General features: G+C 50.1%; 3 protein-coding genes across 3 annotated transcripts in view; 1 reads left to right on the forward strand and 2 right to left on the reverse strand.

The window, feature by feature from the left end:
- Nucleotides 1–16,545, reverse strand: part of LOC311326439 (zinc finger protein ZFPM2-like) — a gene marked incomplete at both ends in the record, with an annotated part of 72,552 nt that extends 56,007 nt beyond the window's left edge. Inside the window, 2 exons of the mRNA XM_084459332.1 lie at nucleotides 15,217–15,298; nucleotides 16,240–16,545. Coding sequence (XP_084315458.1) covers nucleotides 15,217–15,298; nucleotides 16,240–16,545 — 388 coding nt within the window. The remainder of the gene's footprint in view (nucleotides 1–15,216; nucleotides 15,299–16,239) is intronic.
- A 14,074-nt stretch (nucleotides 16,546–30,619) lies between these two features.
- lrp12 (low density lipoprotein receptor-related protein 12) lies at nucleotides 30,620–58,714 on the forward strand. Its single transcript, XM_084459274.1, is given in 11 exon segments — nucleotides 30,620–31,860; nucleotides 38,729–38,785; nucleotides 39,225–39,360; nucleotides 50,165–50,367; nucleotides 51,773–52,209; nucleotides 52,921–53,115; nucleotides 54,349–54,818; nucleotides 55,393–55,525; nucleotides 56,218–56,375; nucleotides 56,377–56,533; nucleotides 56,535–58,714. Coding segments are annotated over 11 exon segments (2,835 nt in total). The 5' UTR covers nucleotides 30,620–31,691; the 3' UTR covers nucleotides 57,255–58,714.
- A 6,631-nt stretch (nucleotides 58,715–65,345) lies between these two features.
- rims2b (regulating synaptic membrane exocytosis 2b) overlaps nucleotides 65,346–70,286 on the reverse strand; it is a gene marked incomplete at both ends in the record, with an annotated part of 121,129 nt that continues 116,188 nt past the window's right edge. The window contains 3 exons of the mRNA XM_084459333.1: nucleotides 65,346–65,543; nucleotides 69,767–70,008; nucleotides 70,106–70,218. Coding sequence (XP_084315459.1) covers nucleotides 65,346–65,543; nucleotides 69,767–70,008; nucleotides 70,106–70,218 — 553 coding nt within the window. The remainder of the gene's footprint in view (nucleotides 65,544–69,766; nucleotides 70,009–70,105; nucleotides 70,219–70,286) is intronic.

Below are 70,286 nucleotides of genomic sequence, written 5' to 3' on the forward strand. Positions count from 1 at the left end.
AACATATTCTAACCCAGACCCAGAATACTGTCCTATCATATTCTAACCCAGACCCAGAATACTGTCCTAACATATACTAACCCAGACCCAGAATACTGTCCTATCATATTCTAACCCAGACCCAGAATACTGTCCTATCATATTCTAACCCAGACCCAGAATACTGTCCTATCATATTCTAACCCAGACCCAGAACCAGAATAATGTCCTATCATATTCTAACCCAGACCCAGAACCAGAATAATGTCCTATCATATACTAGCCCAGACCCAGACCCAGAACCAGAACCAGACCCAGACCCAGACCCAGTATCCTGTCCCCGTGCAGGACTGCCTGTATGAGCAGAGCAGATCAGGGGCAGTCAGAGCTTGCTCCCTCCCCAGTACCCTGCCATACCAGTGGGACCCAACTCTGCAGTAGCTGGGCAAAGCCCACTGATGAGCTGGGAGTCAGGCCGCAGAAACAGAGAGAGAGAGAGAGAGAGAGAGAGAGAGAGAGAGAGAGAGAGAGAGAGAGAGAGAGAATGTGAAGGAGTGACTGATGCGACTGTCTTAAGACAGTTGTCCACTGACAGGCTCTGCTGAGTTGAGCAGAGCAGAGAGCGTGATAGAGGAACCATATGTAGGCACTGAGCTTGCATATAACTGTTTATAAACAACATTCTCTCTGTACACTTTAGATGATTATAAACTCTCATCTCTAAATAATACAACCGCTGTGGGGCTGTGTTGTCATGCTCGGTGGAGTCTGTGAGTGTCTGAATCAACTATCAAACTGACACAATAACCTGTCAAACTGTCAACTCTCAACCCGTCAGGAGGAAGTGTTCTCTAGGCGCGGGTTTCTCACGGGCTGAGCTGGAAGAGCGCACGTTATAAGCTACTGTACCACCGTGCAAGCTGCCTGGGATATGAAGGACTCGGCTGAAGTCCACTGATGGTACAGTTACAACATAGTAGCCCATACGACACAGTTACAACATAGTAGCCCATACGACACAGTTACAACATAGTAGCCCATACGACACAGTTACAACATAGTAGCCCATACGACACAGTTACAACATAGTAGCCCATACGACTCCGTCCACGATGATTTAATTAGCCTAATTAATGTGCTTCTCACAGCTGTTGAGCAAATCGCGAAGACAGCCTACTCTTATTCGGTTATATTAGCCTAGATATCACTCTAACCCATAAACTAACTGATACAACACAGAAGGTTATGACTAGCAGGCTAAATAATCAATACGGACGAATCATATTTAACTAAAATATTGACTTTTACGTGCTAAAAAAAAAGTCTAAGATGGTAAAACTTACGTTTGAATTGCCTCGGGTTGCTCTGTTTCCTCCGCGACATGTTCATGGGCGGCTGGTCACTCCGTTACTGTCCCGGGATGCCCCGTCTCACTGCGGGAGGTTGGGAGGAGACGTGAAAGTGACATAAACGTGGTGAACTGAAGCCTTTTCTCTCTCTGGGTTTGCGTCCCGCCTCTGTCTCTGTCTCTCCTCCGTCCTCTGGGGCTCTGCTCTGCTCCTGAGTGCCTCTGTCTCTGTCTCTCCTCGTCCTCTGGGGCTCTGCTCTGCTCCTGAGTGCCTCTGTCTCTGTCTCTCCTCGTCCTCTGGGGCTCTGCTCTGCTCCTGAGTGCCTCTGTCTCTCCTCGTCCTCTGGGGCTCTGCTCTGCTCTTGAGAGCCTCTGTCTCTGTCTGTCCTCCGTCCTCTGGGGCTCTGCTCTGCTCTTGAGAGCCTCTGGCTGTTTCGGAGTGTGAAGCGAGACGCTGACAGCGGGTTACGTTTCGTGTCTGAGGAAGTATGAGCCTCCCGCTGCTCCGTAGCTGTAGGCGCGCATCAGTCATGATGATGATAGTGATAGCAGTCTTTCCACTTATTTACTGATTGCTCGAAAGTAAATAACGACTGAAATAGGCCTATTTAATATTTACAATAGCTATTAGGTCTATATAATAATATACATTATAATATGCTAAAGTAGGCCACCTTGTGATACGTTGGTTAGCAGCCTATAGGCTACTACAATTAATAATCAGGTATATGCCTATCTTGCCTATGAAGTTAGGCCTATTTTCGATTTGAACAAAAATCGAAAACATTTTAGCAGTAGCCTAAAAAAACAAATTTTTATTTCGCTTCCAGGCATAGTCTGGATTTTGGGGAATTTAAATTAAATCGTCACAGCTAGGACAGACAGACAGGTCTCAGATTTTCATATTTCCAGGCATTTTAAATTCTAAATGCAACCAATTCATCCCGTTTTTCCATCTTAATGATTGCATATAGGGCTTGGGAAAATGTAGTCCCAGACACGACCATCTTGTTTCTGCACAGGTGTATCTATTTGTCTGATTGGCTCTACTGCATAGAATCCAATGCAATCAGAGAATAGATACACCTGTGTAGAAACAAGATGGTCGTGTCTGGGACTACATTTTCCCAAGCCCTATTGTGATGGGTGGAGTGTACCGGCCCCGCCCCTGTGTGTTGGACAGTCGCTACCTGCCACGCCCCCTTGGCTGTGAGGCTGACCCGATGTGGCCTACAGATAAGTGATCTCCATGTACCCCCTGAGACTGTAACCTATGTAATGTTTTAGTGTGATGTGCAATAACTTTGTAAGGATTTTAGATACAGGCCTAGGTGTTTTAGTCAGGGTTCAGTTTTACCCTCGGCCAGGGTCACAGGCCAGTCCCCACCTCCATCTTAAATTGATAGGCCCATAGAGAGGGTTGAGTCAGGCACCGGATTTGTTTTGTGTGCATCAGCTTTTGTGGTTGTTCTGTAGCTTAATAAAACTTGGCATTTCATGTTACTGTTTCTGACTGTGTTTACACTCCCTAGTCCCTACCCTGGTAACGTTTCGTTACGATACCTTGTGAAGTTGGTTAGCAGCCTATAGCCTAGGCTAGGGGAGAGCGGGGCACGTTAGACCGTGGGGCGCATCAGACCATGGGGCTTTTGAGGTGATCTGTTGTAGCTACACAAACATATTTTGGTGAACACATCTCTCTACGTCACGTCAACCTATCCTGAAGTCAGGGGGAGTATTTGAAAATCTTTAAACATTTTCTTGGCGATCATCTGTTTTTACCCCATGTATTTTAATTTTTTTTACGCTAGTGTTTTTTGATTTATACCTTGTGTATACATGTCACAGAATCCAAACATATATCATTTTAATCACTGTTTTAGTGGCTATAAAATAGAATAATTTTCGTGTTTCATGCTACATAGCACTGAGTGACAGCTAGCCAGATAGCTAGCCTCCAGTAGTTGGGGCGCTTTGGACCACTGTGGTCCAACACGGCCCACATTCAATCATCATGCATTACTAGCCATTTTTCTTTACTTTTATTCACCGTATGAGAAATAGGCAACGTAAGACCGACAGAGAAGTGGCCAGTGAGGTGCTTGAGCTGGCAGCCAGAGAAGTGGAGAGAGGAATGTCTGTAGTGGTGCAGCTAAAAGCTACTCCATCAGTCATGTCTCCCTGTTACGCTACTTAAAAAAAAGGAGGGACATGCAAGAGGCAGGCAGCACACGGCTCCCTGATGTTGGCTACTCTCGCCATGGTCAAGTGTTCAGTAAGGGTCAGGAGAGGCAGCTGAGGGACTACCTACTGACAGCATCTGCCATGTTTCATGGGTTAAGCCCAAGTCAGGTAGCCTAATTCAGGAGATAATAGTTCATTTATGAGTTAGATATTCATAGAAATCATCACCCAACAATCTATACATTAGCCTATAATACAATAAATAAATAAATACAAGCTATATACATAGGCTTATGATAAAATAAATACTAAATATAGGAGCAAATATCGTATAGAACATTACATTATTAGACCTATACATAATAAATACCTAACAGTATAAATAATGCATTCAGGTAGTGAACAAAACATGTATGTAGCACATAACATATAGTTGTAAGAAGATAATGTTATTTGCATGGGTTTTTAAGGCAATGTACACTATTGGTCCAATGCGTCCCACTACGTGGTCCAACGCGCCTCACCCATGAGGCGCGTTGGACCGTTTTCACATCCGCCACTTTTGGCAAAACTGTAAGAAACTGGTAAGTGCTGGAAACCTCGTTTTGATGTCCTTTTGTAGCCAACAGATATAGGTATACATGTATAGCAAAATTCATAATAAAACCGAAATCATTTTTAAATAAATAAGCTTAAGGCAAAAAATGGTCTGACGCGCCCGCTCTCCCCTACACAGCTGGCACACGACCGACCTTCAACTTTGAAATATAGTTGGATTAATGTCAGTCGTCGTTATAACCTTGACACAATATTGAATGCTCAATGGTTGAAAAAGGTTGATAAAAAACCTATAAATCAACATTGAAATTCTGTTGATCTCCTATGTAGCCTACAACAACGTCAACATGATGTCTTCAACCTGCCTTATAGCCCTTAAATGCACAATAGGGGTTAAAAAGTGGCCCAACGAAGGTTTTGCTTTATATATCTTGCAATAAATTAATTTTATTGGTCACAAATAATTATTTTGCGCTTGCACAAAGACGTAAATGAGATTAGAATTTCCTTTCGTGGACATCCCAGGATGTCCTATTATGGACACCGTAGTTTCTTTGGTGCGGTGCATAGTGTCCCTAATACATCCATGTGTCCTAATGTTTGTCTCGCACTAGCTGGACCTAGCTAGTATATACAAGCTGAGCAATGTGCCAGTCATTCCCTTGTTGTCCAACTTTTGCCGCTACTTGTAGATTGTAAGGTTAATATATTGTTTAGCTTGCTAGCTGAGTTAGGCTACATAGGCTACATCCTGGGTCGTATTGTGCTGCAGAGGTTGTCTGTTTAGAAAACTAAAAGCTGTTACCAGCCGGCAGATTGACTGAGTGCCTTTTTCTGTAGCATTGCTGTATAGAAGTATGTCACAAAATGTGTTTGTGTGTGTGCATGCCAGTGCCACAAACACTTATTTTTCACATTATTGTTGGATTGATGTTGCTATTTGCACAGTTGTCAGTGTTGCAACCCCATTCACTGCTGTTGTAGGCCTACATGTGCATCTTGATTCTAATGTAAAATAAAATTGTAAAAAGTTCACGCCTTTTTTCTCTGTGGCTACATGATTGAAAAGTAAGAAGTTGAAACAAAGTTGCAGTTTCAACAGTGATGCAGTCAATGACCTTAATTTACCCATGTTGAAAAGTAAGACGTTGAAAAAGTTGGGATTTCAAAGTTGATTCACCTTTCAAATTCAACACATAGCCTATTCAGCAGTGATTGTAAGACCTTAATGCACAGATGTTGAAGAGTAAGATGTTGGAACAACGTCGCGATATCAACGTTAATTCACCTTTCAAAATCAAAACCTAATCCAACGTTGATTCACACATATATATATATATATATATATATATATATATATATATATATATATGTCACATGACGTTGAATCACCCGTGAATCAACGTTGAAATGCCAGGTACAGTTAATAATCAGGGAATGGATGGATAGGCCTACCTTGCCTGTGAAGTATATCTTTATATTCTATTTGAACAGAAAATGCGAAACATTTTAGCAGAGGCCTAAAACAAATCTTTATTTCGCTACCAGGCATTTCTGTATTTTGGGGGATTTAAATTAAATCGTCACAGGACGGACGAGCACACAGACATCAGAAATGCATCACTCAATCTCATATTTTCATATTTACAGGCATTTAAAATTCTAAATGCAACCAATTCATCCAGTTTTTCCAACTTAATAATTGCATATGTATCTGCGTTATTGGGTTAAAATTGGCCCTGCTGTCAAAGCGCCTCGGCCAACAATAGCAGCTCCTGCACCGCCAGCCTCTATCTCCCCGCGATCACAGAGTTAAATGGACGGATTTCCTCCTGTCCTTTTATGGGCCGTATCAATACGTTCCAACTGACGGAGGATTCCACCGCCATCCAGGCACGCGGGCGCGATAACGGCCGAGCTGGCGCGGGGAGCGCGCGGAGGATGGATTAATTATGCGGTGAACACGGATACTCGTCTTATCATCACTGGGCAAAGGAGCCCCGGTGCACGCGATCAGAGGGGCGGGATAACGGAATAACAATACGGTGGCACCTTGCCGACCCTCATCCTACACGCGCGTTTTCCCCTCCCTGTAATTAAAAAATAACATGCAATTATGTTCCGTGCGTGGCCGCGCGAGAGAGATGGGGTCTGGGGGAGTAATGTGGCTCGCGGGTGAGAACGGGATAAGAGAGACAGACGGAGACGTAAGAAGCTGATTGTTGACACCTAATGTAGGTCACCTGTGGTGGAGAGTCTAACATGAAACACAGGGAGAGGGGAAATCAGTAGGCTACAGTAGACTAGGCCCGGTTCTTCACGGTTAGCCGTGAGTCCCGAAGGCCTGATCAAGCCTGGCACAGTGAAACAGCGAAGGAGGTATTGGCACACAGAAAACAGTCTACTCTTTCACAGACACGTCTTCCTGACAGCAATCACTCACAGCCTAGATAGCTAGGCTACACAACATCCCCCCACGGATGTAGGAAACATGGACTGGTGATGGGAGTAATACTATCTATAAACTGCGCTCTAGTGTACGTAGTCATGTCAATGTGTTTGAACGCTGCTGTGTGGCCTACAGACACAGTGCAGCTGAAACATGGTTTACATGGAGGCACTAAGACCATGTTATCCTGCCTCCCGCCGAACGCTGCCAGCTGCACCAACGCACACCTGGGGCCTGACTGATGAGGACAGGAGTGCTGCCTCAATTCCTCTCTCCACTCCTCTCTCTTTCTCCCATCCTCCCTCCATCCCTCCTTCCTCCCTCTCTCTCAAGTAGTCATTTGGCGGGGTCAGTGTGCGTGTGTGTGCGTCTCAGCCAGAGAGGGACATAATAAGAGAGAGAGAGCCTGAGCAGGACCAGAGAACATTAGGGACTAACGTAACAACAACATCCATTTGGGAGCTGAAGTGCAAAATCAAACACACCTGCAAGTAATTAAGAACAGCAGCCTTCCTAGCTCCCTTGTGGCCTGGTGGGCAGCAGCGTCTCCCTGCCCTCTCTGACAACCCGGTGGGCAGCAGGCCTTTAAGTCGCTTTGGATCATATAAAAGTGTCTGCTAAATGACTGGAATGAGATGAGATGGGAGAGTAGAGATGAGGAGAGAGTAGAGATGAGGAGAGAGTAGAGGTGAGGAGAGAGTAGAGATGAGGAGAGAGTAGAGGTGAGGAGAGAGTAGAGATGAGGAGAGAGTAGAGGTGAGGAGAGAGTAGAGATGAGGAGAGAGTAGAGGTGAGGAGAGAGTAGCGATGAGAGATGAGAGAGAGTAGAGGTGAGGAGAGAGTAGAGGTGAGGAGAGAGTAGAGGTGAGGAGAGAGTAGCGATGAGAGATGAGAGAGAGTAGAGGTGAGGAGAGAGTAGAGATGAGAGAGAGATGAGGTGAGGAGAGAGTAGAGATGAGAGAGTAGAGGTGAGGAGAGAGTAGAGATGAGGAGAGAGTAGAGGTGAGGAGAGAAGAGGTGAGAGAGTAGAGATGGGAGAGTAGAGGTGAGGAGAGAGTAGAGATGAGAGAGTAGAGATGAGAGAGAGTAGAGGTGAGGAGAGAGTAGAGATGAGAGAGAAGAGGTGAGGAGAGAGTAGAGATGAGAGAGTAGAGGTGAAGAGAGAGTAGAGATGAGGAGAGAGTAGAGGTGAGGAGAGAGTAGAGGTGAGGAGAGAGGAGAGATGAGGAGAGAGTAGAGGTGAGAGAGGAGAGATGAGAGAGGAGAGATGAGAGAGTAGAGGTGAGGAGAGAGAGATGAAGAGAGTAGGTGAGGAGAGAGTAGAGATGAAGAGAGAGTAGAGGTGAGAGAGGAGAGATGAGAGAGTAGAGGTGAGGAGAGATGAGAGAGAGATGAAGAGAGAGTAGGTGAGGAGAGAGTAAAGGTGAGAGAGGAGAGATGAGAGTAGAGGTGAGGAGAGATGAGGAGAGAGAGATGGAGAGAGTAGGTGAGGAGAGAGTAAAGGTGAGAGAGGAGAGATGAGAGAGTAGAGTTGAGGAGAGAGTAGAGGTGAGGAGAGATGAGAGAGAGATGAGGAGAGAGTAGAGATGAGAGAGAGTAAAGGTGAGAGAGGAGAGATGAGAGTAGAGGTGAGGAGAGATGAGGAGAGAGTAGAGGTGAGGAGAGATGAGAGAGTAGAGGTGAGGAGAGATGAGAGAGAGAGAGTAGAGGTGAATGCCTCAGATGAGCTTTAAAACAGAGAGAACACACACACACACACACACACACTGAGGGAAAGGGACAGGACGTTAATCTTAATCAACGACCCCCCGACTCCCACCCCTCGGTGTGTGAGGTGTGTACAGTAAGAGGTGTGTGTGTGTTAGGGGTGTCGGGGCTGGGGTAGATAGGGCATGTTAGTGGTGTGTGTGTGTTAGGGGTGTCGGGGCTGGGGTAGATGGGGCATGTTAGTGGTGTGTGTGTGTGTGTGTTAGGGGTGTCGGGGCTGGGGTAGATGGGGCATGTTAGTGGTGTGTGTGTGTGTGTGTTAGGGGTGTCGGGGCTGGGGTAGATGGGGCATGTTAGTGGTGTGTGTGTGTTAGGGGTGTCGGGGCTGGGGTAGATAGGGCATGTTAGTGGTGTGTGTGTGTTAGGGGTGTCGGGGCTGGGGTAGATGGGGCATGTTAGTGGTGTGTGTGTGTTAGGGGTGTCGGGGCTGGGGTAGATGGGGCATGTTAGTGGTGTGTGTGTGTTAGGGGTGTCGGGGCTGGGGTAGATAGGGCATGTTAGTGGTGTGTGTGTGTTAGGGGTGTCGGGGCTGGGGTAGATGGGGCATGTTAGTGGTGTGTGTGTGTGTTAGGGGTGTCGGGGCTGGGGTAGATAGGGCATGTTAGTGGTGTGTGTGAGGGGTGTCGGGGCTGGGGTAGATAGGGCATGTTAGTGGTGTGTGTGTGTGTTAGGGGTGTCGGGGCTGGGGTAGATAGGGCATGTTAGTGGTGTGTGTGTGTGTGTTAGGGGAGTCGGGGCTGGGGTAGATAGGGCATGTTAGTGGTGTGTGTGTGTTAGGGGTGTCGGGGCTGGGGTAGATAGGGCATGTTAGTGGTGTGTGTGTGTGTGTTAGGGGTGTTGGGGCTGGGGTAGATAGGGCATGTTAGTGGTGTGTGTGTGTGTTAGGGGTGTCGGGGCTGGGGTAGATAGGGCATGTTAGTGGTGTGTGTGTGTTAGGGGTGTCGGGGCTGGGGTAGATAGGGCATGTTAGTGGTGTGTGTGTGTGTTAGGGGTGTCGGGGCTGGGGTAGATAGGGCATGTTAGTGGTGTGTGTGTGTTAGGGGTGTCGGGGCTGGGGTAGATAGGGCATGTTAGTGGTGTGTGTGTGTGTGTGTTAAGGGTGTTGGGGCTGGGGTAGATGGGGCATGTTAGTGGTGTGTGTGTGTGTGTTAGGGGTGTCGGGGCTGGGGTAGATAGGGCATGTTAGTGGTGTGTGTGTGTTAGGGGTGTCGGGGCTGGGGTAGATAGGGCATGTTAGTGGTGTGTGTGTGTGTGTGTTAAGGGTGTTGGGGCTGGGGTAGATGGGGCATGTTAGTGGTGTGTGTGTGTGTGTTAGGGGTGTCGGGGCTGGGGTAGATGGGGCATGTTAGTGGTGTGTGTGTGTGTGTTAGGGGTGTCGGGGCTGGGGTAGATGGGGCATGTTAGTGGTGTGTGTGTGTTAGGGGTGTCGGGGCTGGGGTAGATAGGGCATGTTAGTGGTGTGTGTGTGTGTTAGGGGTGTCGGGGCTGGGGTAGATAGGGCATGTTAGTGGTGTGTGTGTGTTAGGGGTGTCGGGGCTGGGGTAGATGGGGCATGTTAGTGGTGTGTGTGTGTTAGGGGTGTCGGGGCTGGGGTAGATGGGGCATGTTAGTGGTGTGTGTGTGTGTTAGGGGTGTCGGGGCTGGGGTAGATAGGGCATGTTAGTGGTGTGTGTGTGTTAGGGGTGTCGGGGCTGGGGTAGATGGGGCATGTTAGTGGTGTGTGTGTGTTAGGGGTGTCGGGGCTGGGGTAGATGGGGCATGTTAGTGGTGTGTGTGTGTTAGGGGTGTCGGGGCTGGGGTAGATAGGGCATGTTAGTGGTGTGTGTGTGTTAGGGGTGTCGGGGCTGGGGTAGATGGGGCATGTTAGTGGTGTGTGTGTGTTAGGGGTGTCGGGGCTGGGGTAGATGGGGCATGTTAGTGGTGTGTGTGTGGTAGGGGTGTTGGGGCTGGGGTAGATAGGGCATGTTAGTGGTGTGTGTGTGTGTTAGGGGTGTCGGGGCTGGGGTAGATAGGGCATGTTAGTGGTGTGTGTGTGTTAGGGGTGTCGGGGCTGGGGTAGATGGGGCATGTTAGTGGTGTGTGTGTGTGTTAGGGGTGTCGGGGCTGGGGTAGATGGGGCATGTTAGTGGTGTGTGTGTGTTAGGGGTGTCGGGGCTGGGGTAGATAGGGCATGTTAGTGGTGTGTGTGTGTGTTAGGGGTGTCGGGGCTGGGGTAGATGGGGCATGTTAGTGGTGTGTGTGTGTGTAAGGGGTGTCGGGGCTGGGGTAGATAGGGCATGTTAGTGGTGTGTGTGTGTGTGTGTTAGGGGTGTCGGGGCTGGGGTAGATGGGGCATGTTAGTGGTGTGTGTGTGTGTGTGTTAGGGGTGTCGGGGCTGGGGTAGATGGGGCATGTTAGTGGTGTGTGTGTGTTAGGGGTGTCGGGGCTGGGGTAGATGGGGCATGTTAGTGGTGTGTGTGTGTTAGGGGTGTCGGGGCTGGGGTAGATAGGGCATGTTAGTGGTGTGTGTGTGTGTGTGTTAGGGGTGTCGGGGCTGGGGTAGATAGGGCATGTTAGTGGTGTGTGTGTGTTAGGGGTGTCGGGGCTGGGGTAGATAGGGCATGTTAGTGGTGTGTGTGTGTTAGGGGTGTCGGGGCTGGGGTAGATAGGGCATGTTAGTGGTGTGTGTGTGTTAGGGGTGTCGGGGCTGGGGTAGATAGGGCATGTTAGTGGTGTGTGTGTGTGTTAGGGGTGTCGGGGCTGGGGTAGATAGGGCATGTTAGTGGTGTGTGTGTGTGTGTGTTAGGGGTGTCGGGGCTGGGGTAGATGGGGCATGTTAGTGGTGTGTGTGTGTTAGGGGTGTCGGGGCTGGGGTAGATGGGGCATGTTAGTGGTGTGTGTGTGTTAGGGGTGTCGGGGCTGGGGTAGATGGGGCATGTTAGTGGTGTGTGTGTGTTAGGGGTGTCGGGGCTGGGGTAGATAGGGCATGTTAGTGGTGTGTGTGTGTTAGGGGTGTCGGGGCTGGGGTAGATGGGGCATGTTAGTGGTGTGTGTGTGTTAGGGGTGTCGGGGCTGGGGTAGATGGGGCATGTTAGTGGTGTGTGTGTGTGTGTTAGGGGTGTCGGGGCTGGGGTAGATAGGGCATGTTAGTGGTGTGTGTGTGTGTTAGGGGTGTTGGGGCTGGGGTAGATAGGGCATGTTAGTGGTGTGTGTGTGTTAGGGGTGTCGGGGCTGGGGTAGATGGGGCATGTTAGTGGTGTGTGTGTGTTAGGGGTGTTGGGGCTGGGGTAGATAGGGCATGTTAGTGGTGTGTGTGTGTAAGGGGTGTCGGGGCTGGGGTAGATGGGGCATGTTAGTGGTGTGTGTGTGTGTGTTAGGGGTGTCGGGGCTGGGGTAGATGGGGCATGTTAGTGGTGTGTGTGTGTTAGGGGTGTCGGGGCTGGGGTAGATAGGGCATGTTAGTGGTGTGTGTGTGTGTGTTAGGGGTGTCGGGGCTGGGGTAGATGGGGCATGTTAGTGGTGTGTGTGTGTGTGTTAGGGGTGTCGGGGCTGGGGTAGATGGGGCATGTTAGTGGTGTGTGTGTGTTAGGGGTGTCGGGGCTGGGGTAGATGGGGCATGTTAGTGGTGTGTGTGTGTGTGTGTTAGGGGTGTCGGGGCTGGGGTAGATAGGGCATGTTAGTGGTGTGTGTGTGTGTTAGGGGTGTCGGGGCTGGGGTAGATAGGGCATGTTAGTGGTGTGTGTGTGTAAGGGGTGTCGGGGCTGGGGTAGATGGGGCATGTTAGTGGTGTGTGTGTGTGTTAGGGGTGTCGGGGCTGGGGTAGATGGGGCATGTTAGTGGTGTGTGTGTGTTAGGGGTGTCAGGGCTGGGGTAGATGGGGCATGTTAGTGGTGTGTGTGTGTTAGGGGTGTCGGGGCTGGGGTAGATAGGGCATGTTAGTGGTGTGTGTGTGTTAGGGGTGTCGGGGCTGGGGTAGATGGGGCATGTTAGTGGTGTGTGTGTGTGTTAGGGGTGTCGGGGCTGGGGTAGATAGGGCATGTTAGTGGTGTGTGTGTGTTAGGGGTGTCGGGGCTGGGGTAGATAGGGCATGTTAGTGGTGTGTGTGTGTTAGGGGTGTCGGGGCTGGGGTAGATGGGGCATGTTAGTGGTGTGTGTGTGTTAGGGGTGTCGGGGCTGGGGTAGATAGGGCATGTTAGTGGTGTGTGTGTGTTAGGGGTGTCGGGGCTGGGGTAGATAGGGCATGTTAGTGGTGTGTGTGTGTTAGGGGTGTCGGGGCTGGGGTAGATGGGGCATGTTAGTGGTGTGTGTGTGTGTTAGGGGTGTCGGGGCTGGGGTAGATGGGGCATGTTAGTGGTGTGTGTGTGTGTTAGGGGTGTCGGGGCTGGGGTAGATAGGGCATGTTAGTGGTGTGTGTGTTAGGGGTGTCGGGGCTGGGGTAGATAGGGCATGTTAGTGGTGTGTGTGGTAGTCCTATAGATTCAAGATTCCTTTATTTGTCCCATGTACGGTGTAGTCATAGTGAAATGTTGCTGCCGGCTTCAAGATTATGCTCAATACAGATACTGTAAGCTCCAATATTCAATTTACACATTACAAATGTGCAAATTACACATGAAGTACCATTTCTATACATTATTAAGATAAGGGTAAGATAACATAAGATACTGGTCTGGATGGATTATGTGCATGCTATATACAGTATGGATATGAATAAATAAATAGATAACCTTGGGGGGGAGGCATGGGTGTGTTATGTACATGCTATACCTATAATAAATAATTACATTTGGTTATGTTATGTACACTAGATATTCTGTGTGCACTAGATGTTCTAGATTGAGTCATTCAGGTGCCAGATGGCTTGCGGGAAGTAACTCTTCTCTGTGCTGTGTCTCTCTGTGCTCGCCATGTGAGCGCAGTATCTGTTCCCTGACCGTAGCAGAGAGAACAGTCCATCTCCTGGGTGGCTGAGGTCTCTCAGGATCCTGTTGGTCTTGGTCTTGCATCTTCTGGTGTAGATGTCCTCGAGGTGGGGGCGTGGCCAGGGTACGTTCAGATGACCGTATCACTCTCTGAAGGGCCTTGCGACCCTGAGAGCTGTACCACGTGGTGATATTGGTGGCGTTGTAGTGGAAGGTGGCTGCACAGTCATGCGTGTACCGGGAGAACAGTAGTGGGGACGACACTCAGCCCTGAGGCCAGCCAGCCAGCCGGGTCTCGGGCCAGAGCAGACATTATGAGGCGCTAGCTAAGCTAACCCACTTGCTACTATTTTCTATGGCTGCTTTGATCTGAATTGTGAGGGTATCTGCTGTGAGCAGTGAGTGGCAGGCAGGTGTGATGACGATAGCGCTGATGTTGGTCAGGAGCGTTGAACGCTGTTTGTTGCTGCTCGCGCAGAGGGAAGGTGAATTAAAGGAGTTTTTAAACGGGAGATCTCGGAACCAAAATTGGACACATTTTAATTAAATGTCCGTTGAAAATAACAACAGTGCCTTATAAATCATCTGTTATCACAACCACTATTTTGTGTTTGGATGTGTGTATGCATGTTTGTACCTGTGTTTGTGTGTGTGTGTGTGTGTGTGTGTGTGTGTGTGTGTGTGTGTGTGTGTGTGTGTGTGTGTGTTGACAATCTGCCGTGCCAAGGCCTTCTCAGGTCCTGATAAGTGTTAATAAATGACCTGCGTTTCCGTGGTAATGGTTGCCGGGCTGCCAGGAGGAGATACCATTGTGTGTGTGTGAATATTCCGATAGCGCTGATTAGATCAGAACCCGGTGCATTCCGGAACACAGGCCACGCCTTAACGCGCCCATCACAAATGGGCTTTTCCTTTTTCATGTTTTTGCATATTGAGGCGATATGAAGTAATGAGGTCCACTGTCTGTCCAGGTGGAGAGACACAACAGCCCCGGTGGATCAGAGGCTGGGAGGCTGGGAGGATGAAAGGCTGGGAGGCTGGGAGGATGAGAGGCTGGGAGGATGAGAGGCTGGGAGGATGAGAGGCTGGGAGGATGAGAGGATGAGAGGCTGGAAGGATGAGAGGATGGGAGGATGAGAGGCTGGGAGGATGAGAGGATGAGAGGCTGGGAGGATGAGAGGATGGGAGGATGAGAGGCTGGGAGGATGAGAGGATGAGAGGCTGGGAGGATGAGAGGCTGAGAGGATGAGAGGCTGGGAGACTGAGAGGCTGGGAGACTGAGAGGCTGAGAGAATGAGAGGCTGGGAGGATGAGAGGCTGGGAGGATGAGAGGCTGAGAGGATGAGAGGCTGGGAGGATGAGAGGCTGGGAGGATGAGAGGCTGAGAGGATGAGAGGATGAGAGGATGAGAGAATGAGAGGCTGGGAGGATGAGAGGCTGAGAGACAGAGGATGAGAGGCTGGGAGGATGAGAGGCTGGGAGGATGAGAGAATGAGAGGCTGGGAGGATGAGAGGCTGGGAGGATGAGAGGCTGGGAGGATGAGAGGCTGAGAGGATGAGAGGCTGGGAGGATGAGAGGCTGGGAGGATGAGAGGATGAGAGGCTGAGAGGATGAGAGAATGAGAGGCTGGGAGGATGAGAGGCTGAGAGACAGAGGATGAGAGGCTGGGAGGATGAGAGGCTGAGAGGATGAGAGGCTGGGAGGATGGGAGGATGAGAGGATGAGAGGCTGGGAGGATGAGAGGATGAGGCTGAGATGATGGGAGGCTGAGAGGATGAGACTGAGAGGATGGGAGGCTGAGAGGATGAGGGGCTGAGATTTATCCTGGTCTGATAATGAGTTGTATTGTGAAGGTAGAATCGGTTTGCATTTTGTTGAAAGAAAAAAAGAGAGAGAGAGAGAGAGAGAGAGAGAGAGAGAGAGGGGGGGGGGGTAAATGACAGCTGGGGTTCCTCAGGGACGGTGACTGAGAACGTCGTTCTCACGTCGCCGCTCGACTCCCATCCTGTTTAAATAACGTTAATCCCACCGTCGTACACGCGGCCCCGACACGCTTCCGGAACCAGCTGCCGGTTTAGCTGCTGCCAGTTTGGACCGGAGGGAGGAGGAGTCTGACAGATGAGGGGAAGAGAGAGAGAGAGAGATCCTAACTGATACTTAGTCAACCGTTCCTATGTCCCTGTTTCTCTCTGAACTCCTCTCTCTCTCTCTTCATGTCTCTCTGTCTCTCATCACCTCATCATCTCCCTCACGCGTTCCCCCCGCGCCTCTTTGAAATCCCAGCAGCCATATGCGACATGGCGGCGCGCGGGAACGATCCGCATTCTGCACAAACATGCATAAACGCGCTAGACAGGCGGGGGTGGATGTTTTTTTTTTTGGTCTCCCCAGAGAGAGACGTACCGTCAGCAGTCTGCCAGGGACGGCGGAGAAACACTTTTAATTGCTCATTTGTAGAGAGAGAGAGAGAGAGAGAGAGAGAGAGAGAGAGAGAGAAAGCGAGCACACCGGCACAGATGGCTGTCAAACACCTGCAGTTGTCACTAAACATTTGCATCTTCATGTTCATTTGCATGGTACCCTACGTCCTCTCTCTCCCTCTCTTTATCCATCTCCCTACCTCTCCTCTCCCTCTTTCTCCCTCTCTCCCTCTCTCTGTCCGTTCTCTCGTGTTCTTCTTGGAGGTGAAGGTGCTAGCTGCTCGACACACTTACCACTCGACACCCAGCCTGTAGTGTCTAGCCTACATAATAAGGGACTACTTTATGTTATATAGTAACTTGCTGTTGCATGCGCAATGAGGCGCGGATTGATCTCTCTCTCTGCCTGTTCACCCTGACTCTCGACCATTAAACATCGTTAAACTGAGTGCTCTTCTCAAGTGTTTGATTAATGTATAGTTGTGTAGTTAGGCCACATACACAACACAGCCCGATATCACGAGGAAAACCTAGAATAGACAAGTAGAGGCACTTGTTGAAACTGCTCAGTTTCACGTTTTAGCCACACGATATAGTGCTGCCCTATGGACCTGGTACAACCCCACCCTGACCTCCTGGTACAACACCACCCTGACCTCCTGGTACAACACCACCCTGACCTCCTGGTACAACACCACCCTGACCTCCTGGTACAACACCACCCTGACCTCCTGGTACAACACCACCCTGACCTCCTGGTACAACACCACCCTGACCTCCTGGTACAACACCACCCTGACCTCCTGGTACAACACCACCCTGACCTCCTGGTACAACACCACCCTGACCTCCTGGTACAACACCACCCTGACCTCCTGCGGGGAGGCGTGTCTGTTCCATGGATGGAGGTCTGGTCCATGGATGTAGGTCTGTTCCATGGATGGAGGTCTGTTCGATGGATGTAGGTCTGTTCCATGGATGGAGGTCTGGTCCATGGATGGAGGTCTGGTCCATGGATGGAGGTCTGGTCCATGGATGGAGGTCTGTTCCATGGATGGAGGTCTGTTCCATGGATGGAGGTCTGGTCCATGGATGGAGGTCTGTTCGCACACAGGCCTCTGACCCAAACTGCGCTCTCATCATGGCAGCAGGTGTGTTGATGACTGGACACACGGAGACTGGGATGATGTTGCCGTTATGTCCGCATCGCTCTCCTCCTCACCAATACACCGAGACGCCTGTTGAATGTTTGGGGATCTGGTTGTGATTGTCACAGTTGTCTAGAGAGAGAGAGGCTCTCAACGTTGCCTGGGAACTGAGATGATCAGGGACAGTCCTTCTCCTTCCTTCCGTTCCCTGTCCCTCCGTCAGGTAACTATTGTGTGATCCTGAAGATCTGTCACTGATTGGTCGATGTCTGATCATGACTGATTGATATGTGATTTTTAAATACAGTATATAGGTGATTATGTCCTTAAATGTCCCTCGCTCAGCTCCCAGGCAGATGTGTGGTTTGCCAGGTCGGTCTCATACAACATCCTGTCGGTTTCTGCCCAACCACGGAGCGAAGGCACGGAAACAGATCTGTTACTAGTCTGCCCTCTAGTGGCATAACTGTGTACATGCTTCCATGGACACAAACAACAACAGCCACTAGGTGGCGCGCTTCAACTTACTTTTTTATAGCTCCATGGCTTGAACCACTCAAAGATTTTTGCTTCATTGAAACAAAACTAAAATGATCAATGGTGGTGGTGTGTGTGTGTGTGTGTGTGTGTGTGTGTGTGTGTGTGTTTTGTTGGTGTGTCTTCTTCTGGCCACAATGTGCAACAGTAGGTCCATCTGTTTCACCACCTTGGCCTCCACCTGTCTCCTTGACAACCAATCTATTTCTGCCCTTGGCTTGTCGCCGTGGTGATGCATAGCATCCCAAAGTACCACAGACGCACGAGGACGCAGCATCACGTCAGCCAGGACTCAGATACCCCAGGACTCAGATACCCCAGGACTCAGACACCCCAGGACTCAGATACCCCAGGACTCAGATACCCCAGGACTCAGATACCCCAGGACTCAGATACCCCAGGACTCAGACACCCCAGGACTCAGATACCCCAGGACTCAGACACCCCAGGACTCAGATACCCCAGGACTCAGATACCCCAGGACTCAGATACCCCAGGACTCAGATACCCCAGGACTCAGATACCCCAGGACTCAGATACCCCAGGACTCAGACACCCCAGGACCCAGATACCCCCGGACTCAGATACCCCAGATACCCCAGGACTCAGATACCCCCGGACTCAGATACCCCCGGACTCAGATACCCCAGATACCCCAAAACTCAGATACCCCAGGACTCAGATACCCCAGATACCCCAGGACCCAGATACCCCAGGACTCAGATACCCCAGATACCCCAGGACTCAGATACCCCAGATACCCCAGGATCAGATACCCCAGATACCCCAGGACTCAGATACCCCAGGATACCCCAGGACTCAAATACCCAAGGACTCAAATACCCCAGGACTCAAATACCCCAGGACTCAGATACCCCAGGACTCAGATACCCCAGGACTCAGATACCCCAGGACTCAGACACCCCAGGACTCAGATATACGTGGTATACGCTGGTGCACAGACGGTAGATCATCTTCATCATGTCAGCCCTGCCTACGGACAGGCACGCTGGTACACACAGACCCTATCTCATCTTTTAATCCTCATGCCACTATTTCAGCCATTTTTTTTTCGTGAAAATGTTTTGTCGCACAGCCAGTGCTAAAAACAGAAAGTAGATGCGCTGTGAATGAATGTCTACATGATGACATCTATGATTCTGCTGTCCAGGAGCGCAAACCCAGTTGTGCAGTTGACAGCGCCGTGGGAGGACAGGCTAACCATCTCTCACGGACTCCCAAGATTTGATAGACGGGCGCATGTCGAAGGATGGCATGCAGCCTTATTTTTAATTTTATATATATATATTTTTATTTATTTTATTTTTATTTATTTTTATTTATTAATATATTTTTATTTTATATATATATTTTATATATATATATTTTATATATATATTTATTATGCAGCCGTCGAAGTGGGCTGCCGTGACTTCCCAGCGATATCAGTGCGCTATTTCTCACAGAACATTGGTTGTGGAACCAAAGCAGCTGAAGGAAGCCATTAGGGAGATCAGCCACGACAGCAGAGCCTAGTTCCAGGAGGCTGAAGCTGAGAAGAGCTGGCAGCTGGACCCCTTCTGCAGGTGACGGCTGATGAAGTCTTTGCTGCCCCACTCAGGTGAGACTAAGGGGTGACCCTGGTGACCCTGCTGATGATGCAGAAGGGTTCCCCGACCATCCAGCCACCAAAACATCCTTTCAGGAGGAGGGACTTGCAACATGGTGGCCCAAGATGCTGCGGTTTCTGCTTGTAGCAAAGCATCTTTTATGATTATTTCGCCCTCTCTGTGAATCTGTTTCCCCCAGGTCTACGTCGTTTAGACCGCACTGTGTATCCTGACATGATGTGTGTCAAACACCTCCTCCTCCACCACCTCAAACACCTCCTCCACCACCACCTCAAACACCTCCTCCACCACCACCTCAAACACCTCCTCCACCACCACCTCACCCACCTCCTCCACCTCCTCACACACCTCCTCCTCCACCACCTCACCCACCTCCTCCACCTCCTCACACACCTCCTCCTCCACCACCTCAAACACCTCCTCCACCTCCTCACACACAACCTACTGTGTTGTGCTGTGCTATACTATGTATCTTGATAAAACAGTGCTCCTAACCTACTGTACTGTATAACCCACTGTAGGAGGAGTGAAGTCAGATAACCTGCTGCTCTCTCTCTCTCTCTCTCTCTCTCTCTCTCTCTCTCTCTCTCTCTCTGCATCTGGACAGCGTGTGTATTGATCTGGAGTCTGGACAGCGTGTGTATTGACCTGGACAGCGTGTGTATTGACCTGGACAGTGTGTGTATTGAGTGTGCATCTGGACAGCGTGTGTATTGAGTGTGCACCTGGACAGTGTGTGTATTGAGTGTGCATCTGGACAGTGTGTGTATTGAGTGTGCATCTGGACAGCGTGTGTATTGAGTGTGCATCTGGACAGCGTGTGTATTGATCTGGACAGCGTGTGTATTGAGTGTGCATCTGGACAGCGTGTGTATTGAGTGTGCATCTGGACAGTGTGTGTATTGAGTGTGCATCTGGAGTGTGTGTATTGAGTGTGCATCTGGACAGTGTGTGTATTGAGTGTGCATCTGGACAGCGTGTGTATTGAGTGTGCATCTGGACAGTGTGTGTATTGAGTGTGCATCTGGACAGCGTGTGTATTGAGTGTGCATCTGGACAGTGTGTGTATTGAGTGTGCATCTGGAGTGTGTGTATTGAGTGTGCATCTGGACAGTGTGTGTATTGAGTGTGCATCTGGAGTGTGTGTATTGAGTGTGCATCTGGACAGCGTGTGTATTGAGTGTGCATCTGGACAGCGTATTGATTGACAGGTGATGTACATTAGAAGAGACCTTGACCTTCTCTGTGGTGTCTCCTCCGTCACAGTGGGATCAATACCCCCCCCCCCCGACCACACACACACACACACACACACACACACACACACACACACACACTGATCAATACCCCCCCACCACACACACACACACACACACACACTGATCAATACCCTTGACCAGCACCCCCCCACCACCCCACACACACACACACACTGACACACACACACTGATCAATACCCTGGACCAGCAGACTGCCTCTCACACTGATCAATACCCTGGACCAGCAGACTGCCTCTCTCACTGATCAATACCCTGGACCAGCAGACTGCCTCTCTCACTGATCAATACCCTGGACCAGCAGACTGCCTCTCTCACTGATCAATACCCTGGACCAGCAGACTGCCTCTCACTGATCAATACCCTGGACCAGCAGGCCTATGAGGGAGATAGGGGCTACAAATGTATTTCTAACAGTTTTTTGCTGTATAGAATTGATAGGAGCTGAAGTATCAGGTGATCTTGTTCACGAGTGAAGGGACTATGGAGCCTGGGTTTGGCTGGAGAATCGGAGCAGCTGGAGCGGTTCTTCGCTTTACCGCACTGTTGTGACGAAAAGAGAGCTGAACCAAAAGGCAAAGCTCTCAATCTACCAGTCTATCTTCGTCCCCACCCTCACCTATGGTCATGAAGGATGGGTTATGACCGAAAGAACGAGATCACGGATACAAGCGGCTGAGATTAGTTTTCTCCGGAGGGTGGCTGGGGTCTCCCTGAGAGATCGGGTGAGAAGTTCAGTCATCCGGGAGAGACTCGGTGTAGAGCCGCTGCTCCTTTGCGTTGAAAGGAGCCAGGTGAGATGGTTCGGGCATCTAGTGAGGATGCCTCCTGGGCGCCTCCCTAGGGAGGTGTTCCAGGCGTGTCCGGCTGGGAGGAGGCCGCGGGGCAGACCCAAGACCAGGTGGCGGGATTATATCTTTGCATTGGCCTGGGAGTGGCTAAAGATCCCCCAGGCAGAGCTGGTTGATGCTGCTACTGAAATGGATGCCTGGGGCCCCCTGCTGGAGCTGCTGCCTCCGCGACCCGACCCCGGATAAGCGGAGGGAGGGAGGGAGGGAGGGAGGGAGGGAGGAAGGAAGGAAGGAAGGAAGGAAGGAAGGAAGGAAGGAAGGAAGGAAGGAAGGAAGGAAGGAAGGAAGGAAGGAAGGAAGGAAGGAAGGAAGGAAGGAAGGAAGGAAGGAAGGAAGGAAGGAAGGAAGGAAGGAATGGATGGATGGATGGATAGAGGCCCAAAGACCTGAGAAGCAGTTACAATAATTGTTAAGAGGTGTGTGTGTGTGTGTGTGTGTGTGTGTGTGTGTGTGTGTGTGTGTGTGTGTGTGTGTGTGTGTGTGTGTGTGTGTGTGTGTGTGTGTGTGTGTGTGTGTGTGTGTGTGTGAGAAGCAGTGAAAGGTCACAGAAAGTACAGAGTGGATATAACCAAGCGTAGAATAGCGTTAGAGAAGAAGTACTGTAGCAGACAGCAGGTCTGAGGTGGGAGCAGAGCACAGCAGATAAGCTTAATGAGCAGAAGGGCACAGCTGCTAGTACTCCCAGAATGATATGAAAGGGACGTTTATTCACCAAGATAAACCAATGCATGAAGTCACACTAGTTTATCACTACCATAACATAAACGGTCTCTGAACGTATCTTTGTATTTTTATCCTCAACTCTCTGAGGGTGAAACTACCTGCAACCTTGAATAAATCTGATCAACAGTGCACTGGTCTCCGGGGACGTTTGAGTCACAGACTAGATGCTCACCCATCAAACCTAAAGGGACATTTTGAGGTCCAGAATTGATCTTGATGGTTTGGTGAGTGCCAGGACAGGAGAGCGGTCTACCCTTGGACAGAACAGACCCGCGGGACCGGTCACACTGTGGTTCCAGCTCAGGTCAGGAGGTCAGGGCTTCAGTACCGCACTGCGGATACCTGTTAAATCACACATGGGTATTGGGACTGTGTGGTTGAGCCCCTGTGGACTCATTCTGTGGGCCCGAGCCGACACCTCCCACACACTGATCAATACTCTGGACCAGCACCCCCCCCCCACACACACACACACACACACACACTGATCAATACTCTGGACCAGCACCCCCCCCCCACACACACACACTGATCAATACCCTGGACCAGCACCCCCCCCCCCCCCCACACACACACACACACACACACACACTGATCAATACCCTGGACCAGCACCCCCCCCCCACACACACACACACACACACACACTGATCAATACTCTGGACCAGCACCCCCCCCCCACACACACACACTGATCAATACCCTGGACCAGCACCCCCCCCCCCCCCACACACACACACACACACACACACACTGATCAATACCCTGGACCAGCCCCCCCCCCCCCCACACACACACACACACACTGATCAATACCCTGGACGAGCCCCCCCCCCACACACACACACACACACACACTGATCAATACCCTGGACCAGCAACCCCCCCCCCCCCCACACACACACACACACACACTGATCAATACCCTGGACCAGCAACCCCCCCCCCCACACACACACACACACACTGATCAATACCCTGGACGAGCCCCCCCCCCCCACACACACACACACACACACACTGATCAATACCCTGGACGAGCCCCCCCCCCACACACACACACACACACACTGATCAATACCCTGGACCAGCCCCCCCCACTCTCCCCCCCCCACACACACACACACCAGACTGGGGGGGGAAGGAGGATAGGAGGGAGTGGGTGGTGGGAGGGGGCATGTCTTGGGGAGGGAAGGAGGATAGGAGGGAGTGGGTGGTGGGAGGGGTATGTCTTGGGGAGGGAAGGAGGATAGGAGGGGTCAGAGTGGGTGGTGGGAGGGGGCATGTCTTGTTGATCTGGGGGTGTGCTGGGGGATCAAGGGTCAAGGGTCATGTGTTTTGACAACGACCAGACTGATCCTCCCCAACCCTCCTTCACAGGGAGACTGATCCTCCCCAACCCTCCTTCACAGGGAGACTGATCCTCCCCAACCCTCCTTCACAGGGAGACGGATCCTCCCCAACCCTCCTTCACAGGGAGACAGATCCTCCCCGACCCTCCTTCACAGGGAGACAGATCCTCCCCAACCCTCCTTCACAGGGAGACAGATCCTCCCCAACCCTCCTTCACTGATCCTCCCCAACCCTCCTCCACAGGGAGACAGGAAACGACCAGACTGATCCTCCCCAACCCTCCTTCACAGGGAGACAGGAAACGACCAGACTGATCCTCCCCAACCCTCCTTCACAGGGAGACAGGAAACGACCAGACTGATCCTCCCCAACCCTCCTTCACAGGGAGACAGATCCTCCCCAACCCTCCTTCACAGGGAGACTGATCCTCCCCAACCCTCCTTCACAGGGAGACTGATCCTCCCCAACCCTCCTTCACAGGGAGACTGATCCTCCCCAACCCTCCTTCACAGGGAGACTGATCCTCCCAAACCCTCCTTCACAGGGAGACTGATCCTCCCCAACCCTCCTTCACAGGGAGACTGATCCTCCCCAACCCTCCTTCACAGGGAGACAGATCCTCCCCAACCCTCCTTCACAGGGAGACTGATCCTCCCCAACCCTCCTTCACAGGGAGACAGGAAACCAAAACAACTGCTTTTAGACAGTACAGCACTCAAACACTAACGTAATATGACAAACAAAAACTCATTACATTACATCATACGTCATTTAGCAGACGCTTTTATCCAAAGCCACTTGCTGCATAATAATTGCATTTAACGTAGGAAGAGCCAATGTACTACTACTTGCCAGAACTCACAAGTGCATCTTCTTTCTAAAACAAATGTGACTGAGCCTTATCTAGTGCTGAAGGCAGTACTCTCAGAAAGCCTCTAAAATGCTCTCTTTGTCTGTTCAGAAAAACCCCTCTGGAGGCTGGTGAGCTCTGAATGCTATGATCTGTTGTGTAGTGTTTATAAACAGGGCTGTTTGATATGAGCCCCAGGGCAACAATAACAGACGCCTGCTCTCGACCAATCAGACGCCTCTAAACCAAATCCCAAGCAAGGAGGAGATAAAATAAACACCATCCCAATCCCAAGCCTCCCTTGTGATGTCATCTCTTCGCTTGCCTCCAACACTTCTCTGGATTTAGACTGAGCATCCTACAATATGACTGATCGGGCCCTGTACTACGAAGCTTGTTCAACATATCCTGGATAACTTTTCGCTAGCTCGAGTAACCCAAACAACCGCAATCACGGATAAACGGTACCACGACGGTGGCTATAAACTCGTTAAATCTACCCAGCTGGTCAAATGTAGCTATGAGCAGGTTCACAGAAAAAGGGGAGGTATTTGCACGAAATCACCAATCGCAACCTAGTATGGGTATTTGGACACGTTCATGCTCCAAGCTCCGTCCACCGCATTTTATACAAGAGGGGCAATATTATAGAAATATGAACTATATTATTCAGGATAATATTATATCAGAAAAAGAGGGGTTTGTTGGTCTGTAAAAGAACCTCTCACTATTTGCGCACCAATGCCATTTGGATGCCAATGCAATATTGCGATGAAAAGAGGCTATATATGCACAACTCCAAACTTCCTGTAATTAGACATCTATTTCCTGTGTAACTGCCCTTGGTTGGACAGATGAATGAAGAACGCAGTCTCTACTGATGCTCCACCATTTATTAGTCTTCCTCGTCTTGTTCTGTCCGGTCTCTCTGAAGCTTCAAAGCACCGCCACCACCACAGAAGAAGACTACCTCGGAAAAATAATTTCATGTTTCATAGTTTCATGTTTATCTGACACTTGTTAATATGAGCGCCTCTCCTAACTAGGCCGACACCGATTTATTTTGACGGCAAAGTGAATGGAGCGGCAAAGGACTGTTGTCTGGCATGAGCGAGTGGAATGCGACAACAGGACTGAGAAGGTCTACTGTACATGAAAACTAGACATACAATACAAAAGGTGTCAAATGTACAATACAAAGTATGTCAAATGTCCAGCTTCACATATCATCGATAAATGAACAAATATAACTTATTATTCAAAAGGAGGGGAAGCAAATAAATGAACAGAAAAACATTCACGAATCATGATTAGCCAGCAATATGGTATCGTTAGCTAGCTACAACGAAACATGGCTAAAGCCTAGCTAGGATATCACACAACGAAACATGGCTAAAGCCTAGCTAGGATATCACACAACGAAACATGGCTAAAGCCTAGCTAGGATATCACACAACGAAACATGGCTAAAGCCTAGCTAGGATATCACACTGACGCTACCTCGTTCCGCTGTCAAAGGCTGTTAGCTATGGAGCTAGATATGTGTCTTTATTATACGAGCAGAAAAAATAGATTTGAGAGCAAAACTATTGACAAGGCGATCAAAAAAGTTTAATAAACGTAAAAAAAATATAACAAAAATAAAGTGTGATTAAAAATATATTAATGCCATTGAAAAAATGTTTGCTCGCAAATCCAAAGGTTTTGCTTGCGAACTGTTTGTCTTTGCTCTCAAATAGTTTTCCTTTGCTCTCCGATGCTCTTTTTTCACTTTCAAAACCTGTCTTTGCTCACAATTTTTTTTCTGTGCTCGCGAATCAATTTTCTTTGCTCTCGGATCAGGAAAATGTTCTCGCTGTTGCGCAGAATCCCGTGGGCGGGAACACGTCCCTATTGGCCAGTCTCGATCTGAGTCACAGCTGGGTGGGTTGAATCATGGAGTTGAATCCATAGACAAAAAAACATTACTATCATGAATCATTATTACCACGATTTTACATGATTTGACAGTAACCTTAGCTAGCTAGTAATGTTTTTTTTTTAACCAACTGGCCCAACTACCACTATCAAGTTGTGTCAACTAACCTGGAGATTGAAGTCACCGCTCCAGTCCTGGCGCTGCTGTGCTCTCTCACTCCTCAGCCATAGATGTTTATAATGTCTATAGATTCAACTCCATGATTGAAAAAAAGAGCAAAGAGCAAAAAAAAGCAAAGACTTAGGTTTTGAGAGAGAAACCAGGCCAGGTCCAGCCTGGCTTATGTGCGTTGGCTGGCTTGTTTCTGTGCGGGACTGGTAGGACGGTAATGTCTGATAAATAAAGATGGGTCTTGTCACCTGGACACATCAATTCCAATGCTTCCAATGCTAATCCAGCACAATAAGAGCGGGATAGCCAGTTAGCTCATGGGCTCACAACAACTAGCAGCAACTTCCATAACATTAATGGTAGCGGTCAGTGGCTAACGCAGTTACACTGATGATAACATAAAGTCACCCCCACCAGGAACCCCGGTCTCCTGGGTGGGAGTCCAATGCTCTCACCACTACTCTACTTGTGCAGTGGAGATCGGCGGGTGGGTTTTGGTGTCCTTCTTCCAGTCCCTAGTGTGGGTTGGGGTTAGAATATGGGTTGGGGTTGGGACAGGATCTGATCTATAAGGCAAGGGGTAAAGGTTGGAGTGAAAGGATGAACATGTGGAGGTTTGGGGTATAGTCCCATAAAGTCATCCCCACCGGGTCTTCAACCCCAGTCTCCAGGGTGGGAGTCCAATGCTCTCACCACTACTCTACTTGTGCAGTGGAGATCGGCGGGTTGATTTTGGTGTCCTTGATTTTGGTGTGCTGGGACTACTGCCTCTTGTGGTGCCAACAGAGAAATGCAGGCCAACATTGTCCGCAGTAACGGAGGGGAGGGAGGGAGGGTGGGAGTGATGACCGGACGAACGCCATACTAGGTGCGCTGGCACTGTAAGTCACGCACAAAAAAGCATCAATACATTAAGCTCATTTCTCCATCACCACCTAAAGCTGTGCCAGTCAACAGTCAGTGTAATCACTGAAAATAAACCACATAGGCGTAGAGCGACTGGTGCATCACATCCTATACAAAAATGAATTACTATAGGATTTGAAGTGTCCTACTCCTATTGTAATGAGGACTGTCTGTCTATAATGCAGTAGCGTACCGTGGGGTCTTGCACAGGGTCTTCTCCGACATTGTTATTACTCCCAAAGCCCCCAAACCCCCCCCCCCCCGCCCGCACACCCCGTACACACACGCAGATAGGGAGAGAAACTATGCATGTAGGGGTCAGGTGTGCCTGACTGCAGCACAATGATCAGGCACACCTGAATAATAATTTCATCCAATAGTGTAAGACAGGAAATAGAGAAGCATGTCTAATTTCAGGAAGTGCATATAGCCCAGTGATCCACCTTCGTAATACGGATAAACCAGGCTTGAACCTGAAGTTACCGCGCTCACCCTGTAATCCTGTTTCGTAGTACAGGGCCCTGGTGATCGGCTGCAACCTGCACAACTCCAGGACCCTGAAGCGGGCCAGGAAGATTGCATCCGATCCCTCACTCCCCGGCCATAATCTCTTCATGCCGCTCCACTCAGGCAGGGGGCTGCTCCATCAGGACCACGTCTGCCCCCCACAGAGGCAGCTTCTTCCTCACGACCATCAACCTCTTCAACAAGGCTGGTGTTCCCCTCTGACCCCCCCCCCTCTGACCATCAACCTCTTCAACAAGGCTGGTGTCCCCCTCTGACCCCCCCCCCCCCCTCTGACCATCAACCTCTTCAACAAGGCTGGTGTCCCCCTCTGACACTAACTACACTCACCTACACACTACAGTCTGCATACTCACTTTATATAGGCCTACACTCACCTACACACTACAGTCTGCATACTCACTTTATATAGGCCTTCACTCACCTGCACACTACAGTCTGCATACTCACTTTATATAGGCCTACACTCACCTGCACACTACAGTCTGCATACTCACTTTATATAGGCCTACACTCACCTACACACTACAGTCTGCATACTCACTTTATATAGGCCTACACTCACCTGCACACTACAGTCTGCATACTCACTTTATATAGGCCTACACTCACCTGCACACTACAATCTGCATACTCACTTTATATAGGCCTACACACTACAGTCTGCATACTCACTTTATATAGGCCTACACACTACAGTCTGCATACTCACTTTATATAGGCCTACACACTACAGTCTGCATACTCACTTTATATAGGCCTACACTGACTGCACTACTTTTTGCTCTTTGCCTTTTCTTTAATTTATCCTTTTTCTGCACTAGCTTTTTGTACTTGCCCCTTGCACTGTCCTGTCTTTGCACTGTCCTGTCTTTGCACTGTCCTGTCTTTGCACTGTCCTGTCTTTGCGCTGTCCTGTCTTTGCGCTGTCCTGTCTTTGCGCTGTCCTGTCTTTGCACTGTCCTGTCTTTGCACTGTCCTGTCTTTGCACTGTCCTGTCTTTGCACTGTCCTGTCTTTGCGCTGTCCTGTATTTGCACTGTCCTGTCTTTGCACTGTCCTGTCTTTGCACTGTCCTGTCTCTGCACTGTCCTGTCTCATCCCTGCACCTTGTCCAATGTTGTCTATGTTATGCACGTCACCGGAAAGCAAATTCCTAGCATGTTATAAAACTACATGCCAATAAACGGTTTCTGATTCTGGTTCTGATCAGGAATGGGACGTGTGTGTGTATATGTGTCTTCGTGTACACGTGTGTGGCCTGTGCGTGCATGCAGTGGTGTGTGCGTGCATGTGGGTGTGTGACGCCTCTGTGTGTGCATGTGTGTGTGTGTGTGTGATGACATCTGCCACACAGAATCTGGAATTGTAGTCCCGCATGCACTGTAGCTGTGACCGGTCCTGACCTCACACATTCACACAGAGGAAGTGAGAGTTGTACCAGCCCCCCTGCTGTGCGCACCAGATGGGGCAGCTGGCCATTCAGCCTCCCTCTCCACCAATCGGATCAAAGACTGGGAGTGCATTGAGGGAGGCTGCCGTTAGTGGATGGAACAATGACAACAATGGAACAGGCCAACAATTTAGCTCTGAGTCAACAGGCGTCCGTGCAGATAGCCTCCATCAGAGAGACCACATCAACCATCTCATGAATGTTGAATGACTAACAAACAACATTAACAACATATTTTAGCATCTCTAGACAGGCAGGGAAAAAATATATTGTTGCAGTTCGATCTACTGAATAATCTCAGTATTCCCACTAGGTGTAGCCTGTGGGTGTTGGGTCACTAGGTGTAGCCTGTGGGTGTTGGGTCACTAGGTGTAGCCTGTGGGTGTTGGGTCACTAGGTGTAGCCTGTGGGTGTTGGGTCACTAGGTGCAGCCTGTGGGTGTTGGGTCACTAGGTGTAGCCTGTGGGTGTTGGGTCACTAGGTGCAGCCTGTGGGTGTTGGGTCACTAGGTGCAGCCTGTGGGTGTTGGGTCACTAGGTGTAGCCTGTGGGTGTTGGGTCACTAGGTGTAGCCTGTGGGTGTTGGGTGGAGCTAATTTAGGTTACAGACCATACTTTGCGTTTTATGTTGTAGCTTATAGCACCCAGAGGTCAAATTGTATAAAACAATAAAGATTTTAAACGCTTTTAATCTCAGCCATTCAATTTCACTTTATAATCCGATTATTTTATTTTTGCCCGGAGAGACATTGTTATATAATACACCATATGTTACATAATATCACATCAAGTCAAACGCACACGCATGCAGTCCATAATGTTGACCACTGTGAGTAACTGCGAAACTCTGCTAGAATTATTGTGCTACATCAATATGTTCCACAAAGGTTCAGCGGAGTGTGTTTTGTACATCAATGCACCGTGTTTCATCTTATTATAGGCCTAGTCCAGGATATAAATAGCAGTCGCCCGTGTGCAGGCTGACGTTGTGCGACCTGTCACCCCTCGTGCTGGAGAGAGAGAGAGAGAGAGAGAGAGAGAGAGAGAGGGAGGGGGGGAGAGAGAAAGAGAGGGGGGGAAGAAAGAGAGTGGGAGAGATAGAGAGAGAGAGGGGGGGGGAAGAGAGTGGGAGAGATAGAGAGAGAGAGGGGGGGGAAGAGTGGGAGAGATAGAGAGTGAGAGGGGGGGAGGAAGAAAGAGAGTGGGAGAGATAGAGAGAGAGAGAGAGGGGGGGGGGGGAAAGAGTGGGAGAGATAGAGAGTGAGGGGGGGGGGAGGAAGAAAGAGAGTGGGAGAGATAGAGAGAGAGAGGGGGGGGGAAAGAGAGTGGGAGAGATAGAGAGAGAGGGGGGGGGAAGAGAGTGGGAGAGATAGAGAGAGAGAGGGGGGGGGGAAGAGAGTGGGAGAGATAGAGAGAGAGAGAGAGGGGGGGGGGGGAGAGTGGGAGAGATAGAGAGAGAGAGAGAGGGGGGGGGGGAGAGAGTGGGAGAGATAGAGAGTGGGAGGAGGCGTGAGAGGGAGGAGTGGGAGGAGGAGTGAGAGGAGGAGAGTCTCACAGCGGGGGGAGGGTGACCATACCCCGGCTGCAGCTCACAACATCCCCCCTCCCTCCCTCGGACTGACTGTGGCAGACTGAGTGTAACACAGCTGCTGGGTCAGGACTCGGGCTCAGTGGGTCTGATATCCCACCGGTACTTCTGGACATTGACCAGGAAGGAGGGAAGGACACGATGCGTTAAACGACGGTTTTGCGAGGAGCAGTGTCGTATTATCCGCTCTGACATTCCCAAGGATAAGTGATATCCGTCGTCAGGGATGATTTTAACCGTTTTGGGGACAACGGCTGCTAGCTAACGGGCTAACGGCTAACGGGCTAACGGGCTAGCGAGGCTAACGGGCTAGCGAGGCTAACGGGCTAGCGAGGCTAACGGGCTAACGGGCTAGCGGGACTGTGTAGGCGTCGCAAACGACAGTTGGTTTTTAGTGTAGCTAAACTAACGCTTTATGATTGTGACTTGCGTTATATCGCTAGCTGCCCTGTGTGTTATACAATAGCAATTAGCTCTAACTAGATATATGACCTCGCTAGCTTTGATTTTATCAGATATTCCACATTTCTGCGTGGTTCCGGGCTGGCTAGCCACACAAAGAGCTGAGGCGGTACTAGGGGGGCTGGGAGCTAGCTGCTAGTGTAGTAGCCTAGCTAGTGTAGTAGCCTAGCTAGTGTAGTAGCCTAGCTAGTGTAGTAGCCTAGCTAGTGTATCAGCCAGGGTATCGTTAGCATTAGCATAGCGATGTCTTTTGTCTTTATCCCTGTTCTGGCACCATGACTGATAGGAAGGCTCAGCCCACACACACAGATGGGGATCCTATAGAACTGGATTTACTAATGTCATGTAAAGATATCTTGATTATTGGTTAGGATTAGGCTGTAGGGGGCTAGCCGGTTAGTTAGAGTTTGAGTGTTGTTTTTGTTATTCATAGCTAGCTATGCCACTTCCAGCTAGCTAGCCGACCAGGGGAACAGTACAGTTTGATCGGTGTGTTTCTGGTGAGACAGTCCCGTGTATCTGTTGTCATTCTTTAGTAGGACACGGTGGACATAGCTGAGTTGGGGCGTTAATTGGGGTTTTCAATCACTGTCCACGTCAGCTGGTCAGGTGAATATATTCACTGTCACCGCAGAGACACGTAGCTAGCTTGTTACAAAGAGGCACATATCTCCAGGACACAGATCTGCTATCATGGCCTACACCCTGGGACCTGGACGGGCCTGGACACGGACCTCCTCCACCCTGGGCACTGGACGGGCCTGGACACGGACCTCCCTGGGCACTGGACGGACCTGGACACGGACCTGGACCTGGACCTGGACCTGGACCTCTCTACACATGCTGCTCTGCCTGCTCACTGGTGAGTCCAGATCAACTGGGCTCTGGTCAAACGTCCCTCGCATATCATCAACCAGGTTTCCACATTAAGACATCGTTAACAGAAATTGGTTTTAATAAGACATAACGGCAGCAGTATTAGATTATATCTGGGTAATAGCATCTGTATTACACGATAACTGTAGACGACTCTGTATTATATGATAACTGTAGATAATAGCAGCTGTATTAGAATAACTACATAATAGCAGCTGTATTAGATGATAATTGTAGATAATAGCAGCTGTATTAGATAACTGAAATATATCAGCTGTATTAGATAACTGAAATATATCAGCTGTATTAGATAAGTGTAGATGATAGCAGCTGTAGTAGATGATACCAGTGAAATATAGCAGCTGTATTAGATGATAATTGTAGATAATAGCAGCTGTATTAGATAACTGTATATAATAGCAGCTGTATTAGATAACTGAAATATATCAGCTGTATTAGATGATAATTGTATATAATAGCAGCTGTATTAGATGATAACTGTAAATAATAGCAGCTGTATTAGATAACTGAAATATATCAGCTGTATTAGATAACTGAAATATAGCAGCTGTATTAGATGATAATTGTATATAATAGCAGCTGTATTAGATGATAACTGTATATAATAGCAGCTGTATTAGATAACTGAAATATATCAGCTGTATTAGATGATAAGTGTAGATAATAGCAGCTGTAGTAGATAACAGTGAAATATAGCAGCTGTATTATGTGGGAGTTGTGGTAACTGAGACAACAGCAGCTGTGTTGTCTGTCCTGCGTGTCCACCCACATCTGCTGCCCTGTTGGTGTGTTGTTGCTCTGTCTGGATTGGTGGAGAGGCCTGCGGGAGGTCATGTGGTTCTCAGAATGTGCTATTACCCAACAGCCCCCAGGGTCTAGCTAGGGTTCCTGGGAAGAGCCGTGGAAACGTGAGGATCCTTCCCCGAGCCTGTTGACCACGGGAGGTTTCACATGGATGTTCTTCATCTGCGTGGCTTAGTCATTTAATTAAAGGGCTATAGAAAGCCTAGAGGGTGTGTGTGCGTGCGCAGACACGCGTGCGTGTCTCCAGTCAGGCATGGTGTGTGTACGTGTGTCCCTGTGTGCGTGTCTCTAGTTATGCATGGCGTGTGTGTGTGTGTGTGTGTGTGTGTGTGTGTGTGTGTCTCTAGTCAGGCATGGTGTGTGTGTTTGTGTGTCTGTCTGTGTGTGTGTGTGTGTGTGTGTGTGTGTGTGTCTCCTACCACCATGCATCACCGACAGTCAGCTGCTACTGTAGCTAGTTGCCAGAGCGAGCTATCTGACAGGACAGAGGCCAGGAAGAGAGGAGAGGGCATGGGAGGAAGAGAGGAGTGAAGAGGCTGCGATGGGAGGAAGAGAGGAGAGGGCATGGGAGGAAGAGAGGCTGTGATGGGAGGAAGAGAGGAGAGGGCATGGGAGGAAGAGAGGCTGTGATGGGAGGAGTGGACGGGAGAGGGGAGAGGAGAGAGGAGAAGGAGAGATTAAGACGGCGGAAACGAGAAGAGGACAGGAAAAGAAGGGGAGGAGGGAAGGAGAGAGGAACAGTACGACGACCACATAGACAATATGTGTGGTATCAATAGAGATTGACTGATTGGTTGTTAGCATTACACCATAATGCTGTATCAATAAAGATGGCTGTATCAATGACCGATTGGTTGGTTGTTAGCACTTTACCCCGTTGGGACAGGGAGGCACCCCTGCAGAGCAGCAGGTGTTAGCTCAGTGCTAACTCCTACGGGGAGGACAGATGGCCAGGCTAATTCTAACGGTGTTAGCTCAGTGCTAACCCCTATGGGGAGGACAGATGGCCAGGCTAATTCTAACGGTGTTAGCTCAGTGCTAACCCCTACGGGGAGGACAGATGGCCAGGCTAATTCTAACGGTGTTAGCTCAGTGCTAACCCCTATGGGGAGGACAGATGGCCAGGCTAATGCAGCTAACGTGTGGATATTGACACTAGCAGTTAGCCTTGCCTGTCCTGCTGTGGCCAGCCTGAGCTGTAGATCTGCTCTGCTAGCTTTGTCTTGTTATCTTATCCCAGAGGGCACTCAGGGCAGGTACACAGAAGGCTTCGTTTGCTGTTGTTGTTGTTGATGACGCTGCTGCTGCCGCCACGTCCACATGTGAAACACTTCAGAGAGGTGAGGTCTCAGACCAGCTGGGCTATGAACCATCATTCAACATTTCCTTTATTGTCATTGTAACATTGCTGGTACAATGAAATTAAAACTCACACCTAACAAGGCTCCAATAATAAAATAGAAATATGTGTAAAAGTACACTAACACATACACACTCACACCATTATACACACACACACCATTATACACACACACACACACACACTATATAGAGTATACAGTATAAATAGCTAAATATTTACATATTGCACATTGCACAGGTAGATAGTTATTGCACTTGTGTGTTACACAGTGGATATTGCACTGGCCTGGGTGTTCAGTATATTGCCCAAAATGTATGTAGTAGCAGCATGTATATTGAGACATATTTTCCGGTGCAGAGTTCAGTGTGGTGACGGCCCTGGGATAGACACTGTTCAGCAGCCTCGTGGTGCGAGTTTTAGCAGTTCTGTAGCGTCTGCCTGACGGCAGGAGGTTGGGTGATGGCCGGGGTGGGTGGGGTCCTTTACCATGCTGGTGGCTTTCCTAGGGCAGTGGGAGGTGTAGATCCTCCATGGCAGGGAGGTGGGTGGTGGTGATCTTTCCTAGGGCAGTGGGAGGTGTAGATCCTCCATGGCAGGGAGGTGGGTGGTGGTGATCTTTCCTAGGGCAGTGGGAGGTGTAGATCCTCCATGGCAGGGAGGTGGGTGGTGGTGATCTTTCCTAGGGCAGTGGGAGGTGTAGATCCTTGATGGGAGGGAGGTGGTGGTGATCTTTCCTAGGGCAGTGGGAGGTGTAGATCCTCGATGGCAGGGAGCTGGGTGGTGATCTTTCCTAGGGCAGTGGGAGGTGTAGATCCTTGATGGGAGGGAGGTGGTGGTGATCTTTCCTAGGGCAGTGGGAGGTGTAGATCCTCCATGGGAGGGAGGTGTTGGTGATCTTTCCTAGGGCAGTGGGAGGTGTAGATCCTCCATGGGAGGGAGGTGTTGGTAATCTTTCCTAGGGCAGTGGGAGGTGTAGATCCTCGATGGCAGGGAGCTGGGTGTTGGTGATCTTTCCTAGGGCAGTGGGAGGTGTAGATCCTCGATGGCAGGGAGCTGGGTGTTGGTGATCTTTCCTAGGGCAGCGGGAGGTGTAGATCCTGGATGGCAGGGAGCTGGGTGTTGGTGATGTTTCCTAGGGCAGTGGGAGGTGTAGATCCTCCATGGCAGGGAGGTGGGTGGTGGTGATCTTTCCTAGGGCAGTGGGAGGTGTAGATCCTTGATGGCAGGGAGGTGCTGGTGATCTTTCCTAGGGCAGTGGGAGGTGTAGATCCTCGATGGCAGGGAGGTGGTGGTGATCTTTCCTAGGGCAGTGGGAGGTGTAGATCCTCGATGGCAGGGAGGTGTTGGTGATCTTTCCTAGGGCAGTGGGAGGTGTAGATCCTCGATGGCAGGGAGGTGGTGGTGATCTTTCCTAGGGCAGTGGGAGGTGTAGGTCCTCCATGGCAGGGAGGTGTTGGTGATCTTTCCTAGGGCAGTGGGAGGTGTAGATCCTTGATGGCAGGGAGGTGCTGGTGATCTTTCCTAGGGCAGTGGGAGGTGTAGATCCTCCATGGCAGGGAGGTGGTGGTGATCTTTCCTAGGGCAGTGGGAGGTGTAGATCCTCGATGGCAGGGAGGTGGGTGTTGGTAATCTTTCCTAGGGCAGTGGGAGGTGTAGATCCTCGATGGCAGGGAGGTATTGGTGATCTTTCCTAGGGCAGTGGGAGGTGTAGATCCTGGATGGCAGGGAGGTGTTGGTGATCTTTCCTAGGGCAGTGGGAGGTGTAGATCCTCCATGGCAGGGAGGTGGTGGTGATCTTTCCTAGGGCAGTGGGAGGTGTAGATCCTCCATGGCAGGGAGGTGTTGGGGATCTTTCCTAGGGCAGTGGGAGGGGTAGATCCTCGATGGCAGGGAGGTGTTGGTGATCTTTCCTAGGGCAGTGGGAGGTGTAGATCCTCCATGGCAGGGAGGTGGGTGGTGGTGATCTTTCCTAGGGCAGTGGGAGGTGTAGATCCTCCATGGCAGGGAGGTGTTGGGGATCTTTCCTAGGGCAGTGGGAGGTGTAGATCCTCGATGGCAGGGAGGTGTTGGTGATCTTTCCTAGGGCAGTGGGAGGTGTAGATTCTCGATGGCAGGGAGGTGTTGGTAATCTTTCCTAGGGCAGTGGGAGGTGTAGATCCTCGATGGCAGGGAGGTATTGGTGATCTTTCCTAGGGCAGTGGGAGGTGTAGATCCTCGATGGCAGGGAGGTATTGGTGATCTTTCCTAGGGCAGTGGGAGGTGTAGATCCTCGATGGCAGGGAGCTGGGTGGTGATCTTTCCTAGGGCAGTGGGAGGTGTAGATCCTCCATGGCAGGGAGGTGTTGGTGATCTTTCCTAGGGCAGTGGGAGGTGTAGATCCTCGATGGCAGGGAGGTGTTGGGGATCTTTCCTAGGGCAGTGGGAGGTGTAGATCCTCGATGGCAGGGAGGTATTGGTGATCTTTCCTAGGGCAGTGGGAGGTGTAGATCCTCGATGGCAGGGAGGTGTTGGTGATCTTTCCTAGGGCAGTGGGAGGTGTAGATCCTCCATGGCAGGGAGCTGGGTGGTGATCTTTCCTAGGGCAGTGGGAGGTGTAGATCCTCGATGGCAGGGAGGTGTTGGTGATCTTTCCTAGGGCAGTGGGAGGTGTAGATCCTCGATGGCAGGGAGGTGTTGGTGATCTTTCCTAGGGCAGTGGGAGGTGTAGATCCTCCATGGGAGGGAGGTGTTGGTGATCTTTCCTAGGGCAGTGGGAGGTGTAGATCCTGGATAGCAGGGAGGTGTTGGTGATCTTTCCTAGGGCAGTGGGAGGTGTAGATCCTGGATAGCAGGGAGGTGTTGGTGATCTTTCCTAGGGCAGTGGGAGGTGTAGATCCTGGATAGCAGGGAGGTGTTGGTGATCTTTCCTAGGGCAGTGGGAGGTGTAGATCCTGGATGGCAGGGAGGTGGGTGTTGGTGATCTTCCCTAGGGCAGTGGGAGGTGTAGATCCTCGATGGCAGGGAGGTGGTGGTGATCTTTCCTAGGGCAGTGGGAGGTGTAGATCCTGGATGGCAGGGAGGTGGTGGTGATCTTCTGGGCTGAGTTGACTCTCTGCAGAGCCTTCTTCTCAGCCGCAGAGCAGCTCCCATACCACACACACATCCCCTAGGTCAGGACCCTCCCATACCACACACACATCCCCTAGGTCAGGACACTCAATGGTGCAGCGGTAGAGGGACACCAGATGTTGTTGTGACATGTTCACTTTCCTGAGTGATCTCAGGAAGTAGAGCCTCTGTTGTGCCTTCTTCACCAGAGAGTTGGTGTTGTGTGTCCAGGAGAAGAACAAAGCACCAAGCCATCAGGTTCTCAGGATGTTCTCACAGGCCAGCACGGAGCTGTGGACTTCTCGGCAGGAAGCTCAGGGCTAGGCTAGAAGTCTCTTCGTCTTTCAGTGTCTCTCTCTCGCTCTCTCTCCGTTTCCTGTCATGGGGGGGTTTTCTCCAGCGTACTCTTGCACAACGTGTCTCTGTTGGAGCATGTCTTAGGGCTGGGCTAGACATTAGTTATTGATGCTTTCATAAATGTCCCCGCACTCCTTACTCACACACACACACCATGCACAGACACCACAGCACACCACACACACACACAATACACACACACCACACACCCACACAGCATTGGTTAATGTGTAGGATCTTTTGTCAGGCTAGTTGGAGCATAACAGGCCAGGAGGAATGCCAGCTATGAGAGAGTGAGGTGAGAGAGAAGAGAGAGAGAGGAGAGAGGTGAGAAGAGAGAGAGAGAGGAGAGAAGAGAGAGAGGTGAGAGGTAGCAGCAGCCCTCTAGCCAGCAGCAAGGCGCTAATAAGCTACATAATTGCCTACTACTGCTTCTCACACACACACATACACACACACACACACACACTAGTGTGTAGCTAGTTCGTAGGCCTACTAACCGTATTCTGATGACGTGTTTAGGGGAAAGCAGCAGGCTAATGTTTAATACAGCCTTGCAATTGCCAGGGTGTGTCGGCCATGTTGACGTTAAGCCGCGGCCGATATCCACGACGGTGAGGATGATCTTTCTCTGCACGCTCTCTCCTCTCCCCGGCTGTGAATGTGATACCGACAGGGCTTTATAACCGGCTATTGTCAGTCTCCTGTAGCCTCCAGTCTGAGCTGCTCCAGCGGGCTGGTGTGTGCCGGTCGGATCAGTGTCAGTTGTCATAAACACCCCTTAACATTGCTCTGTCAGTCTGTCGGTCTGTCCCCCGGCTCCTCAGGTTATCCAGCTGTAATTACACACTCCTCCTGGAGGGAGGGAGGGAGAGCGGAGGGAGGGAGGGTTGGAGGAGAGACAGATACATGGAGGGATAGAGAGACGGAGGGAGGGGGATAGAGAGATGGATGGAGGGAGAGAAAGAGGGAGGGAGAGAGATGGAGATGGATAGATAGAGATGAAGGTGTGTGATAGTAGGACAGGAGTGACCAGGGAACACCAGTACCTCCTGTTTGACCAGGGAACACCAGTACCTCCTGTTTGACCAGGGAACACCAGTACCTCCTGTTTACAAGTTCCCAAAAACACAGTCCTCTTATCCCAAGCCAGTGGGTTTGGCAGAGCTTGTGTTCTGATCTGCTGTCTGTGTGTGTGTGTGTGTGTGTTCGTTCTGACCAGGTGCTGCAGTGGGTTCCCAGCACAACGACAACGTGTACGTGTCTGGGCTCTCTAACGGTGAGTAGAGCGCCAGCTGCCTAACACACACACACACACACACACACACACACACACACACACACACACACACACACACACACACACACAGCAGGTCTTCAGAGAACTTCACACACCCAGCTGTGGACTGTCCCTCCCCATGTAGCCTGTGTTCTCATGACTGTGTGTGTGTGTGCGTGCGTGTGTATATGTGTGTGCGTGCGCGTGTGTATGTTTATATATATATGTGTGTGTGTGTGTGTATATATATATGTGTGTGTGTGTGTGTATATATATATATGTGTGTGTGTGTGTGTGTATATATATATATGTGTGTGTGTGTGTATATATATGTGTGTGTGTGTATGTTTATATATGTGTATATGTGTGTGTGTGTGTGTGTGTGTGTGTATATATATATGTGTGTGTGTGTGTGTATATATGTGTGTGTGTGTGTCAGCCTGTGGGGAGGTGGCGGAGCAGCTGCGTTCGTCCAGCGGTGTGATCACCAGCCCCGGCTGGCCCTTCGAGTACCCGTCCAGGACCAACTGTAGCTGGAGCATCAGGGCCAACCCTGGGGAGATCATCACTATCAGGTACACACACCTCCTCCTCCTCTCCTCTTCCTCCTCCTCCTCTATCTCCATCTCCACATCCTCTCCTCCTCCTCATCCTCTCCTCTCCTCCTCCACATCCTCTCCTCTCCTCCTCCACATCCTCTCCTCCTCCACATCCTCTCCTCCTCCACATCCTCTCCTCTCCTCCTCCTCCATCTCCACATCCTCTCCTCCTCCACATCCTCTCCTCCTCCACATCCTCTCCTCTCCTCCTCCACATCCTCTCCTCCTCCACATCCTCTCCTCTCCTCCTCCTCCATCTCCACATCCTCTCCTCCTCCACATCCTCTCCTCCTCCACATCCTCTCCTCTTCCTCCTCCACATCCTCTCCTCTTCCTCCTCCTCCTCTATCTCCATCTCCACATCCTCTCCTCTTCCTCCTCCATCTCCACATCCTCTCCTCCTCCTCCTCCGTCTCCCCATCCTCTCCTCTTCCTCCATCTCCATATCCTCTCCTCTTCCTCCATCTCCACATCCTCTCCTCTTCCTCCTCCTCCTCCTCCATCTCCACATCCTCTCCTCTTCCTCCATCTCCACATCCTCTCCTCTTCCTCCATCTCCATATCCTCTCCTCTTCCTCCATCTCCACATCCTCTCCTCTTCCTCCTCCTCCTCCTCCATCTCCACATCCTCTCCTCTTCCTCCATCTCCACATCCTCTCCTCTTCCTCCTCCTCCTCCTCCATCTCCACATCCTCTCCTCTTCCTCCATCTCCACATCCTCTCCTCTTCCTCCTCCTCCATCTCCACATCCTCTCCTCTCCCTCCTCCTCCATCTCCATATCCTCTCCTCTTCCTCCATCTCCACATCCTCTTCTCTTCCTCCTCCTCCATCTCCACATCCTCTCCTCTTCCTCCATCTCCACATCCTCTCCTCTTCCTCCATCTCCACATCCTCTTCTCTTCCTCCTCCTCCATCTCCACATCCTCTCCTCTTCCTCCTCCTCCATCTCCACATCCTCTCCTCCATCTCCACATCCTCTCCTCCATCTCTCCTCCTTCTCCATCTCCACATCCTCTCCACCTCCATCTCCACTTCTCCTCACCTCCCACATCCCTTCCTCTCATCTTCTCCTCACCAGTCTGTCAATTTATAAACGGGGTTAGTCTACGAGACCTTGGTCTTTATTTAAACAGGGTTAGATAGATAGATTCACTTTATTGTCAACAATGTGGAAATTTGTCTTTGGTCTCACATTTTTACAAAAAGACAGTTGACACAGAGACATACACACACATGATTGGCCAAAAGTTCTGCACAGGAATGCAATGCCAAAACCCACAACATACAAAAATAAGAGTGAATAAATATTGTCCTAAAAGTGCCATACAAGAGCCAGATGTTAAACATCAATGAGGCATTGAAAGATTGAATGCCTTCTTCTTCGTCGTATAGGTATGTTGTTGCGTCCTCTCTCCCCCCAGCCTCGGGGCCGAGGGGCTATCCTTTTACCACCCCGAGCCTGGGTGAGGGGGTCACCCGGTTTATATATCTGGGAACACCTCCAGGAGCCATGTCACTGTTTAGTCATCCACGACCGTCAGGCCACGCATTCTGGTGGGGGAAGGACCAGCGGCCGGGATGAAATCACAGAGTCTGGAGGTGTTTGCCTCCCACTCCGCACGCCAGGTGTAGCCGCCCATCCTGCCTCACTGATGTTAAGATCTCTGCATTGCTGCAGGAGATCCCGTGCGGCACAAAAGGGTGTATTGACTTGAGACACCGGGGAGGCTCTGCTGTTGCAGCGAGCCTGTCGTGGAGCAGGTGGTTAGGCTCCACGGCCCGGCAGGCCAGACGTGCTGTGGTTCCTGTGCGGCGGAGGCCAGTGGGCTGGATGCCTGCAAGAATGGGATGGTTGTCCACAGGAGTGGGACGCAGGCATCCTGTAAAGATGCACAAGGCTTCGTTGATGGGTGGATCGATGAGGTGGGTATGAACGCTGCGGCACCACACTGGTGTGCAATATTCACTGGTGGAGTAGACCAGGGCTAGGGCTGCCATACGCAAAGTTTTTGCGCCGGCGCCCCAGCCTGATTGGACCAGTCACCTCATCAATGCCACATGAGCTGTTAACTTCTTGCGCAGTGACTTGGTGTCAACGGAACGTGAGCGACCTGTCCAATGTCACGCCGAGATAGGTTGGTTCGGCGCAGCATGGCAGGAGTGTTCCATCGATGTGCACTCAAGAGCTCACGTTTAGCTTCCTTGTTGTTAAGGTGGAAGGCCGCCGACTCCGTCTTTGCCTCGCTGAGCTTTAATCTCCATTTCCGGAGGTAGGCCGCTAGTGTCTGCATGTCCTGGCTCAGGGTCTCCTCCACGGCCTGCCAGTCTCCAGTGGAATAGACCAGCACGAGGTCGTCTACATAGGCATACTTCCTGGAGACTGTGTTCGGCAGGTCGTAGGTGTAGATGTTATAAAGGAGGGGGGGCAGGACAGATCCCTGGGGGACGCTGTTCTTAAGGCGTCGCAACCTGCTTCGCTGTCCGCTACCGGTGGTGAGGGTAAATCTGCGGTTTCGGACAAGCTCCATGATCATGCTGACCATGTGCCTGTCCGGCAGCAGGCGGAGCAGCTTGCAGGTGAGGGCGCGGTGCCATACGGTGTTGTAGGCAGCCATCAGGTCTATAAAGTCTTTTTGGCCGAAAAGCTGTCCTCGATGTCTTGAGTTATCAATGTGACTTGATCCACGGTCGATCTCCCATGTCGGAACCCAGCCGGCTCCTGTGGGAGCAGCGGGTCAATAATTGGTTTGATGTGGGTGTAGTTGAGACACTCGAGTATCTTGAAGGGGACACATAACAGAGATGGGGCGATAACTCTTGGAGTCCCCTTCAGGCTTGTTTGGCTTAGGGATCGCAACAACTAGGGCTCTTCTCTAGATTTTGGGTATCTTGAATTAGCGCAAGCAGGAAGAGAGGAACGACTTCAAGGCAGGCATGGAGTACAGGGCTCGACATTAAGGCTTGTCCGCTTGTCTGGGACAAGTACATTTTATGTACGGACAAGTGGACTTCCTCCTGCAGTTGTCCGACGGACAAGTAAAAAAAAAAAAGGAGAGGAATCAATATGTATTAATATCCACAAAAGTGAGTTCCGCCTTCAGTTGTCCGATGATTGATGCCTGAGAGGCGCGGCGTTAATCTGACGCGGCAAGATGGTTTGTTATGCGCAGAGAGAAACAATGTGACTGGCTAGCGCAGCGTAGCTTGTATCAGAAATGCTACTGCGTAACATGTTTGATGAAGGTCTATGACCGAAACGTTACCTATCACTTATTAAAATCTTTGCAAGTTTAGACAGTGTGCGGGTTTCCTTTTTTCTACTTTGGATGTATCCCTCTCTTACGCACCTGCCTTTGAACCAGATGTGCAAAGTATTTCCTTGTTCAGCTCTCGGATAAGTAAAAGATAAGTTCACTTGTCCAAAGGACAAGTACATGAAAAAGCTTAATGTCAAGCCCTGGAGTATAAGCTCCGGGCAGATAGAATCAGGCCCCGGAGCATTCCCTGGCTTTACATTCTGGATGGCAGCAGCGATGTCCTCCGGTGTGAATTCACTGGAGATGTTACCGCTGCTAGGAATTGTGGCCTTCCAGAGGTCAGACGCTTCTTTTGCCACGAGACATGAAGATTTGCGGCCTTTGCCCTCCTATGTCTCACTTTTCACAAATTGTGATGCAATTTTGTTTGCAGAGATGGGGCAGTGACGGGAGGGGGGGGGGGGGGGGGGGGGGGGGTGTCTGGACCTAACAGTAAGGTTGTTAAAGATGCTCCATGCCTTGCGGCTGGAATTTGATAAGTTGATGGAGTTAATGGCCTCCTCTCAGCGCTCTTCTCTCCTTCGGCTGAGTCTTGACAGCAGGGCTTAGCTCCTACTCTCATACTCTGCATCCCAGCACGGTTTGTAGCAGTTGCGACTTCCGCGTGGGATGGATTTTTTTGCCACTTTCACCAGTATGCCGCAGAGTTCCCGGTATGCCTCGTCCATGTTGTTGGTGTTAGGTGGTGGGAGGCACCTTGTGGATCTATGGGTAAGGAGGCGGTACCGTTTCAAGTTGGCCTTTCGGAAGTTCCATCGCTTCACCGGATCGCTCGGGACGACGTCCACGAGTTTAGACATGGTTGTCAGTGATACAGTATTCGTCAGTTTTCCAGCAACCTGAGACAAAGCTGGCTGCGCCCTTGGGATCGTACAACAAGACCAGGCTGTTGTGAGCTGCCCAAGCAGCCAGGTTTTCTCCGTCGGGTGTATTGGTGCTGTACCCCCAATCTTCATGCTGGCATTTGAAGTTGCCAGCATAGAGACAGGGGTGGGGGAAGACTGGGACGTTGACGATGAAGCCGGCAATGTCTACGCTAGGGCTGGGTATCGAGTCGAATTTCAAGAATCGATTCGATTCCAATTCACAAGGTTCAGAATCGATTATCACGATTCGATTCGATTCAATATTGATTCGGTTAGTGTTACTAAAACCTGTTTTTTTTGTTGTAACCTTATTTACATGACTGCCAAGTTATGCAACACATCAATACTAGGGCTGCGAGAGTCCAGTTCAACCTTTGGTGGACGAATGTAGCGAGGCCATGCTTCCTGCTTAGGATAGATCCAGTTAGAGCAAAATTTGGGAGAACTAGTTTATCTGCTGCTATGCAGTGGTTCTCCTGGAGGAGGATGACGAGGGCCTTGGTGGTGCAGGTCAGTGGTTCTCCTGGAGGAGGATGACGAGGGCCTTGGTGGTGCAGGCCAGGTGCTCGATGACATTGATCTTACTGGGGGTGAGCCCTTCGGTGTTCAGAGTTCTGGGTTGGGAGCCGGCAGAGCTTCGCCGGCTGCTCTCCCCGCCTGTGGCAGCCGAACACCAGCCCTGATGGTGGCCCTCAGTTGGCAGACTTTGCTTCGCTTGCGGTGTGAAATCACAGCTACTGACGATGGTGTCTGCCTGCCTCTGGTAGTTCACAGAAACTCAATGGCATTAGGAACAAAAGAGTTCTTAGATATTCCTATTTGCCTTCGGTACTTTATACCAGTGACAAGGTAAGCGTTCAAACTCCCTATACAGGGGTTGAGAGGGGTCGTTCACAATCTTAACAGCCTTAGCTGCTTCTGTGGCTTCCCTATGATGTTTGAGGCTCGGTTCACTATTCTCTGCAGTTTATTTTTCCCTTTGAGACCTCAGTCTCTCTTACAAAAATATCATTAAACAACTGAGACCAAAAATGAATGCCATTATGAAACCAAATTAAAAATAAACACAACAACAACAAACTTTAGAAAAGAGAAGTAGGAAAAAAACGCCCCGGTGCTCAGAGTTGTGAAGAGGCCCTCCACTTGGAGGACGCTCCAGCATCTCTAGCGTCATCCCCGTCACTTGTTGTTCTGGAGTGTTGTTGTTTGCGGCACTGGGTCATGTTGTGAAGGGTTGTTTTTGTTGTTGTGGTGCTATTACGGTGTGAAGTGGCGTTGTCGTGTTGCGTACCGTCTGGCCGTATCCCCGTCACCGACCGGCGCTGGCTTGGTTCTGCTGCCGTGTCCATGGTTACCGGCACCAAAATAGCCTGTACGGTTGATTTCCACAGGAAGTGCTGTCAGAGATATGACATCCATCCTCGTGCCCTTATATGGTCATCACGCCCACACAGACAGAGAGACGTTGATGAATCCATCCTGGCTCTGCAGAGACACAGAACTACCATACCAGCCTGAACACGATAATACCATACAAGCCTGAACACAATACTACCATACCAGCTTGAACACGATACTACCATACAAGCCTGAACACAATACTACCATACCAGCCTGAACACAATACTACCATACCAGCCTGAACACAGAACTACCATACCAGCCTGAACACAATACTACCACGCCAGCCTGAACACAGAATTACCATATCAGCCTGAACACAATACTACCATACCAGCCTGAACACAGAACTACCATATCAGCCTGAACACGATAATGCCATACAAGCCTGAACACAATACTACCATACAAGCCTGAACACAATACTACCATACCAGCCTGAACACAATACTACCATACAAGCCTGAACACAATACTACCATACCAGCCTGAACACAGAACTACCATACAAGCCTGAACACAATACTACCATACCAGCCTGAACACAGAACTACCATACCAGCCTGAACACAGAATTACCACGCCAGCCTGAACACAATACTACCATACAAGCCTGAACACAATACTACCATACCAGCCTGAACACAGAACTACCATACCAGCCTGAACACAGAACTACCATACCAGCCTGAAATCAATACTACAATGCTACCATACCAGCCTGAACACAGAACTATCATACCAGCCTGAACACAGAACTACCATACCAGCCTGAACACAATACTACCACGCCAGCCTGAACAGAATACTACCATACAAGCCTGAACAGAATACTACCATACCAGCCTGAACACAGAACTACCATACCAGCCTGAACACAATACTACCATACAAGCCTGAACACAATACTACCATACCAGCCTTAACACAGAACTACCATACCAGCCTGAACTCAATACTACAATGCTACCATACCAGCCTGAACACAATACTACCATACCAGCCTGAACACAATACTACCACGCCAGCCTGAACACAGAACTACCACACCAGCCTGAACACAGAACTACCATACCAGCCTGAACACAATACTACCATACAAGCCTGAACACAGAACTACCATACCAGCCTGAACACAATACTACCATACCAGCCTGAACACAGAACTACCATACCAGCCTGAACACAATACTACCATACCAGCCTGAACACAGAACTACCATACCAGCCTGAACACAGAACTACCACACCAGCCTGAACACAGAACTACCATACAAGCCTGAACACAATACTACCATACCAGCTTGAACACAATACTACCATACCAGCCTGAACACAATACTACCATACCAGCTTGAACACAATACTACCATACCAGCTTGAACACAGAACTACCATACAAGCCTGAACACAATACTACCATTCAAGCCTGAACACAATACTACCATACCAGCCTGAACACAATACTACCATACCAGCCTGAACACAATACTACCACACCAGCCTGAACACAGAACTACCACGCCAGCCTGAACACAGAACTACCACGCCAGCCTGAACACAGAATTACCACGCCAGCCTGAACACAGAATTACCATATCAGCCTGAACACAATACTACCATACCAGCCTGAACACAATACTACCACGCCAGCCTGAACACAGAACTACCATACCAGCCTGAACACAGAACTACCATATCAGCCTGAACACGATAATACCATACAAGCCTGAACACAATACTACCATACCAGCCTGAACACAATACTACCACGCCAGCCTGAACACAATACTACCACGCCAGCCTGAACACAGAACTACCATATCAGCCTGAACACAATACTACCATACCAGCCTGAACACAATACTACCACGCCAGCCTGAACACAGAATTACCATATCAGCCTGAACACAATACTACCATACCAGCCTGAACACAATACTACCATACCAGCCTGAACACAATACTACCATACCAGCCTGAACGCAATACTACCATACCAGCCTGAACGCAGAACTACCATATCAGCCTGAACACAGAACTACCATATCAGCCTGAACTCAATACTACAATGCTACCATATCAGCCTGAACTCAATACTACAATACTACCACACCAGCCTGAACACAATACTACCATACCAGCCTGAACACAATATTACCATACCAGCCTGAACACAATACTACCACGCCAGCCTGAACACAGAACTACCATACCAGCCTGAACACAGAACTACCATATCAGCCTGAACACGATAATACCATACAAGCCTGAACACAATACTACCATACCAGCCTGAATACAATACTACCACGCCAGCCTGAACACAATACTACCACGCCAGCCTGAACACAGAACTACCATACAAGCCTGAACACAATACTACCATACCAGCTTGAACACAATACTACCATACAAGCCTGAACACAATACTACCATACCAGCCTGAACACAGAACTACCATACCAGCTTGAACACAGAACTACCATACAAGCCTGAACACAATACTACCATACAAGCCTGAACACAATACTACCATACAAGCCTGAACACAATACTACCATACAAGCCTGAACACAATACTACCATACAAGCCTGAACACAATACTACCATACAAGCCTGAACACAATACTACCATACCAGCTTGAACACAATACTACCATACAAGCCTGAACACAATACTACCATACAAGCCTGAACACAATACTACCACGCCAGCCTGAACACAGAACTACCACGCCAGCCTGAACACAGAATTACCATATCAACCTGAACACAATACTACCATACCAGCCTGAACACAATACTACCACGCCAGCCTGAACACAGAATTACCATACCAGCCTGAACACAATACTACCATACCAGCCTGAACGCAGAACTACCATACCAGCCTGAACACAGAACTACCATATCAGCCTGAACTCAATACTACAATACTACCATACTAGTCTGAACACAATACTACCATACAACCCTGAACACAATACTACCATACCAGCCTGAACACAGAACTACCATACAAGCCTGAACACAATACTACCATACAAGCCTGAACACAATACTACCATACCAGCTTGAACACAATACTACCATACCAGCCTGAACACAATACTACCATACAAGCCTGAACACAATACTACCATACAAGCCTGAACACAATACTACCATACAAGCCTGAACACAATACTACCACGCCAGCCTGAACACAGAATTACCATATCAGCCTGAACACAATACTACCATACCAGCCTGAACACAATACTACCACGCCAGCCTGAACACAGAATTACCATACCAGCCTGAACACAATACTACCATACCAGCCTGAACGCAGAACTACCATACCAGCCTGAACACAGAACTACCATATCAGCCTGAACTCAATACTACAATGCTACCATACCAGCCTGAACGCAGAACTACCATACCAGCCTGAACACAGAACTACCATACCAGCCTGAACACAGAACTACCATACCAGCCTGAACTCAATACTACAATGCTACCATATCAGCCTGAACTCAATACTACAATACTACCATACTAGTCTGAACAAAATACTACAATACTACCACACCAGCCTGAACACAATACTACCAAACCAGCCTGAACACAGAACTACCACACCAGCCTGAACACAATACAACCATACAAGGTTATTGTGTTTGGACACTGTCAAAAGGACTCTGTTGGTGCTCTAGGACCCCTAGCTGCCAAGAATCACACTTTTATCAAAAGGTGTTACGTTTGATAGTGCTTTTAAATTTGACAAACAAATAACCTCCGTAGTAAAAGGCTCCTTTTTCCAGCTAAGGCTCCTGTCCAAATTAAAGCCCTACCTCTCTCCAAATGACTTGGAGAAGGTTATCCATGCTTTTATTTCATCCAGGTTGGACTATTGCAATGGTCTGTATGTGAGTCTAGACCAGCTCTCCCTGCGACGCCTGCAGCTAGTGGGTCTAGACCAGCTCTCCCTGCGACGCCTGCAGCTAGTGGGTCTAGACCAGCTCTCCCTGCGACGCCTGCAGCTAGTGGGTCTAGACCAGCTCTCCCTGCGACGCCTGCAGCTAGTGGGTCTAGACCAGCTCTCCCTGCGACGCCTGCAGCTAGTGCAGAACGCTGCTGCCCGCCTCCTGACTGGTACAAAGAAGAGAGACCACATCACACCGGTGATGCTTCCCTGCACTGGCTCCCTGTTCGCTTCAGGATTGACTTTAAAATGCTGCTCCTTGTCTTTAAGGCACTGAATGACCTGGCCCCTCAGTACCTATCTGAACTTCTCCATGTTCACACCCCAGCTAGAGCACTGAGGTCATCAAATGAGTTCCAACTGGATGTCCCAAGGTCTAGGCTCAGGACTAAAGGCCACCGAGCTTTTGCAGTGGCTGTCCCGAAGCTGTGGAACAGCCTGCCGCTACAAATTCAGTCTGCCCAGACCCTAGACATGTTTACATCACAGATAAAGACTCACCTGTTTTCACTGGCTTTCTAACGCTAGCTAAGCCATACATCCCTGGCCCTGGTATAATTGTGTAGTTTTAAACAGTGCACTTTTAAATTCAGTATTGTTTGTATGTATTGTCTGTTTTTATTTCATTTTTATATACTGTAAAGCACTTTGGTGCAACTTTGGTTCATTTTAAATGTGCTATATAAATAAAATTGACCTTGACCTTGACAAGCCTGAACACTACTACCATACAAATCTGAACACAGAACTACCATACAAGCCTGAACACAATACTACCATACAAGCCTGAACACAATAAATGCACTTGGTTTATTGGTCTGGTCATGGTTTATTGGTCTGGTCATGGTTTATTGGTCTGGTCATGGTTTATTGGTCTGGTCATGGTTTATTGGTCTGGTCATGGTTTATTGGTCTGGTCATGGTTTATTGGTCTGGTCATGGTTTATTGGTCTGGTCATGGTTTATTGGTCTGGTCATGGTTTATTGGTCTGGTCATGGTTTATTGGTCTGGTCATGGTTTATTGGTCTGGTCATGGATTTCTCTGTTAGCACAAGTCCCTTATGGTCATGATCATCAATACAACAATCAATACAAGCAGGATGACTAGGTCTTCTATTGCCAATACACAGTACCTACTATGACCTTCTCCTCTCTCCTTCTCCCTCTTGCTCTCTCTTCCTCCCCTCTTTCTCCTCTCTCTCTCTCCTCTCGTCCTCCAGTTTCCAGGACTTTGAGCTTCAGAGTTCGCGGCGCTGCGTTCTGGACTGGCTGTCCATCGGCAGCTACAAGAACCTGGACGGCTACCGGGCCTGTGGGTCGTCCCTGCCCACACCCTACATCTCCTCCCAGGACCACGTCTGGATCAAGTTCCACTCCGACGACAGTCTCACCGCCAAGGGCTTCAGGCTGGCCTACATCACAGGTACCGCGGCTGGGGGCTGGGGAGGAGAACCAACATTGTTTCATTTCATTTCAAACCTTCATTTACACTAGTGAAGCACTGAGGTTTCCTCCATTTTCAGTGATGAGGAGTTTACACAGAGACAAAAATATCAATAAAACAAATGCAATACATAATAATAATAATAATAATAATAAATATAGCTGCAAGCAGCAATGTGGGGGCCAAACAGGAAGCGCGACCAGCGTGTCAAATCCGAACCGGATTCGAATCCCTACTGCAGTTTTGAAAGGCGGGCATATGGTTCAGAATAACGCACTTCCAACTTTGACAGGTTGATGGCGCTTAAGAGTTTGAGGTGTCGACATAGACTTGGTGACCGAGGTCACGGGACTGTCTCCGATGAGAATGCCAAATGTGGTTTTGAAACATCAAAATGTTACTGAGATATGACCACACTTCCTGTTTGGTGACTTAAACGCCGAATTCAATTAGCTGTAACGGGTGAACGCTTTTGAAAATCCAAAATCCCCGTAAGACTTTTGTAGACATTCTCTAGAGAATGTGCATAGCCAGACTCATGTAGATTGGTCAAAATTCCTAGAAGGAGATACATTTACACAAAATACAAAATGGCGGGAAATCCAATTGGCGAAAAATGACATCAAAAGGTGCGATGAGTGTGCCAAATGTGGCTTTGTTACATTAACAATTTGCTGAGATATAACCCCATATCCTGTTTGATGGCTTGGACGCCAAATTTGATTGGCTGTAGCAGACAAATGCTTTCGAGAATCAAAAATCCTTGTAATACATTGGACATTGGTCTAGAGAATGTGCATACCGAGTTTTGTGCAGATTGGTCAAAATTCCTAGGAGGAGATACATTTTAAGTGTACAAAAATCCACAAAATCCAAAGTGGCGTAAAATCCAATATGGCAGAAAATTATGTCATTGAGGTAAGGAATCCAACGGTCCCTCGTTTTTGAAAATCGGGCTTACAGGTCAAAAGTTGCGTGCACAAACGCACCTCCAACTTTGACACGTTGGTGGCGCTAGAGGGTTCGAGGTGTGGACATGGGTCTTGGTGACAAGACTCAGGGGACTGTCATGAATGAGTGTGCCAAATTTCACAACTTTTTACCATACTCTTCTATGCCAGACTCCCATGACAGAATAAAGAAAACGAAAAAAAAGAAAAGGTACAAGAACAATGGTGGCCTATGCAGCTTCGCTGCTTGACCCCCAATAATAATAGTACGTAGGCCTAGAGTCATGGATTTAAACTCATGACTGAAGGAAGTACCTCAAGCTTTAGAGTCTGTTGTAAGGCATTCGAAATGTCTGACCTAGCGTCTTCCGTCAAGTTCTGCTCGGGTTCTTCCTGCGGTACTACTAACCCTGTGTGTGTGTGTGTCTCTCCAGGGCGGCCCGAGGAATCCAGCTGTGACTCGGACCAGTTCCACTGCTCCAACGGCCGTTGCATCCCCGAATCATGGAAGTGCAACACCATGGACGAGTGCGGTGACAACTCTGACGAGGAGCTGTGCGTCCAGCCCAACCCCTCCGCCGCCTTCTCCTTCCAGCCCTGCGCCTTCAACCAGTTCCCCTGCCTGTCCCGCTACACCCGCGTCTACACCTGCCTGCCCGAGGCGCTCAAGTGTGACGGCAGCATCGACTGCCAGGACCTGGGCGACGAGATCGACTGCGATGTGCCCACCTGCGGAGAGTGGCTCAGGAACTTCTACGGGACGTTCAGCTCGCCCAACTACCCGGACTTCTACCCACCCGGGAGCAACTGCACCTGGCTGATCGACACGGGAGACCACCGCAAGGTCATCCTCAGGTTCACCGACTTCAAGGTACGGCCGGGCGACAGGCAGACACAGGCAGACAGGCAGGCAGACAGGCGGGCAGACAGACGGGCAGACAGACGGGCAGACAGACGGGCAGACAGACGGGCAGACAGACGGGCAGACAGACGGGCAGACAGACGGGCAGACAGACAGGCAGACAGACAGGCAGGCAGACAGGCAGACAGGCAGGCAGACAGGCAGGCAAGCTGGCAGGCAGACAGACAGACAGACAGAAAGACAGACAGACACCCCCCAACTGGTGCAGACGGATAGGATTAGATCTGGCTTTGTTTGTTAGTGTCATGGTTAGGGGTTAAAGCTGGGACTTAGGGTCAGGGTTAGAGGTACAGGGTCAGGGCTAGGTAGGTAGATAGTTGGGTGGGTGTTGGGTAGGTAGGTAGGTAGGTGGGTAGGTGGGTGGGTGGGTGGGTGGGTGTTGGGTAGGTAGGTAGGTAGGTAGGTAGACAACAAGGACAAATGTACAAACTTACAATCAACATATATACAGTAGCAGAGTACAGAAAAATACAACAATAGTGACAGCGTGCAGACAACAGTGACAATGTACCAACTGCTACGTATACAGTATGAAGTCACCCGTGGTGTGTGTGTTCAGATGGACGGTACCAGGTAGGGGACTACGTGAAGGTGTTCAGTAATACAGTATGAGAGTGTGTGTGTGTGTGTGTGTGTGTGTGTGTGTGTGTGTGTGTTCAGCTGGACGGTACTGGGTACGGGGACTATGTGAAGGTGTACGACGGTCTGGAGGAGAACCCTCGCCGTCTCCTCAGGGTTCTGACCGCCTTCGACTCCCGGGCGCCCGTCGCCGTGGTGTCGTCGTCAGGCCAACTCAGGGTCCACTTCTATGCAGACAAGATCAATGCGGCGCGAGGATTCAACGTCACCTACCAGGTCCTCCGTCCCTCTCTCTCTCTCCCTCTATCACTCTCTCTTCATCCCTCTACACCAGGTCCTCCCTCTCTCTCCCTCTATCACTCTCTCTCCATCCCTCTACACCAGGTCTGAGTCCTCCCTCTCTCTATCACTCTCTCCCTCTCTCCATCCCTCTCTCCCTCTCTCCATCCTTCCATCCCTCTATACCAGGTCTGAGTCCTCCCTCTCTTTATCACTCTCTCCCTCTCTCTATCAATCTCTCCCTCTATCACTCTCCCTCTCTTCATCCCTCCCTCCATCCCTCTATACCAGGTCTGAGTCCTCCCTCTCTTTATCACTCTCTCCCTCTCTCTATCAATCTCTCCCTCTTTCACTCTCCCTCTCTTCATCCCTCCCTCCATCCCTCTATACCAGGTCTGAGTCCTCCTTCTCTCCATCCCTCCATCCTAACCCTCTCTCTCCCCCTCGCTATCTCTCCCTCCATCCTAACCCTCTCTCTCTCTCTCTATCTATCTCTCCCTCCATCCTAACCCTCTCTCTCTCTCTCTCCCTCCATCCTAACCCTCTCTCTCTCTCTCTCCCTCCATCCTAACCCTCTCTCTCCCTCCATCCTAACCCTCTCTCTCCCTCCATCCTAACCCTCTCTCTCTCTCTCTCCCTCCATCCTAACCCTCTCTCTCCCTCCATCCTAACCCTCTCTCTCCCTCCATCCTAACCCTCTCTCTCCCTCCATCCTAACCCTCTCTCTCTCTCTCTCTCTCCCTCAATCCTAACCCTCTCTCTCTCTCTCCCTCCATCCTAACCCTCTCTCTCCCTCCATCCTAACCCTCTCTCTCTCTCTCTCTCTCTCTCTCTCTCTCTCTCTCTCTCTCCCTCCATCCTAACCCTCTCTCTCTCTCTCTCCCTCCATCCTAACCCTCTCTCTCCCTCCATCCTAACCCTCTCTCTCCCTCCATCCTAACCCTCTCTCTCCCTCCATCCTAACCCTCTCTCTCTCTCTCTCTCTCTCTCCCTCAATCCTAACCCTCTCTCTCTCTCTCCCTCCATCCTAACCCTCTCTCTCCCTCCATCCTAACCCTCTCTCTCTCTCTCTCTCTCTCTCTCTCTCCCTCCATCCTAACCCTCTCTCTCTCTCTCCCTCCATCCTACCCCTCCCTCTCTCTTTCTCTCTCTATCAATCTCTCCCTCTATCCTAACCCTCTCTCCCTCTCTCCCTCCATCCTAACCCTCTCTCTCTCTCTCCCCCCCCAGGTGGATGGTTTCTGTCTGCCCTGGGAGGTTCCCTGCGGAGGTAACTGGGGCTGTTACACAGAGCAGCAGCGCTGCGACGGCTACTGGCACTGCCCCAACGGGCGTGACGAGCTCAACTGCTCCTCCTGCCAGGACGACGAGTTCCCCTGCTCGCGCAACGGGGCCTGCTACCCGCGCTCGGACCGCTGCAACTACCAGAACCGCTGCCCCAACGGCTCGGACGAGAAGAACTGCTTCTTCTGCCAGCCCGGCAACTTCCACTGCCGCAACAACCGCTGCGTGTTCGAGAGCTGGGTGTGCGACGCGCAGGACGACTGTGGGGACGGCAGCGACGAGGAGAGCTGCCCGGTGGTGGTGCCCACGCGCGTCATCACCGCCGCCGTCATCGGCAGCCTGATCTGCGGCCTGCTGCTGGTCATCGCCCTGGGCTGCACCTGCAAGCTCTACTCCCTGCGCATGTTCGAACGCAGGTACGCACACACACACACACACACACACCTGCAAGCTCTACTCCCTGCGCATGTTCGAACGCAGGTATGCACACACACTCACACACACACACACACACACACACACACACACACCTGCAAGCTCTACTCCCTGCGCATGTTCGAACGCAGGTATGCACACACACTCACACACACACACACACACACACACACACACCTGCAAGCTCTACTCCCTGCGCATGTTCGAACGCAGGTATGCACACACACACACACACACACACACACACACACACACACACCTGCAAGCTCTACTCCCTGCGCATGTTCGAACGCAGGTATGCACACACACACACACACACACACACACACACACACACACACCTGCAAGCTCTACTCCCTGCGCATGTTTGAACGCTGGTACGCGGCTGCGCGCACACACACACACACACACACACACACACACACACACACACACACACACACACACGGGACAGGGCTGATGCTATACAGACAGCAGATGGTCTTGACTCTTGATTAACAGACCGGTCCGATTGGCCATCCCTCCATCCTGACTGTGTCCGATTGGCTGTTTCAGGTCGTTTGAGACTCAGCTCTCCAGGGTGGAGGCGGAGCTACTGAGGAGGGAGGCCCCGCCCTCATACGGTCAGCTGATCGCTCAGGGTCTCATCCCCCCTGTGGAGGACTTCCCCGTCTGCTCCGGGAACCAGGTCAGAGACTCCTCCTCCATCTCCTCTCTCTCTCTCCTGTCCTCTCTCTCCTGTCCTCTCTCTCTCTCTCTCTCTCTCTCTCTCTCTCCTGTCCTCTCTCTCTCTCTCTCTCTCTCTCTCTCTCTCTGTCCTGTCCTCTCTCTCTCTCTCTCTCTCTCTCTCTCTCTCTCTCTCTCTCTGTCCTGTCCTCTCTCTCTCTCTCTCTCTCTCTCTCTCTCTCTCCTGTCCTCTCTCTCTCTCTCTCTCTCTCTCTCCTGTCCTGTCCTGTCCTCTCTCTCTCTCTCTCTCTCTCTCTCTCCTGTCCTCTCTCTCTCTCTCTCTCTCTCTCTCTCTCTCTCTCCTGTCCTCTCTCTCTCTCTCTCTCTCTCTCTCTCCTGTCCTCTCTCTCTCTCTCTCTCTCTCTCCTGTCCTCTCTCTCTCTCTCTCTCTCTCTCTCTCTCTCTCCTGTCCTGTCCTCTCTCTCTCTCTCTCTCTCTCTCCTGTCCTGTCCTCTCTCTCTCTCTCTCTCTCTCTCTCTCTCCTGTCCTGTCCTCTCTCTCTCTCTCTCTCTCTCTCTCCTGTCCTCTCTCTCTCTCTCTCTCTCTCTCTCCTGTCCTGTCAGCTCTGTCTGTTACCTCTGTGTCTGACTGCCTGTGTGTGTGTGTGTGTGTGTGTGTGTGTGTGTGTGTGTGTGTGTGTGTGTGTGTGCGCAGGCGTCTGTCCTGGAGAACCTCCGTCTGGCCGTCCGTTCTCAGCTGGGCTTCACCTCCCTCCGCCTGCCCACCTCCGGCCGCCACGGCAACCTCTGGCGCCGCCTCTTCAACTTCACGCGCTCGCGGCGCTCGGGCTCCCTGGCGCTGGTGTCGTCCGACCCCCGAGGACAGCGGCGGGGCGGCGCCAGGCGGGGCGGGCTCGGCGGAGCGGCCCGGGTCCCTCAGGGGTCTGCTGCCGCTGGACTCCGACGACACCGACGCCGAGACGGACCGCTGCGACGCCGGCCTGGGCGCCGTGGGGGGGGGGCTGGCGGCCCCCCCTCCCCCAGAAGACCCCGCCCGCCTCCGCCGTGGAGGCCATCGTGTCGGTGACGGCGAGCTCGACGGCGGCAGCGGCGGCTCCGCCCAGCCGGGACCGGGAGAGAGAGCAGCCCAGGGACAGAGAGCGGCGCCCCAGGGCCGGACCGCTCCTGGTCGACGCCCCCCGCTCGGGGCCGGAGACCGCTGAAGGAGGAACCCCCCCGGACCCCCAGACCCCCCCCCGTACCAGGGGCCAGCTGAGCAGCGCCCTGAGCCGCGTGACCCGCAGCCTGCGCTGGGTCCGGGGCCTGGCCCTGGGGGGCCGCTCCCCGCCACACGCCCACAACCAGAACCACAACCACAGCCCGCTAAGACAGCTGGAGCACGGGGGGGGCGGGGGAGGGGGGAGCAGGGAGGACGAGGACGACGTCGAGCTGCTGATCCCCGTCTGCGACCCCGACCCCGCCTCGGACTCTGACTCCGCCTGCTCTGTCAGCGAGAGTTGCCGGCCGCTGCTGGAGGCGGGGCTGGAGCGCAGCGGGCTCCTCCCCCAGGCCCGCCCGGGCGGGAGGTCGGGGGTGAGGCCGGGCCCTGGCGGAGGCGGGGGGAGGCAGGGGGGGAGGGACGGTCCGTGCGAACACTGTGGTATGGTCCACACCGCCCAGGTGCCGGACGCCTGCCTGGAGGCTCTTGGCCGGACGGAGAGCAGCGACGACGAGCTGCTCCTGCTCTGCTAGACCGGCCGGCCGCCGCGACGCCGCCCCCGAGGGGCTCCCCGATGTCACCACACCACAGCGTCCCCCCTCTACAACGTCGCCCCCTAGGGGCTCCCCGATGTCACAACACCTTCCCTCCTACTGAACGTTGCTACAACGCCTCCCCCTAGTGGCTCCTCAGCGTCCCTACACCGCTCCGCTGGTCTGCTCACCACAGCTCCCCCTAGTGGCTCCTCAGCGTCCCTACCACCGCTCCGCTGGTCTGCTGCCCCCTAGTGGCTCCTCAGCGTCCCTACCACCGCTCCGCTGGTCTGCTCACCACAGCTCCCCCTAGTGGCTCCTCAGCGTCCCTACCACCGCTGCGCTGGTCTGCTGCTGAGCCTGGCCAGCTGCTCTCTTCCTGATCAACCTCACCACAGCTCCCCCTAGTGGCTCTGTCCTGCCAAATAGTGTCCCGGTTCTTTGAAATAAGACAGTTTGCGACCATTTTTTGTTGCTTCCTAGCTAGCTAGCTAACTTTTCACTGATGTCAATAAATATCGAAATATTGGACATTTCGGAAAAACTACATCTATAGAATTGAAAATCTCATCCACGCTAGATAACGAATGTTAGCTAGTTGGTCTAGCTAGCTAGGTGGACTTTTGCCTAAAAACATTCCTAATATAAACAATTGCAAATTGAATCTAAAAGGTGACCCTATGCACGCCCTGTCCAGTGTAGGGGCTGCGTCCGTCAGCGTTCACATTCTACTGTCGAGGAAATGAACCTCGGCAATTCTCTAACGTCGGACGCTGGTGTTGAACGCGTCATTAATTACAATGGATTCATTTCCTTGGCATCTGATGGTTGATGGTAAAGGCTGACGCAGTAAAAAGAGTCCGTTATTACCAGATTTTGCGTGCAATATTACAACACCACAGGATGTGCAGGATGCTATCGTCACAGTAACTTGGTAAAGCAACGGCATTCCGATTACATCACCCGGACACATTTTGGCAAACCGGACAGTATATGGCGTGACAGCTCCTCACTGTCCCTATACAGCCCCCCCTCCCCCCCTCCACCGTAACCTCTCTCTCTCTCTCCCTCTCTCTCTCTCTGCTGTGGCGACCAGGCGTCTCTAGCGAGTCGTCACGCCCTCACCGGCCTCCCGCCCCCTCAGTCAGCCGTCTCGCCCCACGCAACCACCACCTCTGCTGACATCCTCACTTTCTCTACACGTCAAAACCCCTTTCCATGTCGGTACGCCTCAAAAAACCCTGCTCCCGTTGGTACGACCATGAATATCGCCCCCCCTTCCCTGGTACGGTACGACTATAAACCCTGTCCCCCTCGTGGTATAACAGTGGCACATGTGGAACTTGTGACATGATGATGATGATCACACACAGTGTGTTTGACATGTTCTGATGATGATCACACACAGTGTGTTTGACTGCAGGTGATGGCAGCCAGGGAGCTGTGACTGGATTCAGTGAACCAACCCCAGAACTACGCCTCTCTTGTCTGGGGGGGGGGGGGGGGGGGGGGGCACGGTTGGGTCTCTAAGGGTGGAGGTGGGAAGAGACAGCATAAACCATAACCTGGAATCTGACTCGCAAGCATCGAGACTGGCCTCCCTAGCAGCACACATGCACATCTGGTGTGAGTGAGTGAGTGGGTGGGTGAGTGGGTGAGTGGGTGAGAGTGAGTGAGTGAGTGAGTGAGTGAGTGGGTGGGTGAGTGAGTGAGTGAGTGGGTGAGTGAGTGAGTGAGAGAGTGAGTGAGAGAGTGAGTGTCTGTAGGTCTCTGACAGACGGAGGGGAGAGAACTGAGGAGTGAGGCACCTCAGTCACCGTAGCTGTAGTTGAACTGAAGCAGGGAGGTTTCAGCTGCCTCTCCGCTCTCCAGAGAGCAGCGGTACAGAACGAGACCGCGCCCTCTGACACACAACCTGCAGAGTAAAAACGGAGAACTGGAATAATGAGCGAAACGGAGAATGGAGATGTGATGGCGGTGGAGCGCTTCACTAGAGTACTGTAGGACGTGCGTTTGTGTGAGCGTGTTCAACATGACCCCCAGGGTCAGATATGTCCCAATATGGTGACCTCTGATTGGTCCATTCCATCTGAGAACTGTGTCCTAGCCCTCTGATTGGCTGACAGCAGCCTGAGGTCCTGGCAAAAAAAAGCTTTTATTTATGTTGTTGAAGCAGAATCTACTAAACATCGCAAAACATCCGCAAACCATGTTGGTTGTATTTATTGTTTTATTACTGTTTTGGTACTGAAAAGACTTGTGTGAGTGTGTATATTTATTATTAATAATTTCAATTTCTGTAGCTGTTACTTCTTCTTGAGAGATGCATGTCGAAATTGTCTTGTGCTATTTTTTTCTTAAGTGATATGGTGTTGAAAAAAAGTATATAAACATAACTGTTTACTGCACTACAGAAAATTAAATATGAATAAAGCATTCATCCTGCTAACGTGTGTGTGTGTGTGTGTGTGTGTGTGTGTGTGTGTGTAGGTGTGTGCGATATGTGGGAGGAAATGTTCAGTTCTACAAAGACATACATACCTCCACATGGCTGTTAGTAGCCCACATCATACCTCCACATGGCTCTGTTAGTAGCCTACATCATACCTCCACATGGCTCTGCTAGTAGCCTACATCATACCTCCACATGGCTCTGTTAGTAGCCCACATCATACCTCCACATGGCTGTTAGTAGCCCACATCATACCTCCACATGGCTCTGCTAGTAGCCCACATCATACCTCCACATGGCTCTGTTAGTAGCCTACATCATACCTCCACATGGCTCTGTTAGTAGCCCACATCATACCTCCACATGGCTCTGTTAGTAGCCTACATCATACCTCCACATGGCTCTGCTAGTAGCCTACATCATACCTCCACATGGCTCTGTTAGTAGCCCACATCATACATCCACATGGCTGTTAGTAGCCCACATCATACCTCCACATGGCTCTGTTAGTAGCCTACATCATACCTCCACATGACTCTGTTAGTAGCCCACATCATACCTCCACATGGCTCTGTTAGTAGCCCACATCATACCTCCACATGGCTCTGTTAGTAGCCCACATCATACCTCCACATGGCTCTGCTAGTAGCCTACATCATACCTCCACATGGCTCTGTTAGTAGCCCACATCATACCTCCACATGGCTCTGTTAGTAGCCCACATCATACCTCCACATGGCTCTGCTAGTAGCCTACATCATACCTCCACATGGCTCTGTTAGTAGCCTACATCATACCTCCACATGGCTCTGTTAGTAGCCCACATCATACCTCCACATGGCTCTGTTAGTAGCCTACATCATACCTCCACATGGCTGTTAGTAGCCCACATCATACCTCCACATGGCTCTGTTAGTAGCCCACATCATACCTCCACATGGCTGTTAGTAGCCCACATCATACCTCCACATGGCTCTGTTAGTAGCCTACATCATACCTCCACATGGCTCTGCTAGTAGCCCACATCATACCTCCACATGGCTCTGTTAGTAGCCCACATCATACCTCCACATGGCTCTGTTAGTAGCCTACATCATACCTCCACATGGCTCTGTTAGTAGCCTACATCATACCTCCACATGGCTCTGTTAGTAGCCTACATCATACCTCCACATGGCTCTGCTAGTAGCCTACATCATACCTCCACATGGCTCTGTTAGTATCCTACATCATACCTCCACATGGCTCTGTTAGTAGCCTACATCATACCTCCACATGGCTCTGTTAGTAGCCCACATCATACCTCCACATGGCTCTGTTAGTAGCCCACATCATACCTCCACATGGCTCTGCTAGTAGCCTACATCATACCTCCACATGGCTCTGTTAGTAGCCCACATCATACCTCCACATGGCTGTTAGTAGCCCACATCATACCTCTACATGGCTCTGTTAGTAGCCTACATCATACCTCCACATGGCTCTGTTAGTAGCCTACATCATACCTCCACATGGCTCTGTTAGTAGCCTACATCATACCTCCACATGGCTGTTAGTAGCCCACATCATACCTCCACATGGCTCTGTTAGTAGCCCACATCATACCTCCACATGGCTCTGTTAGTAGCCTACATCATACCTCCACATGGCTCTGCTAGTAGCCTACATCATACCTCCACATGGCTCTGCTAGTAGCCTACATCATACCTCCACATGGCTCTGTTAGTAGCCCACATCATACCTCCACATGGCTCTGTTAGTAGCCCACATCATACCTCCACATGGCTCTGTTAGTAGCCTACATCATACCTCCACATGGCTCTGTTAGTAGCCCACATCATACCTCCACATGGCTCTGTTAGTAGCCTACATCATACCTCCACATGGCTCTGTTAGTAGCCTACATCATACCTCCACATGGCTCTGTTAGTAGCCTACATCATACCTCCACATGGCTCTGTTAGTAGCCTACATCATACCTCCACATGGCTCTGTTAGTAGCCTACATCATACCTCCACATGGCTCTGTTAGTAGCCCACATAGTACCTCCACATGGCTCTGTTAGTAGCCCACATCATACCTCCACATGGCTCTGCTAGTAGCCCACATCATACCTCCACATGGCTCTGTTAGTAGCCCACATCATACCTCCACATGGCTCTGCTAGTAGCCTACATCATACCTCCACATGGCTCTGTTAGTAGCCCACATCATACCTCCACATGGCTCTGCTAGTAGCCCACATCATACCTCCACATGGCTCTGCTAGTAGCCTACATCATACCTCCACATGGCTCTGTTAGTAGCCTACATCATACCTCCACATGGCGCTGCTAGTAGCCCACATCATACCTCCACATGGCTCTGTTAGTAGCCCACATCATACCTCCACATGGCTCTGTTAGTAGCCCACATCATACCTCCACATGGCTCTGCTAGTAGCCTACATCATACCTCCACATGGCTCTGTTAGTAGCCTACATCATACCTCCACATGGCTCTGCTAGTAGCCCACATCATACCTCCACATGGCTCTGCTAGTAGCCCACATCATACCTCCACATGGCTCTGTTAGTAGCCTACATCATACCTCCACATGGCTCTGTTAGTAGCCCACATCATACCTCCACATGGCTCTGCTAGTAGCCCACATCATACCTCCACATGGCTCTGCTAGTAGCCCACATCATACCTCCACATGGCTGTCTTCAGGTGGTGGATGGTGCTATGATGGTGCCCTCTTGATCTGGCCGCCTGCTGCCACCCAGTGGTGAGAGATGGAACTACACGGTGTTGACAGCCAGGAGTCAAGAGGCCTGTCTTCTCAGAGAACATCCTGGTCTCGCCCTCATAAGCTGTTCTCACCTGTCGTCATGTCAGATCACCTTGGCTTTATTTTAAGAGTATAACAAGACCAAAGGCTCATGTCATTTGATCAGTACATATTTACACGTCAAAGCAAGTCACGAATGAGCAGATATGTGACCAAGTTCACAAACAAACGGACAAAAAGTAGTAAATGAATTTTATTTTTCTTAAAACAAGAAACAATTAAAAATTCATATTTTGTGGCAATGTCCCATTCCCCAGTCGCGTGCGCCTGCCTGGTCTGCTGCTCAGTCCAACTCCAGCTCTTCTACAAATGGGATCCCTTTTTTATATTTTATACTTTTCTTTATAACAATATTAAAATAAAATATACTTGCAACAATACATTTTTCCCCCTAGTCAACCTTGTCAATAAATATAAAACTCTTTATTTTATTTCTGTACTCTTTTTTTTCTTCTTCTTTTACCTCTGAAAGAAACCATGGTTACCGGTTTCTATATATCGGTGGAATGTCTAGTTGGATGCTTGAACTCTGACCTATGACATCACACCTGATGCTGCGTTACCATTGGTGCACCACTGTCGTGCCAACATGGGGTTGATGAAAGGGGTGTGGTGAGGTTCACATGCACTGTACAAGAAACTGCAACATCTCCATACAACAACATCATCATCATCATCATCATATCAAAACATGCTGAGTGAGGGGGCGGGGCCTGTTCTAGCCTCCCTACATGCGTGTTTGTTGTGGAGCCAAACCAGAGGGAGGTCATGCCAACCTGGAGACAAGAGTCTGGGCGCGCTGCTGACAGCAGGACAGACAGACGGAGAGCTACCAGACAGACAGACAGACAGACGGAGAGCTACCAGACAGACAGCTACCAGACAGACAGACAGACGGAGAGCTACCAGACAGACAGACAGACGGAGAGCTACCAGACAGACAGACAGACGGAGAGCTACCAGACAGACAGACGGAGAGCTACCAGACAGACAGACAGACGGAGAGACGGAGAGCTAACAGACAGACAGACAGACGGAGAGCTACCAGACAGACAGACAGACGGAGAGCTACCAGACAAACAGACAGACGGAGAGCTACCAGACAAACAGACAGACGGAGAGCTACCAGACAGACAGACAGACGGAGAGCTACCAGACAGACAGACAGACAGACAGACGGAGAGCTACCAGACAGACGGAGAGCTACCAGACAGACAGACAGACGGAGAGCTACCAGACAGACAGACAGACGGAGAGCTACCAGACAGACAGACAGACGGAGAGCTACCAGACAGACAGACAGACGGAGAGCTACCAGACAGACAGACAGACGGAGAGCTACCAGACAGACGGAGAGCTACCAGACAGACAGACAGACGGAGAGCTACCAGACAGACGGAGAGCTACCAGACAGACAGACAGACGGAGAGCTACCAGACAGACGGAGAGCTACCAGACAGACAGACAGACGGAGAGCTACCAGACAGACAGACAGACGGAGAGCTACCAGACAGACAGACAGACGGAGAGCTACCAGACAGACAGACAGAAAAAGTTACCAGACAAACAGAAAGTTACCAGACAGACAGACCGTCACTGATGGGAATCTGTCTGATGCAGTCTGTTCAGGATGTAAACTTAAGGCTTCCACCTTGGTCTGCTGTAGACCAGCCTCCCACTCTCTCTCCCTCCCTCCCTCTCCCTCCCTCCCTCTCTCTCTCATTCAACACGATGCTTCTTCTCCACGAGCTAGGCGGAGTTCTTGGTGCCCAGTCATCATGTCACTCATTGACTGTAAAAATACAGACGTGTAAACAGGCCTATGTAAGAATGACAACAACAACCAGGTTATTTTCTTCTTCATGTAGCATTCGCTCCCCGTGAGAACCATGCACTGCTCAGCTCATCTCCTCAGAAAATAATAGAAATCTTTTGAAAATTCTATCTTTCATATTTCTTTTTCTTTTAAGATGCAGTTTTGAGGAAAATAATCTTTTTTCTTTTCACAGTTCATCTAAACGTGTGTCCATGCAAAAAAGAAACAAAATAATAAGAACAGAACGGAACACTTCCAGTTTGTCTCCGTGGAGACCAGCGGATGACAGGAGGGTGTTGGTGATGGGGTCTGGTCACCGTGACGACCAGTGGCCACACTCTATGACCATGTGACTAGCTCGCCAGCATCACCAGGGCTGATCTGATTGGCTGTGTGTGTTTGCATCCCTGGAGGGGGGAAGATGGGGTGGGGGGCGGGTCGTTGGGGAGGTCCCATTCCTCGTTGGTGATTGGACCACTTCTCACCCAGCTGGTACTGGTCCTCATGGCTTCGTCATGGCGACCGGTAGGCGTGGCCTGACCAGCAGCAAACCACTGAGCTGGACCACAGAAACAAAAACAAAAATCGTCTAGAAGACAAAACCAGAGCTGGGGCCCTGGAGAACTCATCTTCTTCTGTGGTCATCTATCTCCTCCCTCCCTCCCTCCCTCTCTCTCATGGCTAAGACCTGAGAGCTACAGCTGATCTTGCACCACTGAATTCCATCTACTTCCTGTCAACTGGCCGGTCCTTCCTGTCCCAGCGTCCTCTACCAGGACCTCCTGGGGAGGGGCGTGTCCTGTGTACGTTCCGAGCGGGGTGGGCGGAGCTCCGGGGGGAGACGTAGGCCCTAAGTCCCGCCTCTCTCTGTACGGAATCAGAAGACACGACATCAAGCATGCAGCGGAACCAGGGGCGTGGCCATCGCGGCCACACCCACAACCTCCCCACGCTGGTTGCTATAACGACACTAGCTGTCCTTCGCAGTGCTAGGAGCGAGCGTTGGAACCCTCGAGGGCTGCTTTACTAGTTAAAGGTGCCAAGGTTGGGTCAACCAATGAGGTGGGAGGAAAGAGTTTGAACCAGCCAATCACCATGTTGGACAAGTCCAAATCGTCCAATAGGATCTGAGCAGCTCCCATGAAAGATTTGTGGTCCATACGTCCGTAGTCTCCCCAGACGATGATCTGTAGAGACAAACCAGACACAAGTTACACACGTTGGGAAAGAAGGGCTAACTGGTTAGGCTTAGTTAGTAAAGGTTAGTCTACCTGTAGGACTTGGCCCTCAGGGTTAGGGTTAGTTCTAGTGTAGGTAAGTTGGTAGGTAGTTAGGTAGGTAGTTAGGGTTAGTTCTAGTGAGGGTAAGTTAGTAGGTAGTTAGGGTTAGGGTTAGTTCTAGTGTAGGTAAGTTGGTAGGTAGTTAGGTAGGTAGTTAGGGCTAGTTCTAGTGAGGGTAAGTTAGTAGGTAGGTAGGGTTAGGGTTAGTTCTAGTGAGGGTAAGTTAGTAGTTAGGTAGTTAGGGTTAGTTCTAGTGAGGGTAAGTTAGTAGGTAGGTAGGGTAAGGGTTAGTTCTAGTGAGGGTAAGTTAGTAGGTAGTTAGTAGGTAGGTAGGGTTAGGGTTAGTTCTAGTGAAGGTAAGTTAGTAGGTAGGTAGGGTTAGGGTTAGTTCTAGTGTAGGTAAGTTAGTAGGTAGTTAGGGTTAGGGTTAGTTCTAGTGTAGGTAAGTTAGTAGGTAGTGAGGTAGGTAGTTAGGGTTAGTTCTAGTGAAGGTAAGTTAGTAGGTAGTTAGGGTTAGTTCTAGTGAAGGTAAGTTAGTAGGTAGGTAGTTAGGTAGTTAGGGTTAGTTCTAGTGAGGGTAAGTTAGTAGGTAGGTAGGGTTAGGGTTAGTTCTAGTGAGGGTAAGTTAGTAGGTAGTTAGGTAGGTAGGGTTAGGGTTAGTTCTAGTGAAGGTAAGTTAGTAGGTAGGTAGGGTTAGGGTTAGTTCTAGTGAAGGTAAGTTAGTAGGTAGGTAGTTAGGGTTAGTTCTAGTGTAGGTAAGTTAGTAGGTAGTTAGGGTTAGTTCTAGTGAGGGTAAGTTAGTAGGTAGGTAGGGTTAGGGTTAGTTCTAGTGAAGGTAAGTTAGTAGGTAGTTAGGGTTAGTTCTAGTGTAGGTAAGTTAGTAGGTAGTTAGGGTTAGGGTTAGTTCTAGTGAGGGTAAGTTAGTAGGTAGTTAGGGTTAGGGTTAGTTCTAGTGAAGGTAAGTTAGTAGGTAGTTAGGGTTAGGGTTAGTTCTAGTGTAGGTAAGTTAGTAGGTAGTTAGGTAGGTAGTTAGGGTTAGTTCTAGTGAAGGTAAGTTAGTAGGTAGGTAGGGTTAGGGTTAGTTCTAGTGAGGGTAAGTTAGTAGGTAGGTAGGGTTAGGGTTAGTTCTAGTGAGGGTAAGTTAGTAGGTAGGTAGGGTTAGGGTTAGTTCTAGTGAAGGTAAGTTAGTAGGTAGGTAGGGTTAGGGTTAGTTCTAGTGAAGGTAAGTTAGTAGGTAGTTAGGGTTAGGGTTAGTTCTAGTGAAGGTAAGTTAGTAGGTAGTTAGTAGGTAGGTAGTTAGGGTTAGTTCTAGTGAAGGTAAGTTAGTAGGTAGTTAGTAGGTAGGTAGTTAGGGTTAGTTCTAGTGAAGGTAAGTAAGTAGGTAGTAAGGTAGGTAGTTAGGGTTAGTTCTAGTGTAGGTAAGTTAGTAGGTAGTTAGGTAGGTAGTTAGGGTTAGGGCTAGTTCTAGTGAGGGTAAGTTAGTAGGTAGGTAGGGTTAGGGTTAGTTCTAGTGTAGGTAAGTTAGTAGGTAGTTAGGTAGGTAGTTAGGGTTAGTTCTAGTGAAGGTAAGTTAGTAGGTAGGTAGGGTTAGGGTTAGTTCTAGTGAAGGTAAGTTAGTAGGTAGGTAGGGTTAGGGTTAGTTCTAGTGAAGGTAAGTTATTAGGTAGTAAGGTAGGTAGTTAGGGTTAGTTCTAGTGTAGGTAAGTTAGTAGGTAGTTAGGTAGGTAGTTAGGGTTAGTTCTAGTGAAGGTAAGTTAGTAGGTAGTTAGGTAGGTAGTTAGGGTTAGTTCTAGTGAAGGTAAGTTAGTAGGTAGTTAGGTAGGTAGTTAGGGTTAGTTCTAGTGTAGGTAAGTTAGTAGGTAGTTAGGTAGGTAGTTAGGGTTAGGGCTAGTTCTAGTGTAGGTAAGTTAGTAGGTAGGTAGGGTTAGGGTTAGTTCTAGTGAGGGTAAGTTAGTAGGTAGGTAGGGTTAGGGTTAGTTCTAGTGAAGTAGGTAGGTAGGGTTAGGGTTAGTTCTAGTGAAGGTAAGTTAGGTAGTTAGGTAGGTAGTTAGGGTTAGTTCTAGTGAAGGTAAGTTAGTAGGTAGTTAGGTAGGTAGTTAGGGTTAGTTCTAGTGTAGGTAAGTTAGTAGGTAGTTAGGGTTAGGGTTAGTTCTAGTGAGGGTAAGTTAGTAGGTAGTTAGGGTTAGGGTTAGTTCTAGTGAAGGTAAGTTAGTAGGTAGTAAGGGTTAGGGTTAGTTCTAGTGTAGGTAAGTTAGTAGGTAGTTAGGTAGGTAGTTAGGGTTAGTTCTAGTGAAGGTAAGTTAGTAGGTAGGTAGGGTTAGGGTTAGTTCTAGTGAGGGTAAGTTAGTAGGTAGGTAGGGTTAGGGTTAGTTCTAGTCAGGGTAAGTTAGTAGGTAGGTAGGGTTAGGGTTAGTTCTAGTGAAGGTAGGTTAGTAGGTAGGTAGGGTTAGGGTTAGTTCTAGTGAAGGTAAGTTAGTAGGTAGTTAGGGTTAGTTCTAGTGAAGGTAAGTTAGTAGGTAGTTAGTAGGTAGGTAGTTAGGGTTAGTTCTAGTGAAGGTAAGTTAGTAGGTAGTTAGTAGGTAGGTAGTTAGGGTTAGGGTTAGTTCTAGTGAAGGTAAGTTAGTAGGTAGTTAGGTAGGTAGTTAGGGTTAGTTCTAGTGAAGGTAAGTTAGTAGGTAGTTAGGTAGGTAGTTAGGGTTAGTTGTAGTGTAGGTAAGTTAGTAGGTAGTTAGGTAGGTAGTTAGGGTTAGGGCTAGTTCTAGTGAGGGTGAGTTAGTAGGTAGGTAGGGTTAGGGTTAGTTCTAGTGAAGGTAAGTTAGTAGGTAGGTAGGGTTAGGGTTAGTTCTAGTGAAGGTAAGTTAGTAGGTAGGTAGGGTTAGGGTTAGTTCTAGTGAAGGTAAGTTAGTAGGTAGTTAGGTAGGTAGTTAGGCTTAGTTCTAGTGTAGGTAAGTTAGTAGGTAGTTAGGGTTAGGGTTAGTTCTAGTGAAGGTAAGTTAGTAGGTAGTTAGGTAGGTAGTTAGGGTTAGTTCTAGTGAAGGTAAGTTAGTAGGTAGTTAGGTAGGTAGTTAGGGTTAGTTCTAGTGTAGGTAAGTTAGTAGGTAGTTAGGTAGGTAGTTAGGGTTAGGGCTAGTTCTAGTGTAGGTAAGTTAGTAGGTAGGTAGGGTTAGGGTTAGTTCTAGTGAGGGTAAGTTAGTAGGTAGGTAGGGTTAGGGTTAGTTCTAGTGAAGTAGGTAGGTAGGGTTAGTTCTAGTGAAGGTAAGTTAGTAGGTAGTTAGGTAGGTAGTTAGGGTTAGGGTTAGTTCTAGTGTAGGTAAGTTAGTAGGTAGTTAGGTAGGTAGTTAGGGTTAGTTCTAGTGAGGGTAAGTTAGTAGGTAGGTAGGGTTAGGGTTAGTTCTAGTGAAGGTAAGTTAGTAGGTAGTTAGGGTTAGGGTTAGTTCTAGTGTAGGTAAGTTAGTAGGTAGTTAGGTAGGTAGTTAGGGTTAGGGTTAGTTCTAGTGAAGGTAAGTTAGTAGGTAGTTAGGGTTAGGGTTAGATCTAGTGTAGGTAAGTTAGTAGGTAGTTAGGTAGGTAGTTAGGGTTAGGGTTAGTTCTAGTGAAGGTAAGTTAGTTCTAGTGAAGGTAAGTTAGTAGGTAGGTAGGGTTAGGGTTAGTTCTAGTGAAGGTAAGTTAGTAGGTAGTTAGGGTTAGTTCTAGTGTAGGTAAGTTAGTAGGTAGTTAGGTAGGTAGGTAGGGTTAGGGTTAGTTCTAGTGAAGGTAAGTTAGTAGGTAGGTAGGGTTAGGGTTAGTTCTAGTGAAGGTAAGTTAGTAGGTAGTTAGGGTTAGGGTTAGTTCTAGTGTAGGTATGTTAGTAGGTAGTTAGGTAGGTAGTTAGGGTTAGTTCTAGTGAGGGTAAGTTAGTAGGTAGTTAGGGTTAGTTCGAGTGAAGGTAAGTTAGTAGGTAGGTAGGGTTAGGGTTAGTTCTAGTGAAGGTAAGTTAGTAGGTAGGTAGGGTTAGGGTTAGTTCTAGTGAAGGTAAGTTAGTAGGTAGTTAGGGTTAGTTCTAGTGTAGGTAAGTTAGTAGGTAGTTAGTAGGTAGTTAGGGTTAGTTCTAGTGAAGGTAAGTTAGTAGGTAGTTAGTAGTTGTTGTCTACCTGTAGGACCTTGCCCTCAGGGTTCTCCTCAAACTGGAGCTGCTGTTGGTAGAGGGGGTCCAGGGTCTTCCTGGCCAGGCGCGTCTTCTTCTTCACGATGCACTTCCCGTTGTCCATCAGGTAGACCTTGACGTAGGGCGCCGGCGTCTGCTTGTTGCCCTGCTTGCTGACGAGGCCCCGCGCTCGGATCACCTCCACATCCAGACGCTCCTTCCTGTACACCATCCCCATCTGGATGTCTCCTGGAGACCCGGGGGTCAGACCCGTTACACGCTACGCACACCACAGGGGGACATGACCAACGTCTGGAAATACACTCTAAGAGGAGGAGGAGCTTACCCATAGGGGGAGTGGCCAGGGTCTGTCTGCCCGCTAGCTGGGCGGGGCCTAGGCCCTCCAGGAAGCCGGTGAACTGTGAATCTGCTGCGATCCTCACTCCGGGAAAGATGAGACTGAAGAGAGATAGAGAGAGAGAGAGAGAGAGAATAGGAAGGAGAGAAAAGATGTAATGATAACACAC

The sequence above is a fragment of the Borostomias antarcticus genome (genome assembly GCF_949987555.1).
Source record: "Borostomias antarcticus genome assembly, chromosome: 27".
NCBI lineage: Eukaryota > Metazoa > Chordata > Actinopteri > Stomiiformes > Stomiidae > Borostomias > Borostomias antarcticus.